The following is a 72,089-nucleotide window of genomic DNA, read 5'->3' as shown; positions in this document are numbered from 1 at the left end:
GTCAATTTCAAAATTGTAATGTCCTTAGTTATTTGCACTAGGCATTGAAATTATAATCCAAGTTACAAAAAGAAAGATTGCAAATTGGTCGAGGATTGAGGTAACCTTAAAGAAGGTAATAAGTTAGCTGAGACTTGAAATATGCTTAGTTGCTATCACTAAGTCAAGGTTGCGAGAATGAATTTCATGGATTTGGCTGTAGCCTGAATGGTTGATCGGTCCTGATTTCTGGTGTGAGTACAATTGTCTCTTAAGTTGAGATGTTACTTTGGAAGAAGGGTCCTGTGATGGACTCAATTTAGGCGGTGTAGAACAGAACAAAACAATATGGTTCCTCAACACGTGTTTCCCCGCCGTATAATTGTGGCGGTTCTTAAGGAGGATTGTTGGATAAATCGGTACAGTGGTGGTCTGAGGGGAAGAAGGGAGAAAGGTGGAGGTCAGATATGGGGGAGCATAAAGTATAGTGCTGTATTTGAACAATGTGGCTCAATATGATGCAAAAGGTATAGCAGCAATTGTACTTACATATTTATTGAAATCAATGTTATCCATGTGGTGAATTCCGCTTGATCAAAAGGAACCGGTCTTGGTCTTAACTCAAAATCTGGTCTGTAATGATTACAACATGAATATTAAGGAATGCTTATTTAATGGATCTGGCATATTAATATGATGCGTGCTGCAGTCCAAAGTGCAAAGCTGAGTGTATATACTCGTATATTACATCAAAGTCATTGGCCAGTTGCTAGTAAGTTGAAGCTGTGATATATCGGTTTCAATTGAAAAAGTGGATTGAAAATATAAATAGAGTGACTGAATGGAAAGATAAGGTCTATATGGTGGTAAGGTACTCCAGCTCATACTGAGTAAACATTGTATTAAGTGGTATAAAACCAGATAAGTGGGTTAAATGGGAAAAAAGGAAACAAAGTGTTATTTAAATATTGTGGCAGAAAAAGGTTAGACATGGGTCAAAGTGAGAGGTAATCTAACAATATGTTATTTGTAGAGCTGCTTACCGCTATGAAAAGATGAGTTGATATCATTTTGATATGATGGAAGGTGGTTTTGCAAATAGGTCCTGAAATGCAGGCTAATTAATGCCCTTGTAGTCCTTGTAGTCCTGTGTACTTGTATATTTGCACACTGGACAGGCATTCATATTTTGTAGTAGTTTCATTTTGAATTTGTCTCTGCTTTTTACATACTGATTGAGGAACTGGTGTAAAGATTCGAAAGATATTTTGCCATTGTTACAAATTGATGTGCACGGCCATTTGTAAACTGGACATTGTTTGCTTCAGTAGATTGGGGAGGTGATTCTGAGTTTTCTGGGCATATTTTTGTGAGTAGAGTTTCTTGTTCCATAATGGTGTTATTAAGTTTTTCATACCTTGTCCACTGCTATGTATGGCTATTGGGTTTGTTTGCTTTTGTTTATATGCTTCTTCATTAAAATATAGTTCAGTGGTCATGGTGATTCACCTCCAAAGATGTTTAAGAAGCTATTTTTGGTGATATTCAGTTTATTGAGAAGTCTTTTTATAGTTTAGTAGTTAGTTTTGTTAGTGGTTTCATTCTGTTTAAAACTAAAATAAAAAACTTCCTTTTGAGAAGGACTGCACTGTCTACGAGAGCTTCTGGGATTCATTTTCTACGGTTGGTTTTAAGGGTTGTGCATGATTTAAAACGTTCTGAAGGACTCTTTGGCAGCACATTTTTTGTAAAACATTTTTTTGGTATGCTTACTTGCCACTACTTCAAGATTTACAGGTGCAGAGTTAGAAGCAGTGGTAGCTCAAGTCTTCTTAATCACTTTCTGTTTCGTTTTACATTTTGATAAAGGAGGCAAAGTTTATGTACTGGAAGCTTATTTTGTTTGAACTTTTTGTACAAAATCTGCTACAGATGGATGCTTATTTTGGACACTTTTATTTTGATTTGCTCTACTTCTGCGTTGCTTTCTACGGAGTTGCTTTTGGTAGGCATTCTTTGGGGTCTGTTGGAGAAAAAAAAGAAAGTGTGGATTGGGCTGTTGTGCAGTTTATGCGTGCTTTGTGCATGAGTGTCTGAGTATGATGGTAAGTATGTTTGTGGAGGTGTGTGATTGTGCAATGAGCCGGTACATCAAGTTGGGAAGGCTATTCTTGTATTTGTGTGTTACTATACTGGGCTTCAGATGACAATATAAAGTATGGAGCTGGCAAGGGCAAGCACTAATACTACATATAATGGTAAAGGGTTGCTAGTGTGTTTGAGTAACAGTTAGAACATTATGTTAGTTTTTCAAACATTATGTTAGTTTTGTACTTACTTTTCTGTATGGAAATAGTAGGTTTCTTTTAAGTCCTTGTTCGTACTTCAGACGCTGCTGCTTTTCAGGAGACTGGTATTCACTGAAAGTGTAAAAGAAAGAAGTTAGTGCATATGTGTGTTTATAGCACGTTTGTTAATGTAGACATTGTTTTGCACTTTTCTTTGCCTATGTGCATCCTGTATATTTGATTTAGAATCTGTTAGTTGAATATGTTAGTCAAATGAGTATAATAGTAAATGTATAGAGCACACTTGTTTATTTAATGTTATGTTAATGGATGTTAAGAGATAGAAGAAATAATCATATGCATTTTGTAATATTTTTACAGGGTAAATGGCAGAGATTGTACATAAATGCATTCAATGTATGCATTTGTGAAGGTGAGGGTAATAAAGCAGAAGGATTCATATAGAGGCAGTGGTGTTGTTTGATCTAGGAGCCTTTCTAATGATATTGTCTGTGTGTGTGCTTGAATGAAGATGTATGTACTCATCCTGGCTGCGTGTAATTTTATAACACACTGGAGAGTCTTTTTCATAATTATGCTGTTATTTTTCACATCTTATAATATGAAACAATATTTTTATAGATGGTGTGTGTAAACAAACATTTGGAGGACATATTTTTTTTACATTTTTAAAGCGCTTACACAGCCTGCGGGCATCGAGGCGCTGATACAGGAATTGTGTATTTTTTAGTTGTATAATTATTTGGTCATAGTTGCGTATTTATAACGCCCTTAAACATCCAGAGGTTTCTAAGCACGGACCCGGGGATGGAATCTGTGTTGCTTTGTGTCATCTTGCTTTCAAGGCACACAAGTTGCCGCTAAGTTATGCTCCCGGGATGTATTGTATTTCTAGAAGAGGTGTACATGTACTGTGTAAAAATATTCACACCTGTAGTTTGTGTTCTTGCATGTGGATGTGCTTCAATCTGCATGTGGAAATCTTGGGAAGTTGTGTAGTAGTTGTTGCTGTAGGTCCTTTGCAGTGACAGACAAATTGTACTGAGAACGATCAACAGTACATCTACATTGCTTATCTGTGATGACAGAGTTAGATGTAGAGTTCTTGGATGTGGTTGGTGGATGATTGTGTGACTGCTTAACAGTAGCCAATGAGGAAATGGTGCAGAGACTGCAGTGGAAAGGGTAGAAGGGAAGTGATGACATCAATGACATTTTTGATGACATCTATGATGTCCTGGGTGTTAGTCTTAGCAGTGCACGGTGGTGTTGCGAGTTATGGTTGCTTAGCTTACCATAACTTGCGAATTTCAGGGGTTTTTCGGATTTACTTCGAACCATAACATCCCTGTTTTTTTTCACTGATATATATATAAATATATATCAGTGAAAAACATGTATATATATATTTGTGAAAAAGTTCAAGAAAACTGTTTTTTAATATAAGCGTACCTGTACTATGTTTTGTTAGATGCAGATCTTGTTGAATCTGGAAATAGAAATCTTGGGCTGTTGCACAGTAATATTTGATGCAGATGTCTTTAATTAACAGGAGATATTTACTCTGAGAGTTCAAGTGTATATCTGAATCATTGAAGTGAGATGACAGGGTTAGGTGTAGAGGTTTTTGAAGTCATTGGTGGATGGATGTGTGACTCTTTGAAAGCAGCCAATGAGGGAGTGTTAAGAACATGAAAGTGGAAACGGTATAAGTGCTGCCCTCTGTGAGCGGTCCACGGACACCGCAGAAGTCCGTGGATGGCACGTGTCACATCCAGGTCTTCTGAGGAGGCCTGTCATGGAAAGGGGCCTGTGGTGAATAGCCAATTAGGTTTGTCAGTTGTGGAGTAAATGAAGAGAGGGTGGTAGGAGTTGTGTTTTCAGGAGTTGTGAGAGCAGTGATAATGGCTATGGCTATGTGTTTGAGAAGGCAGACTGTGTGGATTCTGTGGGACTCTTTAATTCAGTCACTGAAGTATATGCCAATAATCATGGCATGTTGGAAATATTGGATTGGCAGAAGTGGAGGTTTTCTGACATGCAGTTTGTGGTTCAAACTGGGCAAGCTTGCTTTTATTCTGTGAGAGTATGGCTCACTTGAAATATCCAGATGTTGTGATTGTCCATTGTGGAGAGGACAGATTGGGGTGTGTGACTTCAGTGTTTTTGCTAGTTGTGTTGAAGGATTTTTTAAAAAGTGTAACGCAACTGTTTTCTGCTGCTCACATAATCTTTTCGGCAATAAATCAGAGACGCACATGGAGACATCCAACAAACTTTTTCAGTCCTCAAATTGAACAATCAAGGCACATTGGGTATAAAGATGTATCTGCTTTTATTATGATGCAGGAATGTCATCTTTTGAAAATGATAAAATCAATTCCTAGGATGTGCATTTTTTTTTTGTCCAGATGGAGTTCACTTCACAGAGATTAGAACTGCAATTTTCCTTTACGATCTTAGGAAGCATTGAAGATGTTCTGTAAGAAAAAAAAAACATAAAAGGAAAAAAAAGAAATTAAAAGGTGTTTGTTAACAAACCCCCAACAAATGTTTCTTTTCAGAGCCACCACTGAAGATTAAATTACATGTTGTGTTCAATTTCTCTCCCCACCCCATTCAATTGGACGATTTGTCTGCAGACAGCGCAGTTGTCCGCTGATGGCATGTGCCACTTCCAGGTCTTTTGGGGTTGCCGGGCATGGAAAGGGGCCTGTGGTGAGTAGCTAATTAGGTTTGTCAATTGTGGAGTACATGAAGAGAGGGTAGTAGGAGTTGTATTTTCAGGAGTTGTGAGAGCAGTGATAATGGCTATGGCTACGTGTTTGAGAAGGCAGACTGTGTGGATTCTGTGGGACTCTTTAATTCAGTCGTTGAAGTATATGCTGATAATAATGGCATGTTGAAAATATTGGATTGGGAGAAGTGGAAGTTTTCTGGCATGCAGTTTGTGGCTCAAACTGGACAAGCTTGCGTTTATTATGTGAGAGTATGGCTCACTTGAAATGTCCAGATGTTGTGATTGTCCATTGTGGAGAGGACAGATTGGGGTGTGTGACTTCAGTGTTTTTGCAAGTTGTGCTGAAGGATTTTTTAAAAGCCTAATGCAACTGTTTTCTGCTGCTCATATAATCTTTTCGGCAATAAATCAGAGACGCACATGGAGACATCCAACACACTTTTTCAGTCCTCAAATTGAACAATCAAGGCACATTGTGTATAAAGATGTATCTGCTTTTATTATGATGCAGGAATGTCATCTTTTGAAAATAATAAAATCAATTCCTATGATGTGCATTTTATTTGTCCAGATGGAGTTCACTTCACAGAGATTAGAACTGCAATTTTCCTTTACGATCTTAGGAAGCATTGAAGATGTTCTGTAGGAAAAAAAAACATAAAAGGAAAAAAAAGAAAATAAAAGGTGTTTGTTAACAAACCCCCAACAAATGTTTCTTTTCAGAGCCACCACTGAAGATTAAATTACATGTTGTGTTCAATTTCTCTCCCCACCCCCATTCAATTAGACGATTTGTCTGCAGACAGTGCAGTTGTCCGCTGATGGCATGTGCCACTTCCAGGTCTTTTGGGGTTGCCTGGCATGGAAAGGGGCATGTGGTGAGTAGCCAATTAGGTTTGTCAGTTGTGGAGTACATGAAGAAAGGGTAGTAGGAGTTGTATTTTCAGGAGTTGTGAGAGCAGTGATAATGGCTATGGCTACGTGTTTGAGAAGGCAGACTGTGTGGATTCTGGGGGACTCTTTAATTCAGTCATTGAAGTATATGCTGAAAATCATGGCATGTTGGAAATATTGGATTGGCAGAAGTGGAAGTTTTCTGGCATGCAGTGTGTGACTCAAACTCGGCAAGCTTGCTTTTATTATGTGAGAGTATGGCTCACTTTAAATGTCCAGATGTTGTGATTGTCCAATGTGGAGAGGGCAGATTGGGGTGTGTGACTTCAGTGTTTTTGCAAGTTGTGCTGAAGCATTTTTTCAAAAGCCTATTGCAACTGTTTCCTGCTGCTCACATAATCTTTTTGGCAATGAATCAGAGACGCACATGGAGACATCCACCAAACTTTTTCAGTCCTCAAATTGAACAATCAAGGCAGATTGTGTATACAGATGTATCTGCTTTTTTTATGCTGCAGGAATGTCATCTTTTGAAAAGGATAAAATCAATTCCTACGATGTGCATTTTATTTGTCCAGATGGAGTTCACTTCACAGAGATTAGAACTGCAATTTTTCTTTACGATCTTAGAAAGCATTGAAGATGTTCTGTAAGAAAATAAAACATAAAAGAAAAAAAAGAAAATAAAAGGTGTTTGTTAACAAACCCCCAACAAATGGTTCTTTTCAGAGCCACCACTGAAGATTAACTTACATGTTGTGTTCAATTTCTCTCCCCACCCCATTCAATTGGACGATTTTTCTGCAGACAGTGTAGTTGTCCGCTGATGGCATGTTCCACTTCCAGGTCTTTTGGGGTTGCCTGACATGGAAAGGGCCTGTGGTGAGTAGCCAATTAGGTTTGTCAGTTGTGGAGTACATGAAGAAAGGGTAGTAGGAGTTGTATTTTCAGGAGTTGTGAGAACAGTGATAATGGCTATGCCTACATGTTTGAGAAGGCAGACTGTGTGGATTCTGGGGGACTCTTTAATTCAGTCATTGAAGTATATGCTGAAAATCATGGCATGTTGGAAATATTGGATTGGCAGAAGTGGAAGTTTTCTGGCATGCAGTGTGTGGCTCAAACTGGGCAAGCTTGCTTTTATTATGTGAGAGTATGGCTCACTTTAAATGTCCAGATGTTGTGATTGTCCATTGTGGAGAGGACAGATTGGGGTGTGTGACTTCAGTGTTTTTGCAAGTCGTGCTGAAGGATTTTTTTAAAAGCCTAATGCAACTGTTTCCTGCTGCTCACATAATCTTTTCAGCAATAAATCAGAGACGCACATGGAGACATCCAACACACTTTTTCAGTCCTCAAATTGAACAATCAAGGCAGATTGTATATAAAGATGTATCTGCTTTTTTTATGCTGCAGGAATGTCATCTTTTGAAAATGATAAAATCAATTCCTAGGATGTGCATTTTATTTGTCCAGATGGAGTTCACTTCACATAGATTAGAACTGCAATTTTCCTTTACGATCTTAGGAAGCATTAAAGATGTTCTGTAAGAAAAAAAAAAAAACATAAAAGGAAAAAAAAGAAAATAAAAGGTGTTTGTTAACAAACCCCCAACAAATGTTTCTTTTCAGAGCCACCACTGAAGATTAAATTACATGTTGTGTTCAATTTCTCTCCCCACCCCCATTCAATTAGACGATTTGTCTGCAGACAGTGCAGTTGTCCGCTGATGGCATGTGCCACTTCCAGGTCTTTTGGGGTTGCCTGGCATGGAAAGGGGCATGTGGTGAGTAGCCAATTAGGTTTGTCAGTTGTGGAGTACATGAAGAAAGGGTAGTAGGAGTTGTATTTTCAGGAGTTGTGAGAGCAGTGATAATGGCTATGGCTACGTGTTTGAGAAGGCAGACTGTGTGGATTCTGGGGGACTCTTTAATTCAGTCATTGAAGTATATGCTGAAAATCATGGCATGTTGGAAATATTGGATTGGCAGAAGTGGAAGTTTTCTGGCATGCAGTGTGTGACTCAAACTCGGCAAGCTTGCTTTTATTATGTGAGAGTATGGCTCACTTTAAATGTCCAGATGTTGTGATTGTCCAATGTGGAGAGCGCAGATTGGGGTGTGTGACTTCAGTGTTTTTGCAAGTTGTGCTGAAGCATTTTTTTCAAAAGCCTATTGCAACTGTTTCCTGCTGCTCACATAATCTTTTCAGCAATAAATCAGAGACGCACATGGAGACATCCAACACACTTTTTCAGTCCTCAAATTGAACAATCAAGGCAGATTGTATATAAAGATGTATCTGCTTTTTTTATGCTGCAGGAATGTCATCTTTTGAAAATGATAAAATCAATTCCTAGGATGTGCATTTTATTTGTCCAGATGGAGTTCACTTCACATAGATTAGAACTGCAATTTTCCTTTACGATTTTAGGAAGCATTGAAGATGTTCTGTAAGAAAAAAAAAACATAAAAGGAAAAAAAAGAAAATAAAAGGTGTTTGTTAACAAACCCCCAACAAATGATTTTTTTCAGAGCCACCACTGAAGATTAAATTACATGTTGTGTTAAATTTCTCTCCCCACCCCATACAATTGGACGATTTGTCTGCAGACAGCGCAGTTGTCCGCTGATGGCATGTGCCACTTCCAGGTCTTTTGGGGTTGCCGGGCATGGAAAGGGGCCTGTAGTGAGTAGCTAATTAGGTTTGTCAATTGTGGAGTACATGAAGAGAGGGTAGTAGGAGTTGTATTTTCAGGAGTTGTGAGAGCAGTGATAATGGCTATGGCTACGTGGTGAGAAGGCAGGCTGTGTGGATTCTGGGTGACTCTTTAATTCAGTCGTTGAAGTATATGCTGATAATCATGGAATGTTGGAAATATTGGATTGGCAGAAGTGGAGGTTTTCTGGCATGCAGTTTGTGGCTCAAACTGGGCACGCTTGCTTTTATTCTGTGAGAGTATGGCTCACTTTAAATGTCCAGATGTTGTGATTGTCCATTGTGGAGAGGACAGATTGGGGTGTGTGACTTCAGTGTTTTTGCAAGTTGTGCTGAAGCATTTTTTTCAAAAGCCTATTGCAACTGTTTTCTGCTGCTCATATAATCTTTTTGGCAATAAATCAGAGATGCACATGGAGACATCCAACAAACTTTTTCAGTCCTCAAATTGAACAATCAAGGCAGATTGTGTATAAAGATGTATCTGCTTTTTTATGCTGCAGGAATGTCATCTTTTGAAAATGATAAAATCAATTCCTACGATGTGCATTTTATTTGTCCAGATGGAGTTCACTTCACAGAGATTAGAATTCCAATTTTTTCTTTACGATCTTAGAAAGCATTGAAGATGTTCTGTAAGAAAATAAAACATAAAAGAAAAAAAAGAAAATAAAAGGTGTTTGTTTACAAACCCCCAACAAATGGTTCTTTTCAGAGCCACCACTGAAGATTAAATTACATGTTGTGTTCAATGTCTCTCCACACCCCATTCAATTGGACGATTTGTCTGCAGACAGCGCAGTTGTCCGCTGATGGCATGTGCCACTTCCAGGTCTTTTGGGGTTGCCGGGCATGGAAAGGGGCCTGTGGTGAGTAGCTAATTAGGTTTGTCAATTGTGGAGTACATGAAGAGAGGGTAGTAGGAGTTGTATTTTCAGGAGTTGTGAGAGCAGTGATAATGGCTATGGCTACGTGTTTGAGAAGGCAGACTGTGTGGATTCTGGGGGACTCTTTAATTCAGTCGTTGAAGTATATGCTGATAATAATGGCATGTTGGAAATATTGGATTGGGAGAAGTGGAAGTTTTCTGGCATGCAGTTTGTGGCTCAAACTGGACAAGCTTGCGTTTATTATGTGAGAGTATGGCTCACTTTAAATGTCCAGATGTTGTGATTGTCCATTGTGGAGAGGACAGATTGGGGTGTGTGACTTCAATGTTTTTGCAAGTTGTGCTGAAGGATTTTTTTAAAAGCCTAATGCAACTGTTTCCTGCTGCTCACATATTCTTTTCGGCAATAAATCAGAGACGCACATGGAGACATCCAACAAACTTTTTCAGTCCTCAAATTGAACAATCAAGGCAGAAATTGTGTTCAATTTCTCTCCCCACCCCATTCAATTGGACGATTTGTCTGCAGACAGCGCAGTTGTCCGTGGATGGCATGTGCCACTTCCAGGTCTTTTGGGGTTGCCTGGTATGGAAATGGGACTGCGGAGGCCATGGACATTCATTGTGCCCGCAGACTATGGGGGACAATTCTGGTTACCTGGGTGTGGTGTACAGGAAGAGAGGGTAGCAGGAGTTGTGTTAGTAGGAGTCTTGAGAAAATTGAAAATGGCCATGGCAAGGTCTTTCAGCAGGCATAGTGTTTGGAATTTGGGCGACATTTGGGTCCACTGGGTGAAGGTGAATGCTGAGCATTGAGAAATAGTCAAAAATCTTGGATTCTCTGAGTTGGAAATGTTCTGGTACAGAGTGCGTAACATGAAGTGGGTGGTCTTGCTTCCATTTTGTGCAAATATTGTTCAATTGAAGCATCCAGACATCATTATCATTCATTGTTGTGGGAACAGTTAGAGGAACGTGACTGGAATCTCATTGCAGTTTTGCTATGAAGGAGACATTGGGAATGTTCCCTAATTCCAAAATACATTGTACTGTCCACGCACTACCGAGTCCAAAATAGGCCTTGGGAAGTTGTACAAAGTTGCCTGATGAACCACACATGGGTCTGGGAGCTGTGCAAGGGTAACATTTCTAGTTGAAACATGCTAGAATGTGTGCAAAATCACTTTTAAACTGTACACGGCCTCAGATACCATTTGCAGACACTGCCATCACGACGCATGGATGCTGTCACCTGATAACATCCCCAGAGGTCCGCAGGCCTAATGCCCGTCCCCGGACACCCTCCAGGCAGGAAGTGCTGCAGTACAATGCACCGGGTATCCGTAGAACAGGCACAGTGTCTGCGGACTAATTAAAAGTGCATCATATGAAACGGGACATGGCCAGACATCGCATCTGTCTGGGGGCACCTCCATTTTGAGTAAGGAGACCCCAGGCATTCCCGTAGTTTGCAGACTCATAATGGAAGTTTAAAAAAAACAAGGGAAAACCACACAATAAATAAAACATTTGTAATACAAAAAATCTATTTATTCAAGAAAGATATGGGGTATCAGAATGGGAAACATAAATGGGAGAATTAGGAAATTTTAAGATAAGTTTTAAGAGAAATAGAAGTACCTATTTTAGTGAGGTGTGCACAAAATACATTATTTGTTGACATTGAAATACATTGAAATACCTATTGATTACCATTGGAGATGTTATTGCGCTCATGTCTTCTTTTGGGAAATAACGCTCTACCTGTTCAAGGGAGGTTGCTGCTTCTGTGAGAAAGAAATGTCTTAAATCTTGTAACACAAGTTTAATTAATGAAAGCTAATAAAAGAGAAATAAATACAATGCACTTACTATTTGGTGAGAATGTTTTGTCCAGTAAGCACTCTTAATCTGTTTCCAGTATTGTTCTGAGGAGATTATATGAAGTGTACCATTATGGTTTGTGATTGGTGTATTCCATTGCAATGTGTCCTTACATACAAAAATGTATATTTTTAAAGGTGTTTGTACAAAAAGGTATATATGCATATTGTAAACATTATTTGTGATTTTAGGTACATCTGTTTGTTGGTTGGTGGGTACATCTTTATTGGGGCGCCCCTATTATTCTGAGCCTTGGAAATGCTGCCTGACATCCGCGGACAACCGCGTTGTCCACAGAAGGTGCACTAGCAAAAACCTATGAAATTCACTGACAACGCTTTGTTAGAGGGACGTTATGGTTAAGTTACACTAACAAAAACCTATGAAATTCACTAAAGAAAGTTGTTAAAGGGACGTTATGGTTCGTTTTCACTAATAGAAACCTATAAAATCAAATGAAAAAACATTGTTAAAGGGACATTATGGTTACAATTAAAACAGAAAAACCTCAGAAATTCCACAGTTATTGTAAGCTGAGCAACCGTAACTCGCACCACCACCATGCTCTGCTAAGACTAACACCCAGGACATCAAATATGGCATCACAAATGTCATTGATGACACCATTCATGACATCACATATGAACTTAATTTTGAAGAAAAGTCCTTGCAAGGGGTTGTGTTTATAATATTGGTAACAAGATGTCAGGGTGATCGGGAGACCTATCATGAACTACTGAATCCATTAAAGAATGTATTCATCTAAACAAAACATTATATTGGAGTGCTGTTGTTAATACTGGAACATAATCATACACAGGCAATGGCTGCAGAATGCACCATAGAAGTAAAATAGTTTTAATGTTGTATTTTTAGATATCAAAATAATGAATGTTATCATTGCAGAGTTTTGAGTAATGTTAAACATGTAATAAATATTTAAACAATTCACGTCTTACAACACACTTGTGCTAGTACAAACAATACATATGAAGACCAACAATGCATACAGATCAGAGGCATATACAGGGAAACTAAACTAAGGGAGAAAGAAACAGCATCACCAGAAAATTTTATTAACATTAAAGTTTATCATCTTGTATACATCCATTCCATGCCCACTCTGGCTCAGTCCTGCACCACACACATGTATAGGGTGTCACAGTCTGTGCAGGGCACAGACCTCCCCCCGTTTCAGGCCCACTGACTCTGTTCAACTAGTGTAGGGGCTTCTGCACACATGTCTGTACTACTGAGGGCTCATCATATATCCTGCTTTCTGTCCCATCATCATCTGCTGTGTTGTCAGTTGACTCAGATGATGCAATTGATGCTAGACAGCACTGTCTGCCAATGCACTGGTCGCCCTTTCGCTGCCATGCAATGCATCCCTGAATTCTCACTTAGGGGGGGGGGGTTTGCTTGTAGCCATTCAACACATTGCATGCACATTGCACGTGATGCCTGGACTTGCCCTTGCACTGCATTCAAGTCAATTGATACACATCATGATGTACTTGTTCATGTAGATAGTGGATAACACACACATATCCTGCACTGCATCAACCCACTTCTGAGCTGTGTTATACCGTTCTACATGCCTAGTCCCTGATGCTATGTCAAAGTGACCTTGCATACATGCCAGGTTCACATTGGTGTGTGACATGTGTGCTTCATGTGTTCTGTGTGGCATCTGTGTGTGTGTTATGTGCTTCTGACTTGTGTACTAATGTCAATTGTCTCCACTTTCCAGATGATGACGCAATGGAGCCAGAGGATGATGTTGTCATGTCAGACACAGGTTTGCTATCACACCAGCAACCTGGCACAAGTGGGGGCGTGGGGTGGTGGACCACGAAAATCCACATGTGTTACAGACCATCTTGTCTGTGGCCAGCAATGAGTCAAGCCCGGACGATCATTCGTCTGGGGTGAGTGATTCTGATCTGGATGCTCCTCTGTCCATGACACCTGCACTGAGGGACCAGACGGTGGTGGGACCTCCGCCTGTGGTGGATCGGGGACGCAGGGTCACCCTCCACACCAGTCGCTGATGTGCCTGGTAAATCACGTTGACGGGGGCATGTAGTCCTGCAGCCGCGGGCGGTGTCAACCTTGGGACCCGCAGGTGTCAAGCCCAGCAACGTGGTGGCCGCGCACCACCGAGGTATACGGAGAGGGAGCAAGACATGACTGCCAATTCAGAACACCAGGAGGCAGCTATAGAAAACATTGCTGTGAGCATGGAGGGTGTGGCCCAATCCGTGCTTCCCACTGCTAGGCAGATGCTTCTCCAGCAACGGGCGGCACAGTCCATTGCCCGCTCGCTCAGGCTGGGCATGGCGGCCTCAGACAAGGCACGCCAGGCTGAAATGTTGTCTTTGCGTCAAGCAATTGCTGCTCACGCAGAGGCACACCTGGAGGCCCTGAGGGCTGAGTATGCATCCCTCAGATCCACTCTGGGTGTCCTCTTGATGTCCCAGAGGGAGCGGTCAGAGGAGAGTGTTGCGCAGCTTGAGCGTACCATCTCGGCTGAGCTAAGTGCTTGCCGGGAGGTGCATCAGTTGACCAGCAAGGCCACGCAGGAAGAACTCTGTGTTACACGTGCTACCTTGCAAGAGGAAGCACGCGTATCACGAGAGGTTCTGCATGCTGACCTACGTGTCATCGCCACACAGAACCAGGCTCACCCGTCCGGCAGACTTGCTTCCGGCTAGGGGCAAGCTGCGCCTAGGCGTGGTCAGACTCCTATACCACGTCTACCTTTTCAGGAAGAGGCTGACTCGGGCAACAAGATATCTCTAACACAGGCCGGGCTGTGCAGGCGTTGAGCCCATGGAGGTTTTTTTTTAACTCAACATCATTGCATGTGGGTGTTGAGCTGCACCCTGTACACCCCCTCCTGGGTGCCTCCCCCGCGTCGTATGTGCCCATTTTTGATTTTTCATTTTAGTTTAGTTAGTTAACATTGTTTTGATAGTTAGTTTAATTAGGTAATGTAGGTTTTTTTATAGTTAGTTTAATTAGTTAATATAGTTTAAAATGTCTTGTCTATTGTGCATTCAGGTGACGGTGTGGTGCTTTGTGGCTTTTGAAAGCATCCACTGTCTGTTATAGCTGGGCCCTTCAAGCTTGTCTCGTGTATGTGTTTGCAGCTTGGAGTCCTGACTCACATAAACCACTCCTGCTTCCCTTATCCATCGGCTCGCATGGATGGTTCGGTGTTACAGTCATTTACACAATGGCTTTGGACTGTCATATCTGTGGCCTGTCTGCTGCTGTACTACTTGTGTTAGCACCCCTAGTGGGGATTGTGGGGGTTTTATCCAGGGCATGTCTGCATTAGACTTGGGTGGGTTCATGATTGATGTGTCCACTGATTGATATACATTGTGCTGTTTGTTTATTTTATTTCCTGTACATGTGCTTCATGCACTTCATGCTATAGACAGTGGCCGGCACCCTTTGCCTGTCAAAGTCACACTGATGGTGAGAGGAATTCTGATGTAGGTGTCTGACATGGCCCGGTCACAACCAGCATGGAGAGACACACACAGGGAACTTTCCTGCATTAAGTATATGTTTTGTGCCCTTTCTGCAGGAGAATGAGCCTCCAGACCACCTTTGCGAGCAGACATGGGCCATTGTACGCCATACAACTGGCCACGTTCGATGGGGCAGTAATGCACATGTGTTCGCAAGCAGTGCCACAGGGCTTGTGCTCAGACGGCCAACAGAAGCAGATGTGTTTCCAGGAGCTCCAGGCAAGGTGAGCATCACAAGGGGGCCACACCGCAGCCAAGCTTCCACCAGGCCACTTGCATATGCATGCTAAGTTGCGCCACTGATGGGGAGATAGGACAGATATTGTTGTTGAAGCGCACAGTACAACCAGACCGAAACACGTGTCTGAGATGCTGTTGGTACTCTTGTTCAGAGGAGAATCGCCTAGCATTTTGGTGCTGGACTGCCCCAGGGCAGAAAAAAGACTGATATGTTTGGGTTATTTCTTTTCTGTGAAAGATAGTGAGCTAACGACTCTAGATAAGTCTCTCGTGACCAGGACTAATGTCTGGCAGAGGGACTCCCAGGACCCCCCACAGTACAGCTAAAATGCATTGGGGAACAAATGGCAAGTTGCTTACCAAGTTGTCAGGGGGACACGCAGGGGCTCTCGCACATATCCTCCGGTCCACCCTGATCCATAGAAGCCGAGTCATTGGCGCAGTAGCGTTCCTAGCCAGTAAATGAAGCAGCGCACAGGGACACACAGCGAGGCACAGACTTGTGTTCAGTGCATGTCATTTACATGTGCTAATTGACATGTGCACTACCTATTTTAATCTGCGGATGCCAGTACACAACTTGTACTGGAGTCGCACCTCGCTATTGGCATGTGGCTGCTCACCGAGGGACCATTATATGATGTGTGATTCTTGACGCATTGGTCTTCCATTTGCCGTGCACCCCCGTGCGCCTGCTTTACTGCATTGACAGTGGATGAACCTTCACGGGGGAAAGCTAACCTATGGGTACAACGCAGCAGATAAGAGTGTTTGTTTGTGGAGGAGTCACTTACTTTGGGGCATTGATGGTGTGGTGTGGGTGTGTTGTAGACACACACAGATTAGTAACTCACACACTCCTTGCAGCATTGACCTGCTCCTGTTACCGGACCTGAGAGTGCGCAGGCAGGAGGCCAGCATTCACCCCAGAAATAAGTCTCTCTTTGGCTTGTATTTGACTCATTTGGTACAATGTGCATGATGAACATGTTTTGTCTGAATGAGCATGTGTTATTGTGAATAGTTGTATTTTGTATTTTCTCTACTTTCCCTTGACAATCCTACTCCCCTCTCCTGCCCCTCTTTCTTTTTATCCTGAATACCAATGCCTGTCCAAACAATATATCCCTGACCCTCCTTCCCCACCGGGGTCTTAGAGGCCTGTGTAAGTTTGACCTTGCAGGTGCCCAGACCACAGAGGGGGTGGTTGGTTCATGCCACTCCTGCGCCTGGACACCGGAGCTGTGACAGTACCCATCAGTTGGTGCATCATCATTGTATGTTTTGTACCAAACATGGTACCCATCCTGTTGTGGCATTGTTGAACTGTGCTACCTTGGTTGTTTATCATTGTTTATCATTCTGGAAGCTCCTCAAGACCTACCCCTTCATCTCCCCCTTCCCTTCTTCTCTTCTCTGCTAATCCCACAGTTGCTGTGAGTGGTGTCTGGGGGTTTTATGCATCATCTGAGCCCCTGACTTCCAACACCCATTCGGCCCAGCTCCTCGCTACCCTAAGCACTTGCCTTGAAACATCCTCCGCCTCGGAGGTTCGCACCTACTCCTAACGTGGCCACTGGCCTTGTAGAACTCATCAACCCAAGCACTTCTTCTGTGGATCAACCATGAGCCCGGACTTCTCAGCACTTACACCCTCTGCCCTTTTCCTTGCTGCACTTGCATGTTCTGAATACTCACAAGGCATAGTAGGTTTGTCCTTTCTTCTTTTGCCACCACTGTTTTTATTAATTATTGTGTTTTGTATTTCACTCCGTTGTGTCCTCCCCTCGCCCTGTGGGCGCTTTGAAACCATATTTTACTTATTGTATAAGCTCCTAACGAGCAAACAACAAATAAATAAATACATAAATAACCATACTCCAAATGTGCTAAAATACTACGCTCAGTGTACCCCAAAACAGTCTTTTAAAGACTAAGTATCACATATAAATACACAAATACAATCAAATAAAACCCAACGCCATTTTTTAAAATAATCACGGTTAGATTTCATTCACTTTTCTATAACCGCATTTACAAATTGATAGGGGGGGCTCACTTCAATTTTTATAATACAATAGAAGTTCAAAGATCAATACAGTAAAACATTTCTCTTATGTAAGGTGGATGAAGATAAAGAAAGCACAGTATAATACATAACAGTAAACTGGGATACATTTAATAGGTGACATTACACACGATGAAACAGGATGGGTGACCAGGATGTTTTCTGGTTCCTGAAGACAAGCACAGGGGAGTGGCAGTGCCACCTTAACAATGCCAAAGGAGACCTAATTGTGTGTGAGGACACGGGTAGACCTCCTAGACATACGTAGGACTCCAGTTACCCAGCATGCAACCCCAATGGGCCTTGCAAGTGCAGGAAGCAAAACGCCCCTGTGTGTTGAGGAACTTAAACTGCGAAAGAGGAGCCAAAACCAGCCTGGGAAAGCAGTGCTTTCCCTGGGCTGGCATTGGCTCGTCTATGAGGGTCAATGGGTGGGTCAACACCATGTCGCCCATGATGGAGGAGCTTGTGCTGTTTGATTTCCATTTTATGCTAAAATAACTTTATTCTATTCTATTGTTTGACTGCACATGGCAGGCCTTATAACATATGTTTTACACCCTTTCATTTCAGCACACCCCTTCAACCTAGGCCACTAATTACAAGGGGCGTTGTCTTGCAGAGATTTCTAACTTGGGATGTTAAGACAGTGCAAGACACGTTTTAGGGGCTGCCACCAAACATTGGGCCAGGATGCATTAGGGTCCCCTTATATTTCTCATCCTCCTGAAAGCAATGGGGTGCACATTGAGGGGAAGACATTTTTTGGTAGGAGGTCTTAGACAAAAGGAAACGTGGAACGGAACCTGCGCTTGAATGTTCAGTGAGGTGCTACCAACGAGGAACGGACAACAGGAAGACCAGTAGGAATTATTTGCACTTCAAGCTGTATGTAGCAAAGCACAGCCCTTGTTTGTGCTGGAGGCATTTTGGAGCAGCAGCGCATTCGTCCAGAGAGCCTGGATTTCTTGCATTGTGATCTATTTGCGATTGTATAGACCTCATTAAGTGAATATTAATTGTACCAACAGGTGTGATGACCTTCTAAATATCATAAAAACATGTATAAAAAATGTATAATACAAATTGAAAACCTCATTATTTTTCATCTTTCTATAGTTGCAGTTATTTTGACATTGAGAAACAGGTGAACAGAACGAGATAATAACATATTTATGAGAAACGCACAGGCAACCTCCAACCATTGTCGAGCATGCAGTATGATTGAAAAAACAGCTTATTGAAAATTCTGAAAGATTGCACTTCAAGGATTCTCTTCGCAATCACTTGAATAAGAGAAAAAAAAAAGAGCATGTGTTCATGGACGTCATTCTATATTGTTAGTCAGGCACTTTCATGAAATGCTATACTAAAGCAAATAACAAACCTTGGTAAAAGGTATGCTAAGTCACTGCTAAGTCATTGGAGGTTGTCGCATCATTCTGCTGAGCCCTGGAACCTTTCGTTTTTGGTTCTTCTACATATCGACTCTGGGGAGGAGTTTGGCCTCTGCAGTTATGCCTTTTCGTCCATATGCTCAGTTTAACGCTCTATACGTGTAAAATTGCTAAAGCCTGATGTTGACCTCCTGCCTTAAGATGTTCACGCCTTTGCTTCAGAATTCAACTGGGATCGAAAGGTGAAAATGACGGCTGCAGTACGCTCAGATTAACGCATTAAACAGATATACAACATTATATTTTACTGAATTTTGATTGGAATATGTTGATATGTGATATAATCTAACAGTAAGTGCAATCCTTTCTAAATGTATCCAAAATTAAATCAGACGACGTTTTTTATGTGAAATCTGAATAGCATTTTTATTTCAAAACTAATGGACATACAAGTCACCGGGACCTTGTCTACAGAAGTACACAGCAAACCTGCGAAGAACCCAAATAGAAGCAGACAAGTTCATTTGATGTATTTAGTTTATGCTCCCCTTGCTTGTGAATAATTGAAGGATGTTTTTGATTCTTTACTGCAGCTTAACCGCTACAGACATTGCAAACCAACTTTGGCCAGGGTCATGGAAAAAGGACCACTGACTATTCCGGTGGATTGGTGAAACATCTATCAGGAGAAAACAAGCAACATAACTACAAAAAACCAATGGCAGTATGACTCTTTGATGCAAGTGAGAACACCCTCTATCCGTGCACTGTTCTCTTATACCCAAAGGAACACAGGCATCTCAATGGAAGGGGAGGTCAAGACAGGGTATGGGATCATACTGAAACAAGGCTATACGGCAGGGGTCAAATCTCCACTATAAAAGTCTTTGATTACAGCTGCGTTCTTACATTTTGACAGTGTTATCAGAAAGGACAGCATAAAGTGATATATTTAGTGAGCAGAATATACTCCACAGAAGTTCATACATGGTCTGTGGCAGGCGAGCACACATACAGTGTAATGACTTCTGTCTGCTAAAGCTGCCTTTCTAAAAGTTGCTAACATAAGCCAACAAGGAAACATACCAGAAGTGAGAGATGTGAAGGCAAGCATAGCTATACACTAGACGAAGAGCCTGCATCACCAGGACATGTGCAGAAAAGCCTAAAGCCTCACATTGCACAGGCTAGATACATTTGTTTAAACATGGCAGTTTGCAGTACCTATTCAATACTATGATGCAGCAGTATGCTAGGGGAGTATGTACAATTTTCAATTCTAGCCTTTTCCCCACAATTCCCTCTTATGAGACCTTCACTCCAGTGTCATTACATACATCTTAAAGAGAACAAACATCCCATCCAGTGTGGGGTTTGATGACAGCACCAGGATGACATGAACTGAAAGGACATGTCGGCCCAAAATGTGCAAAAATGTCTTTTTGTCATTTAAAGGCACACTGACCAAATGAAAAATCCACTGTCCAAAGTTTAACAAAGCTAAAGTGCCTGGCAAATTCACATGTGTGTACTTCTGCAGTTGAAACAGGGAATATGTGGGAAATAAAACAAAGGCACATTGTGAACTGACAGACAAAAGGCAGCATTTCACTCACAGCTGCCACACATGAAATACTGAGTACATTGAAAATTGAGAGTAGACAATGGGCCTTGCATGAAAAATTCAAAGTCCTGAACATGCCTTTCATTACATGAGATTGTGGCCTATTTATCACCACTGGCAATCTTGCTGAAAAAAGAAAGATGCCTTGAAAAGGTGGCATTATATAGTTTGAAGGGAAAGGAACTGTTCTAGAGTGAAACTCCCTGGCCTAAACCATACAAATGAAGATCATAAACATATCTGGACATTGATCTCATGATCAGAAATATTAAAAGGCTTCACATGAAAAGTAAATGCAACAGATTGAAAAGGCAGTATTTTCTTTCAGATGCAACATTTAAAAGGCGTTATGAGCCCAAGGAAATATAACCTTTGCCAATATAAGGAGTTGTTGTTCGAGGTCTCACTGTTATGCAGAACACTCAAGCAGTGATCAAAGAAATGTATTGGGGGCCTGTTATCTGAGATAAACTGCAGAATTACCATTAGACCTGAGAGAACACAAGGTAATGGTTGTACTCCAGGCTTACACTTACAATGTGGCAGCAGAGCCTGGAGCCTTTTTCAAGCAAAATGAAACACTGGTCAGGAATTGAAAACTAAGGGGACCGTTGGTGGTCAGAATGTGAGGAATCACATTTTGCCCATTAATGTTTTAATCGTGATACTTACAGAAACAGGGCTTATTTCGAGCCTGTTGTGCTGATCAGATCTGTATTGTAGCACCCCGAAAAATGTTTTGAAGCCGAGAGTTGGGGAGGTTTATTAAATTAGATATCAGCATCAAAGATTTTGGGTTGGTAACTGTTATAAGTGTTATAAGTGGTGTGTAAAGTGTGAAAAGTGGCTTGTGAACCTGTAACATCCTTCCAAAGCAGAGGTCAAGTTTTGTCATGTTGTGACATTTTGGTTGAGCATTTTAAAAGCGTACAATGAAGTCTTCCTTGGGCGGGTTCATGCTTCCCATACATTGAACTTCATAATTCCAAGGGGCCTATCCACAGAGAGGGTCTGGGCATTGGGGAGGAGTGAACCGTAGAGGCTCAATAAATATTCAGGGCTAATAAGTTAACACTTCCTGATTGTAATATTTCAGAGGTGTGGCTTAGAGGTTAAAAAGTGTCTGCACAAACCAGAGGGCAGGAACTGCCTAAAGATCATATGGGTGAAATACTGGAGGAAGGGGGCAGAATGTAACCTTGACAGGACAGCTACCTAAACATTATCTGTGTGCAACAGAAAGATAAAAGAATCTGGGAGAGCACGAACAGAGGGATGCATGACGGTGGCTATATTTGACTGAAGTACCTGTCCAGATCTTTGTGGTTCTCCAAGAGAGGGTCCTGCAATGCTGGTGTCTTTTTCGAAGTGCCAAATCTACAGGTTTCCAATGTAAGAAGCTTGCCCAACAAAAAACATTGTGTGGGGATGGGTTGATTTAATACCTTCTCCTTTGTTAATTGGGGGGGTATGGAAGTAGATACTTAGTATATTTTGTATAATAATAATTACATTAATTCCCTATAGTCAAATACCTTAGTGCGGTTTTGTTAAGCCTCAAAAAATAACACATTTAATTCCCAGTGTCCTTTAGAAACTATAGTCTGTTAATGTATTTGAGTGCACCTATTTTTCTTCTCAACCCCAGACTTCCCTAAAGGAAAGGGGTGTCCTTGTACAAAAATGAAATCCCTAACTGTCACCACTCCCCAGTCCTGTCATTTAAGCAGAGGAGAGCTGAATATAACTGCAGCCTGGGTTTTGAGTGTTGGGTAGAGAAGTGCTTTGCCAAGTGAAACCGAATGTAATTTCAAGTTGAAGATGCAAACTCTCTCCTGAGAGTGTTTAAGTGACCCTGATAGAAGTAAGATTTTGGATGGCTTTGAGGGTGAATAAGGAAGAAGGGTTCTATAAATCAAAAGTAGTATCAAAGTCTGTTGTGGTTAAATGTTTAAGTATTCAGGTAATTAAACACAAGTGATGCATGTGAAATTGCTTTGAAAACTGAAAATGTATATTTGATTTAAATATGAAGCTTATCAAGTAATGCTAATGTTCATGATCTAGTAATGTTCCAAGGTATGGTTTAATTTTGGCATAAAAGCAGTTTGTAGGGCAAGAGGGTGGAGTTGTTTCGACAGTAACATCGACAAAAAAGGAGTTGTTGTACTGAAGCTTTGTTTTGCGCCACAGAGAAAATGATGTGTGTGTCATTTGGTGAAAATATTCATTGAACATTTTATTTAATAAATATATATTATTTCTCTACCCCGGCCTGGTTCTTGTCTGATTGGTGGCAACAGGGCGGGAGGAGGGGAGGGGGTCTACATGGCTCTATATGACTCATATACAGAGCTAGCTTGAAGGAATTATGTTATCTATTATGTGAGACCTTATTTTGGGGGAAGGAACTACCCATGTTAAGCATGGCCTCTCCATATATCGGTGCAATTGGGGACTCATTTGGTGGCTTCTAGCTTGTGTTTTTGGACTTATGACAAGTGCATTGTGACAGGCTATTTGTTCCGGTGTAACCGCATTGAGGTGGATAGAAGGTTGTTCATGCAGTCGTTAAAGTACCACTGTGACTTGACCCCTGACTATCAGGGAGGTGAATAGAGAAATATGATTGTGCAGAGAAGTGTTATTGTATTCGAATTTGAGTGGGCATTTGATTTGGCATTGATTGTGGACATCAAGAAGGATTATGGTAAGATGTTAGTCCCTGCATACAGAAAGTTTTACAAAGTTACAAAATCATAGCCATTTTGCAAGATGGGCAATATTGAAATCAGTGATTCCAGGGAACATCTCATAGCTAAGCTATTCATTTGTGGTGAGTGGCAAGAAAATGAAGCTGGGAACTGACAGACTAAAATGGTACAAGAAATTGCATTGGTAGGAACTAATATTTGGCAGAATAATGGTATTTTACATCAAGCTGTAACAGAAATAGACATGACCCAAACTATATCTGAAGAGCAATTTCAAATGGCCTACCTCACAGCTCATTTATATTTCCATTTGCTATTAGTTGAAGAGCGATTGCAGAATAAAGAGGAGTGTTTGCTGAATCAAACTGAGGTCCTAAAACAGGCCCAGATTACACTCACACAGCTAGCAAATAAAGCACAGCAGAGACACATTTTGTGAATTAAAATAAGAAAGCCTCATTGAGAAACCTTAAAATGAGCTGCAAAAAACTGCAGCAAGAGTGTGTTGAGGGAGAAATTCAGTTCTCTGAACTGCATGATTCATGCAAAGAGAGTGCATAAACTGTGAGCCACCTTCAATTTCAATCTGAACTTTCACAGGCAGCACAATGTAAGGACACTCAAGAGAAAGAACTTGGTCTCTTCAAGAAAAGTGCCTTGAATAGGCATACATAATACAAGAGTCGCAGAGAGAGCATGAAGCACTTCAAGATGGAGTACAGAACATTAAGGATCAATTGGTGGCTCAGAGCAGTGTGCTCAAGGACAGCTAGGCCTTGGTGTCCGAGTTAAAAACAGGAAATAAGGAAAGAGAGAAGCATGTGTGAGAGTTTAACTAATGAAATTGAGAAAAATAAATAGACCTTGAGGCAGCCTGACTAATCAGGGTATGGGAAAGGACCCTCTGATCCTGTAGAGACCCCCCTGTCAGGTACCTCAAGCCAGTTATCCACAACCTCTCATGTACAGACTGGAACTGACCTCATGCACACTACTTATAGGGAACAGGGAAACATAAGGCAGCTGGACTTACCCAGGCCTAGCCAAACTGACCCAGAAGGCCAGTCATTATCTTGCATTGATGAGTATTCACCTCTTTCAAACAGATGGGAAGGTGGCTATGACAGTGTGTCCTGGGAGACCAAAAAAAATCCTGTGAGTACTTCTGACCCTGAAACCTCCTATGATGAGAAATTCAGGAGTTAGATATACAGAAGATTACATTACAAAGAGACCACCTAGTCTACTTCGCTGGAGGAGAAAATCCACAGCTTCAGCCTAGGAGGGGCATATTAAATACCTCTGTACATTTACAAGAATGGGGGATTTCCCCAGACTACCTGGAAAGAGATATGACGAGACTAAGTTCTATTCTGTGCCTAAAAGTGACCACAGGGAAAGTGACACTGAGAGACTACAGACCGTGTGATTCTGGGAGGTATTCCGAATCCCATGGAGATAGGCAGCATAATGAGGACAGGATATGGAATCCAAATAGCAGCTTTTAGTCAGAAGGTGAATGGACTCAGGTGCAAATGTGAAGAAACAGTGAAAGGGTTTAGTTAAAGACCCAATCAGACAAATCAAGGCCATGAAGAGCTTTCGGACCTCATACCTTTTGAATGTTAAGTATTCGGTGTGGGAGCACTTGAAACTTTATGAGCAAATGATGTCATCATTTGAGATAAAATTGCATAGAGTTTGTAAAATCAACATTCTCCCCTGAGCAATATAGTTTCTTTGCAGGATTGGAGGATCAGGATCAATATAATGGTCCTCCATAAGGCATTCATTTTGAAACATTTCAATACTAATAGGAACCAACTAGAGGCCTGTAAGCCTGCATACAACTTGCAAAGTGGCAAATATGAGACTGATTGGGAGTTTGTGCAGGAATTACAACATGCATTTGGGCAGACTTCCAGGCAGATGAACACCAATTGAAGGGAGTTTGTGACCATCTATTTCCATGTGCTCCCCAAATACATAATTACGTAGTTTGTGTGATTTCCATGAGCGCACGACACTGGATTGGGCAATAGAACTAGCCACCAGGAAAAGATGTCCAGAAACCCATTGAAAATAGAAATAACAGCATAACCACAAAGCCGTCTCCCACGCCTGCCCACTGCGAAGGATGGTAGTGGTGAAAACTACCCCTCCTTTGGACCTGGAGATGGGGTTTCCTAAAAATACTCCTACTGCCAAAACACATAATAAAAGGCAGAGGGTATCCCCACCCCAGCCCAATCGATCGATAGGCAGGATTCCAGGACAATGGCCCCTCTGACCCTGACACCTATGTCAGCCCTAGACATAAGTGTACAAACCAAATCCTGGAATATGAGTACACTCTCCCAGCACAGTACTTCCCTGATAAACTTCCCTCCAAACTTCCCTCATGAGAGAAGTACCACTCCACCTCCCAACCTGATATTTTTCAGCAGGTACTCTCAGAATCAGAACTTCTAGAATATCCTCCTCGTTCTACCCGGTTCCAGGACGAAATATCCCTGAACCAGGTTGAAGGACTGAAAATGATGGGGAAAAATTCCAATTCCCAAACTACTCCACAAGAAGGGATAGTTGCCCATTTTTGGGAGCAGGTGAGGTATGAACAGAGACCTCCCTACACCCCAGAAAATGTTGCGTTACTGGAGCAACAGGTCCAGCACCTGACCAATAGTCTGTGGCACATGCAAAGTGGTCAGTCAAACCCTCAACCTAACCCTGCTTCCCAGAATTCCCCAACACCCTTGTCTGATGCCTCCAGGGGAAATGACAGAAGGAAAGTTCTGACAGGCAAAAGGTTCCTGAGGATGGGGCCCAGATCCCATGTGGATGGAAGGGAGATGCCAAGCCCTAGAGGAAGCTTCCTTTATCACCAAAACAAAACCCCTGGAAACCTCTCAGCTGGAAATTCAATTTTCTACCCCAGGAAGTTAGAACCCAATGAGCAAAAGTAAAGTAGGAGAAGGCAAAGAAGAAACCGTTTTGAGGAGGAACACAAGATACTCCCCTTTCAAATAGAAGTAACCCTGAAGGGTGCAGGTAAGAAAACATTCTCATTCAGGAATGAGGAGAGACCTCCCAAAGAGAAATATGTCCTAAAAGACCCTCAGTATGACAGGGTAATTATGGAGACCAACCCAGATTGAGAAACTCTTGGATCTCAAAAATGTCAGCTAGATATTGCAGAAACTGATGAGGTACCTTCCCCACAAACAGGTTCTGAGAATGGGCTTCAGGTAAAGGAGGGCAGTGAAGAATCTGGATAGTAAGAGGATCTCCAACAACACAAATTGGCAAATGTAAAACTTTTCTTACAGATCACCCAGTGTCAGTGTTCAATATCAAGAAAATGACAGCACAGCTGGCATATAACTCACACTTTCTTTGCACCCTTGAGGGGTGAGAGGGCAGATTATATGCCCTGCCCAAGGTACATTCTTCTAATCAACTTTCCTCACAGTTTTAGGTGGCATGCCACACTAGAAGGGAACACTCTGAAACTGTACACTAGTCCAAAGTCAGAGTAACACTGAAACCCATAAAAAAAGACAATGAAGAACCTGCTCAAAGTCTGACCGACATTCAGAGAAAGGGCAAACAGTTGTTTTCCCCTATTCACAAAAATGAGGGGGAGCAGCCTGTGCTCACCAGAGTATGCCTGAAGAATGGAAAAGGCTTCACAAGTGAAGGATTATTCTTAAAACTCCCAAATGTTCAGACCATCCCCACCTTTAAATTGATTGATAATGGGAAGTAATTCTGGAAACACCGAATTCCAGACATATCCTGCCTAGCAGGTGTAAGCTAAAAATGCCCATTGGCAACAAAAGCATAGAACATAATTTAATGGTTGTGAGAGAAGTCTTGTCACGACTGGAGGGTAATCCCAATGCCTTTGACAACACTGTAAAAACATTCTGGTCAGCTCAATTACTGCCTTATAGTTGAAGTTCAAGTGCGAGAACAGGTTACCATTCCAGAACAAGTCTGACAATTCACAATTCTCCTCAAAATGAATAGAGGACAGAACCTCAAACATCAGGACACCTATATAAATTTGAATTCCCATTTCCAACAAGAGTTTCATTTAAATAAAACACCTCTGGTGAATCTAGAACATGACACAATTTGAATATTGGTGGATAACAGCACCCCTCAAAGTATCACTTTGGGCACAAACACCTTTATTGGACTAGAGGTTGATGCCCAACATTATTACATTGATTTAGGTAATGAAATCATTGGACTAATTTGAAGCAACTGTTTCGACATAAGCCACAGTATTCCTCCAGAATTTATTTGTACCTGTCATGGGGATAATTTCTTGGTGTACTCTTCCTCCCTTCGTGGTTTGGAAGGGGTGACATGTGGCATCAGGAAGGGTGAGGTTGCATTTAGAGTGAATAACAACTACCTCAAATCCTTGGAACTTCCTGTCGGGTCAACACCATAAAAAGAGATCTATCCACCTAATTTTGCAATGTTTTTATTGGTATTTGTGAAATCACCATTAATCAGCAGCTTACAACATATTTAGTTCAATGTTGTAGATTTCAGTTTTAACAGGTCACAACAAGTAAAACAGCAACACACATTAACAGTCTTCATTTACAATTCTGTTATGTTAAATGTTAAATGTTAAAGGTGTTTGTACCGTGCACCGTCACCAACAGAGTTGGTCCTCAGGCGCTCTGGTGAATCTGCAAATGAGAAGGTGGGATGGGTTAGTAAGGTGAAGAGGGAGTAGGATAATGAGAGGAGTGGTGTTATGTTGGGAGCTTCAACTCGGTATACACCGGGTGCTGAACTTTGGTGCGAGTATCAGATCGATGTCAGTCCTCGTGTGCTGTTGGTGTGGTTTATGTGTTGTTGCGGTGTTGTGAAGTGCGTGCGAGTTGTTGTGCGAGAGATGATTATGTGAGTGTGTTTGCATGTAATTCCTGTTGTGTGGTTACATGGGTCACATAAGCGTCTTTCACTGCGGGGCAGCTGGTTGGACGCACCCTTCCTCCTTTCCTTCCTCAATACCACTACAATTGTCTTAGTAAAAACATTTTCAAGGGGGGGTTTGTCATCCGAGGGATGGAACATGTCCTATTTCAATGTTTTCCATGCCTCAAATGTTACTCTAACCTCCGCTTCTGCACTGGAGACTGCCGTCCCCCATGTCTAGGTCAGCATCCTCCCAGCGCGCCACTTCCTTGCACCACATTACATATTGAGGGCCTCCTGCTGATTTCCATGCCATTGTGATAGCTCTCTTGGCCAGTACACACACCATGTCCATGAATTGTACAACATGTTTTCACTTACTTAACCTGGGGTATACACCTAGAAGGCATACCTCCGTGGTCCACTTGTACCAAACTATACCGGCTTTCTTGCAAGCTTGCTCTATGTTGGCCCAGAAACGATGCACCAAACACACACCCAGAACATGTGCATCATACCCACCTCCCCGCTACCACACCAGGGGTACAGAGGCTGAGCCTGTTTGTTGAATCCTGCCACCCTATGTGGGGTCATGTAGGTACGATACAAGATGTTTAGTTGAATTAGCCTGAATCTGGCATTCCTGGACACCTTCTTAGGATACTCCAATAACCTCTCCCACTTTTTTTCAGTAATAGTTGTTCCCATGTCCGCCTCCCACTTTGCCTTTAACATTGCGCTCCGGGGGTTGGGCTTGTCATTCAATTGACCATACAGTCTGGGCGCTGCCTTCCCTCTGTCACCCAAGCTGTACATTAGTGTTAGCAAAGGGTTTGCTGTTGGCTCTTCCGGCCATTCTTCCCACCTCCCTTTGGCCATGTGTCTAGTTCTCTGGTGCACAGGAACTGCCCTTTTGGCAATGTAATGATTCCTATTCCTAGAAAACCCCCTCTCCATGCATATCTCCCCATTTGTATATGCCCATCTCTCTCAATACCTTGCAGTAGCTACATCAGTGCTAACTCTGCATATATCTGCAACGATTGGAGTTTTGGGTGAGTAGGGATGCTCAAGATGGAGCAGTGACTTAGCTCTGATCCATATTTTTCTGCCTAGTGTAACAATCATGTGGGCGCTCCCCAAGTAGCTCGGATGGATCCACAGTATTTCTTTCAAATACGCCGGAGCCACTAGGTGTTGTAGTCTTTAAGTCTCATTAGTGACCTCATCCGAGAGCCAACGGGCAACATGGCTAAGTTGTGCTGCTAAGTAATACTTGTCCAGGTCTGGGAGCTGTATGCCCCCTTCCGTTCATCGTAAAGCCAGTGTGGCAAGCGACAGTCTATGCTGGGCTGTGTCCCATAGAAACCCCCGGACCATCGCCTAGAGTGTGCGAATGAAAGATACCTTGATATAATAGTATATGGTCTGGAAATTATATAGGAACCTTGGGAGAATGATCATTTTAACAATCAACGCTCTGTCCGTCATTGGTATTGGGAGTTTGGACCAGAACTTCATCGATGCCCACAGTCCTTTAACCACGGTTGCAGTATTACACTTGTGCATTGATGCCTTAAGTTCACCCCCAAAGTATCTGAAGTGTTTAAATGCCATTGTATGCCCACGTCTGGTAGGTCCTCAATGCCCTTAACCCTCAGACCTGCTAGCGGGAATATGCAGGATTTCTGTCAACTGAAGCGTATCCCAGAGACCCCTTCATAGTTGTCTAGCACCTCTAGCATCGTTGGACAATTGATATGTGGGTCCCTCAGGTACAGAAGGACGTTGTCAGCATAAAGTGAGATTATATGGTATCTCCTACCCACCTGTATCCCGGCATCAAAGAATTGCTTCCTGAAATATATTGCAGTTGCTTCAAGCCCCAGAATGTACAGCATTGGTGACAGTGGGCATTCCTGTCTTGTGCCTCTTTGTATGTCCCAAGCCGACGACACTGTTCTCCCAGTTTTTACCCTTGCTATTGGTGTAGTGTACAATACCTTTATCCACCTAACAAATTGTTCCTCAAACCCAAATTCCCTTAGTACTTCTAGTAGCCACTCCCAGTATATAGAATCAAATGCCTCGATGGTGTCTAGTGACAATATCGCCAGATGCCCACTCTCCTCCGCCGTCTGTGCCATTACATGTTGCAATCCCCGCAGGTTTGCTATTGTGTTGCGGCCTGGCACAAAGCCCTTTTGGTCATCGTGCACCAGGCCCCCCACCACCTCGGATAGCCGCTTGGCCAATATGGTAGTCAATATTTTTGCATCGTAGTTTAACATTGCCAGAGGGCGGTATGAGTCACAATCCTCTGTGGGTTTGTTCCGTTTGGGTATTGGGACTATCAACGTTTCCCTCATGCTGCTCGTTAGCGCCCCCACCTCATACGCTTCATTATATACCTCGTGGAGCAAAGGGGTAAGGGTCGAATCATATGCTTTGTAGAACTCTAAAGGGAGTCCATCACTTCCGGGGGTCTTACTGGTGGCCAGGGATCTAATCGCCTAAGTCACATCGTCAGATGTGATATCCCTGTCTAGCGCCTCCTGTTGCGCATTGCCCAGTTTGGGGAGCCCTATCTCTTCCAGTGTGCCCTGTATTTTATCCTGCGATACCAAAGAGTCGTTGGTGTATAGGTGAGAGTAAAAGACTGCAAAAGTATAATTAATCAATTGTTGTGTGCTGTGGGTGATACCCGCATCATCCCTAAGTGAAGTCGTTAAGTTTCTCAGGTGCTTCCTCCTGCATTGCCACAACAGTAGTCTGCCCAGCTTATCCCCCTCCTTGTGTGCCCTGGTAGTTCTTGTTATGTAATCGAACTTGTAAGCCTCCCCCATGCTTCTTGGCAGATAAGTCTTGCTTTGCATAGTATCACCTCTTCCTCCCTAGTCCCCTGAGCGTTAGCTTCCATTAATTTAATTTCCTCTTCCCGCTTCTCCAGTTCCACCCTTAGTGTCCTCCTGATGCCCCGTGTGCCAGCTATAATCTCACCACGCACTACCACCTTCAGAGCTTCCCATATCGTGCCCCAAAGTTTCACACTGCCCTGGTTGTATTTTATAAACTCCTCTAGTTTGTTCCTGAGGTCCTCCTTGAAGGCCGGATCTGTCAGTGCCTCTGTGGGCATGCACCACATTGGGATCTGGGGCCTGGGGGCTATCAGTGTCCAGCTCATAAGTAATGGGGAGTGGTCTGAAATCGACCTGCCCAGGTATGGGCAGACTCAATCTGCGACAGTTCTGCCTATGAATATGTAATCTAATCTTGTGTACAGACCATGCATGGGTGAGAAATAAGAATATCCTCTGCCTGTGGGGTTCAGTTCTCTCCAAACATCTGCTAGATCTAGGTGAGCCAGAGCTGCATTTAGTGCTAGGGGGACTGGGGCCGCCCGGTTCAGTGGTGGTTCAGATCTATCTAGGTCCAGGTCCCTCGCACAATTAAACTCCCCCCAAATGTAGCAGCCTCCCCCGTGGTAGGTAATTTTGGCCTATAACGTATTGAGATGCGTGGGGATACAATGGTTGGGAAAGTAGGAGTTAACTATACAAACTTCTTTTTGTTCAATAAATCCCCATAATATCAGATACCTGTCCCCTGCGTCTGCTTCAGCCCCGAGTAACCGGAAGGGTATTTCAGGATTTAGCCACATAAATACGCCCCGTGCATACTTAGAATATGCTGCCCCGTATCCCTGCCCACCGCAGCATTCCTTTAGTTTGGACATAGCATCCTCTGTGAGATGGGTTTCCTGCAGTAGGGCTATGGCTACCTTTTTCCAGTTCCGGATTGACTTAACCCGGTTTCTGCGTAAGTACCCACCCCCCCTTATGTTCCATGTCAACACCCTAAGTTGCGCTGCCATTGCCGCTTGTTATTGCTTTTCGCAGCCACCCTGAGACCCCACCCTGCCTCCCTCTGGAAACCGCAACATAGGATCTCCCCCGTTGAACGTGCCCAACCTTACACCGCTTCCGGCTACTAAATATGACCATTCCCCCACAACCATTATTTCGTACAAAGACATTTTAACAGGTAAAACAATAAACAAAACCAAGCAACAGCAACCAGCAGTGCTCGGGGCGCTCTCGCGCTTCCCAGACCCATCCAGGCCTTTGGGTTAGACCTATTAGCCCACGTCTGGTGGCCAAACAGGTTCTCCGGCCGTTCTACTGCATTACAGTGCTATGATAAACATGCTGTTACTGGTTGTTCCAACATTGGCTCCGGCAGACAGCTTTCTTCCCTAGTGGCCACTCCCATTCTTGTGGGTCTCCCTCGTCCTCCTCCATTTTGTGGTCGGGTGTGCGGTTGTGCAGGATGCTCTTGCACTTCTTCAATCTTCGCACTCTCTCAGCGTGGACTTCCACTTAGGTTGCGCTCCAGTTCACCAGCCTCGTAGCCATTCCAATCTCAAGCTCAGCACCCCGCCACCTCGCCGTACAGCATTTCTTTGTCTCCAGTCCAGTCTACTTATCCTGTCTACCTCGTTTAGTGGCAGACTTGTTCACTTGTTGCAGGGGGATAAATCCAATTCCCTGTTTGGAGCCCCGGTGTTCGGGAAGCTCACAGCAGTGTCTGCCCATCCCCCTCACCGCTGCATCAACATCCGCCATCTTGCCTGCCATGGGGGCACCTTTTCAGAAGGTCGGATCAGCAATACTCGGCTCCGATTTTTGTTGGACTTTCTTCAGAAAGCTGGGGAATCAATTTACCTGCCTTTGGAAGTGATTCTTATTTCATTTCTTGACACCTGTCCGTAGATTAATGATTGGTTATAATGATCTCAGCTTGAGCTCTGTTCAGCAGCCTCCTCACGCCATGAGCTCAGGCCACGCCCCCGATCTATCCACCTAAATGGAGGATATGCTGAAATTGTCAAGCCCAAAGTCTTTTCATGTTTCAAGCAGATGGTCGACAATGGATCAAACTTGCGGATTCCTGTGTGACCGAGGAGCAAAGATACAAACTGAAAGAGGTATTCTTGGACTTCCAGGACATCTTTTCAGTATATTCATAAAGGAGTGGAACAAGAGGCACTTGAAGGGGCAACATAAAGTCTGTATGTCCAGCATTCTGGGGTCCGCCACCCAGGTATTTTTAAACAGGGGTAACATACCAACAATTTTTGCTGAAACTGCAAAATTAAAATTTATCTCATCTACTGATATAGCACGTGTATCTTTTCCCAACTGAGCAGATCCTAATTCCTGCCATCTTTATTTTACTTCTAGAGTGGTTAAGTAATTAGTTCTGGCTGAAGCATCGAACCTTAAAGAACTGGATTTTTCTATTTATATAGATGGGGTGACGAGGAGATGCCCATCAAGCGATGGGGAGATGGGGCCCTAAGTATTTACCTCAAATTAGAACTAGAGGAATAATTGCTGGGAACAAAATTGTTTTACAACCAGAGACACAGAGGATCAGCATTGGGCCCGAGTTACATCCGCTTTGTGGAAAACAATTAAACCATAGCACCCCAAAAATAAGTATTGACAAGGATAATCAGTTCAGTTTGAGAGTTGTTTGATGGAACTCTAGAGGCAATTCTAATCTACATAGTAACATTGAAGCAGTGGAAATATTGAGGTGGGGGAATGTTATTTTAATCCAGGAGACATGTTTATTAAAGCCTTGGTGTTGGATGGATATCAGGTTTTTGCACAAGGGGCATGGCCAAGGAAAAGGGGACAGGGATTTGGGGGGCCTAATTATTGCATTAAGTTCTGCTATGGATCTGAGGGTGAATCGTATCCCTAACCTTCCTTGGGGGATTATGGCTACATCCCTGTCCTCTGTGGATGCCTGATTTAATTTGTTGATTGTGAATATTTATTGGCATAACAGAGTGGCTGATCTGCAGAATTGTATACAGACCATCTCTGACACAATTACCAACTGGGTATCACAGTTCCCAGAAGGTAGGATTTTGGTGGGCGGGGACCTACATTCAAATTGTTTTATACCTGACCAAGTGGAAGACACATGGGAGGTTACTGTGGATTACCTTCCTAATGAACTGAAAATCCAAAATGGATTCAGATGGTGGGTAACTATGGAAGCATTGGGTTTGAATCGTATTAACAGGATGGCAGCAGGGGGTTGGAAGCTGCTACCTACTTGGAGTCGAGGGACTCTCCGTTCGACCCTAGATCATATTTTTGCGGACACATTCCTTAGTAGTGCTTATATGGGTTTTAAAGTACAACAGAATAACTTTAGTGACCACTCAATTCTTATGGCTGAATTTGACTTAAAGACGTTTAAACATCCCATTGAGCGCATGGGAAGTTTGGAGGTAACTGCGTCTGGGAATTCAATCCGTTGGTCAGATCGGAACATTGCAATCCTAAACAAGGAGCTTGACTGTGTCCTAAGAGGCTCGCCACTGGAATGGAAGCTAAGGGTATTTAATTCCCAGGTGTTTGATTATTTAATGGGGGAATTGATTGGTAGAGTCAGGAAGAACTGTAGATTTTTAACTAAAAGAAGGGAGAAAACCTTGCATTTTTATAACCCAGTCTTGGTTGATGCCAAGAGGAAGTTACATTATTAGGTTGTTGATAAGGGACTGTAAGTGCACTGTAGACCTCAAATCCAAACTGAAGAAAGTAAAACAGAAATATAAACATTTTAGTAAGTCCATCAAATCTTCCATGCAGCAGATGGATGCAGAGCGTATGCTCTGTATTTTAATAAAGCATGACTCGCGCACTTTTTATGGGTTTTGGTTAATGATCTAGACCTGTCAATTGAGGCCTCAATGTTGAATGCTGTGTTTGAGTCTCAATGGGTGGAGTTCTTTAGCGGGATTTCTGGAGTGGGGCCACTGGATATCATACTGGACCCTGCTGTTATTGAATATTCTATGGAATCCTCATGGGATATTAGGATTCATTTTGGAGATATTTTGTTGTTAATTAAGAGGTTCAACTGGTCGCGTGCCACAGGCGCAAATGACCTAACCAATTTGGCACTAAAATCAGATCTGAGCAATTCATCGTGTCTTCTTTGAAAGTATTGTAGTTCCCAGTATTCTATTTATTTCTTGGCAAACAGCTAATGTGGTCCCTATTTTTAAGCAAGGTCTAAGATCTGAGCCTAAAAATGAACGCTCTATTTCACTAATTGATGCAGATTGCAACATTTTCTCAGCATTTCTTCTAACACACGTGGAGGAATGGCCGAGGGCTGCGGAACCTCTTAAGCCCTTTTCCGATGGGTTCTTCATAACTGGTATTCAACCAATCTAAATGGCTTGTTGGTAAAGAGACTACAATTTTCAGCATGGAGTAATTTGAAGGGTAACACTTTTGTGGCTTCCATCGACATTTCCATGTCCTTTGATAATATTATTAGAAATAGACTATGGACTAATCTCGCCCAATGGGGGATGCTGGGAGGTTTATTTAGACTTCTGATGGCCCTCTGTGAGGACTCTGGAATTTGTGTAAAATTAAATAACAAAGTTATCTGCACGCATTAAAACCACAAGGGGCCTTTGGCAGGGTTGTAATCTAGCACCCTATTTATTCAATCCGTATGTATCAAAATTGGTAGATTATTTGACAGGGCGGGACTGATTCCACCAATGATTGGCTCATTGACTGTTGAATGGTGAGTTTGATGGCAATATTTCCCATATTTGTGTCTTTGAAAATTTAAAATTTGTGCATGAAGGTCACTATGTGTTTTTTGTGAAGGGATCTCACAAGTGACATACTTTTGGATGAGCTGCAAAACAGTGGCATCACTGTCCTGACCAAATTTAGGAGCATCTTTAATCCATAATAGCATGTTGATGTCTGGTGCTTCTCTGGCTTGGTATTCTTTTCTCCAAAAGAAATGTTGAACTTCTCCGAGGGGAGAAACAGTCTTATTACAAATAAAGTGTAGCATAGAAATGAAGTGACGATGGAAATATCTTGATACATTTGCAGGAACTACAGAGTTCTCCTGGTGTTTTTATATCTATGTTTGTTTTATTTTTGTATGCTATGAGTAGGACATTGTTTAAATCTTCCCATGCATATTCTGCACAACTTAAAGTTACAAACCAAGTCGGTGGGCCAAGGTTTCTTACCATACAGCGTACATCTCCGTGACATCAGAACCAGCATTCTTTTGTATCACGCATGTTTACTAAAAGATTTATAATACTTGACTGTAAAACGTAATCTTTTTCTTGCTCGTTTTGTAATAATTGCATAGCTAACATATTTTGAAAATGGGTACCATGATTTTAATGTGTGTGCAACTCCATAGCATAGAGTTGCTAGTTCACTTTCAAAGAGAAGGTGGAATATGTATTGCACGTTTTGTCTGAATCTAGGATTGTCAGAATACATTTGTAGCGAGCGATATTGTGATGCTGTTATCTGTGTGGGTCTATCATCGTACCTTCCTCCTTTTCCAGTAGGAAAGAGTAGCGGAAAGACCCAAACTTCTATAAATGTTTTCCCATATGCTGATTGGAGATCCTTTGTCTTGTCGCAGTTGGTACATTTCAAGTGCATCATCTATAGTGTCTTTAGAGTGTAAAGGATGAATTATATAATGGTCTAAAATATTGGATTCTGTATTAGGAATTTAGAAGTTCAAATTGACCACTTTCTGGTGACTCTTGAATTATTTCAATGGTTTCTCTCAGGTTTTCTTCAATATTAATTTCTTTGTAGTATTCATTGTTGTTTTCCAGATATTGCAGGGCTTGTCTAACTTTATGTAAGTCCACATATTGTTGCTAAATGTGTTTGTCTTTTGTAGCTACAACACTTACTAAGACAATTAAAGATTGATCTACTGGCATTTGCACTCCTACAGTGTGAATATTTTCCGTGAGATCAAATGGTAAACTACTTTGCCACAAATGCCTAATTCAGAGGGAAGTAATTTTGCTGTTTTTGGTGGAGGTGTATTATTGCATGAAATGGGTGCACTGTTTGACTTATGATGCTCTCATATACATGTAGTTGTTGCAGGGGTTTTGGTAGTGGGAATAATTCCAAGTTATTTGTGATAGCATGTGAAGGTGTTTGGTTGTTGTCAAGTTTTGCAGTGCAGCAATTGCAAAGTATTAAGTGGTCAGTAATGTCGTATTTGTTTTCTGCTATAAAGTAGAAAACTAATTGGAACCATTTTGAATCTTCATTGTCTTCCATTTTGTATGTTATGTCTATAGTTTTTGTGGTACTTATAAGAAGTCCTGCGGCAACACACGCACACATGGTTTGGAACTTCAGCGGAGGTACTTTTAAACTTTAGCATTTCTTTTTTGTATGTGTTTAATAGAAGGTTGCTATTTGTACAGTATTTGCTAGTTGGTTGTACATCTATTTTATTTTGTAAGTGGCTTTCAATTCCAAAATATTTTCTCTGGATATGGTCTATTTCTTCGAGTAGTTGTTTTGCTTTACCATGTAGAAGATAAAATAGTAGAGTTTTTGGACTAGATTTCTTATGTTTGAATGATGTGTTGAAAAAAGAGAAGGGTCAGCCTTGGAAACAGTGGTGGCGCTCTAGGTGGAAGATATTTGGCAGGATGATGAACGTGAAAAATAGAGATGCTGCAACTGAGGGATGCCACAGAGGCTGAACTGGGCTTGGAAAAGCTAAAGGGTAGAGAGGCCCTCCTGTCACGCTTCTCAATAAATATATGTTGACACAAGTAGTAAGTTTTCAGAACTTTTAATTTCAAGTCTAAAGGTATGAACACATATATGACAAACAAGCCTTGAGTAGGAAACAAAAAAAGGCAAAAATTCAAGCACAAATGAAAAGAATAATCTTGTTCAAACTAAAGTCTTGTCAGGATTGAGTTTTTATCCATACAGAAATGTATTGTCCTTAGTAAGATTGCACTAAATCGATGATGGATTCCTGGTTGATTTGTTTTTACTAATACTGTGATGAAATCCAGTCAATTTCAAAATTGTAATGTCCTTAGTTATTTGCACTAGGCATTGAAATTATAATCCAAGTTACAAAAAGAAAGATTGCAAATTGGTCGAGGATTGAGGTAACCTTAAAGAAGGTAATAAGTTAGCTGAGACTTGAAATATGCTTAGTTGCTATCACTAAGTCAAGGTTGCGAGAATTAATTTCATGGATTTGGCTGTAGCCTGAATGGTTGATCGGTCCTGATTTCTGGTGTGAGTACAATTGTCTCTTAAGTTGAGATGTTACTTTGGAAGAAGGGTCCTGTGATGGACTCAATTTAGGCGGTGTAGAACAGAACAAAACAATATGATTCCTCAACACGTGTTTCCCCGCCGTAAAATTGTGGCGGTTCTTAAGGAGGATTGTTGGATAAATCGGTACAGTGGTGGTCTGAGGGGAAGAAGGGAGAAAGGTGGAGGTCAGATATGGGGGAGCATAAAGTATAGTGCTGTATTTGAACAATGTGGCTCAATATGATGCAAAAGGTATAGCAGCAATTGTACTTACATATTTATTGAAATCAATGTTATCCATGTGGTGAATTCCGCTTGATCAAAAGGAACCGGTCTTGGTCTTAACTCAAAATCTGGTCTGTAATGATTACAACATGAATATTAAGGAATGCTTATTTAATGGATCTGGCATATTAATATGATGCGTGCTGCAGTCCAAAGTGCAAAGCTGAGTGTATATACTCGTATATTACATCAAAGTCATTGGCCAGTTGCTAGTAAGTTGAAGCTGTGATATATCGGTTTCAATTGAAAAAGTGGATTGAAAATATAAATAGAGTGACTGAATGGAAAGATAAGGTCTATATGGTGGTAAGGTACTCCAGCTCATACTGAGTAAACATTGTATTAAGTGGTATAAAACCAGATAAGTGGGTTAAATGGGAAAAAAGGAAACAAAGTGTTATTTAAATATTGTGGCAGAAAAAGGTTAGACATGGGTCAAAGTGAGAGGTAATCTAACAATATGTTATTTGTAGAGCTGCTTACCGCTATGAAAAGATGAGTTGATATCATTTTGATATGATGGAAGGTGGTTTTGCAAATAGGTCCTGAAATGCAGGCTAATTAATGCCCTTGTAGTCCTTGTAGTCCTGTGTACTTGTGTATTTGCACACTGGACAGGCATTCATATTTTGTAGTAGTTTCATTTTGAATTTGTCTCTGCTTTTTACATACTGATTGAGGAACTGGTGTAAAGATTCGAAATATATTTTGCCATTGTTACAAATTGATGTGCACGGCCATTTGTAAACTGGACATTGTTTGCTTCAGTAGATTGGGGAGGTGATTCTGAGTTTTCTGGGCATATTTTTGTGAGTAGAGTTTCTTGTTCCATAATGGTGTTATTAAGTTTTTCATACCTTGTCCACTGCTATGTATGGCTATTGGGTTTGTTTGCTTTTGTTTATATGCTTCTTCATTAAAATATAGTTCAGTGGTCATGGTGATTCACCTCCAAAGATGTTTAAGAAGCTATTTTTGGTGATATTCAGTTTATTGAGAAGTCTTTTTATAGTTTAGTAGTTAGTTTTGTTAGTGGTTTCATTCTGTTTAAAACTAAAATAAATAACTTCCTTTTGAGAAGGACTGCACTGTCTACGAGAGCTTCTGGGATTCATTTTCTACGGTTGGTTTTAAGGGTTGTGCATGATTTAAAACGTTCTGAAGGACTCTTTGGCAGCACATTTTTTGTAAAACATTTTTTTGGTATGCTTACTTGCCACTACTTCAAGATTTACAGGTGCAGAGTTAGAAGCAGTGGTAGCTCAAGTCTTCTTAATCACTTTCTGTTTCGTTTTACATTTTGATAAAGGAGGCAAAGTTTATGTACTGGAAGCTTATTTTGTTTGAACTTTTTGTACAAAATCTGCTACAGATGGATGCTTATTTTGGACACTTTTATTTTGATTTGCTCTACTTCTGCGTTGCTTTCTACGGAGTTGCTTTTGGTAGGCATTGTTTGGGGTCTGTTGGAGAAAAAAAAGAAAGTGTGGATTGGGCTGTTGTGCAGTTTATGCGTGCTTTGTGCATGAGTGTCTGAGTATGATGGTAAGTATGTTTGTGGAGGTGTGTGATTGTGCAATGAGCCGGTACATCAAGTTGGGAAGGCTATTCTTGTATTTGTGTGTTACTATACTGGGCTTCAGATGACAATATAAAGTATGGAGCTGGCAAGGGCAAGCACTAATACTACATATAATGGTAAAGGGTTGCTAGTGTGTTTGAGTAACAGTTAGAACATTATGTTAGTTTTTCAAACATTATGTTAGTTTTGTACTTACTTTTCTGTATGGAAATAGTAGGTTTCTTTTAAGTCCTTGTTCGTACTTCAGACGCTGCTGCTTTTCAGGAGACTGGTATTCACTGAAAGTGTAAAAGAAAGAAGTTAGTGCATATGTGTGTTTATAGCACGTTTGTTAATGTAGACATTGTTTTGCACTTTTCTTTGCCTATGTGCATCCTGTATATTTGATTTAGAATCTGTTAGTTGAATATGTTTGTCAAATGAGTATAATAGTAAATGTATAGAGCACACTTGTTTATTTAATGTTATGTTAATGGATGTTAAGAGATAGAAGAAATAATCATATGCATTTTGTAATATTTTTACAGGGTAAATGGCAGAGATTGTACATAAATGCATTCAATGTATGCATTTGTGAAGGTGAGGGTAATAAAGCAGAAGGATTCATATAGAGGCAGTGGTGTTGTTTGATCTAGGAGCCTTTCTAATGATATTGTCTGTGTGTGTGCTTGAATGAAGATGTATGTACTCATCCTGGCTGCGTGTAATTTTATAACACACTGGAGAGTCTTTTTCATAATTATGCTGTTATTTTTCACATCTTATAATATGAAACAATATTTTTATAGATGGTGTGTGTAAACAAACATTTGGAGGACATATTTTTTTTACATTTTTAAAGCGCTTACACAGCCTGCGGGCATCGAGGCGCTGATACAGGAATTGTGTATTTTTTAGTTGTATAATTATTTGGTCATAGTTGCGTATTTATAACGCCCTTAAACATCCAGAGGTTTCTAAGCACGGACCCGGGGATGGAATCTGTGTTGCTTTGTGTCATCTTGCTTTCAAGGCACACAAGTTGCCGCTAAGTTATGCTCCCGGGATGTATTGTATTTCTAGAAGAGGTGTACATGTACTGTGTAAAAATATTCACACCTGTAGTTTGTGTTCTTGCATGTGGATGTGCTTCAATCTGCAAGTGGAAATCTTGGGAAGTTGTGTAGTAGTTGTTGCTGTAGGTCCTTTGCAGTGACAGACAAATTGTACTGAGAACGATCAACAGTACATCTACATTGCTTATCTGTGATGACAGAGTTAGATGTAGAGTTCTTGGATGTGGTTGGTGGATGATTGTGTGACTGCTTAACAGTAGCCAATGAGGAAATGGTGCAGAGACTGCAGTGGAAAGGGTAGAAGGGAAGTGATGACATCAATGACATTTTTGATGACATCTTTGATGTCCTGGGTGTTAGTCTTAGCAGTGCACGGTGGTGTTGCGAGTTATGGTTGCTTAGCTTACCATAACTTGCGAATTTCAGGGGTTTTTCGGATTTACTTCGAACCATAACATCCCTGTTTTTTTTCACTGATATATATATAAATATATATCAGTGAAAAACATGTATATATATATTTGTGAAAAAGTTCAAGAAAACTGTTTTTTAATATAAGCGTACCTGTACTATGTTTTGTTAGATGCAGATCTTGTTGAATCTGGAAATAGAAATCTTGGGCTGTTGCACAGTAATATTTGATGCAGATGTCTTTAATTAACAGGAGATATTTACTCTGAGAGTTCAAGTGTATATCTGAATCATTGAAGTGAGATGACAGGGTTAGGTGTAGAGGTTTTTGAAGTCATTGGTGGATGGATGTGTGACTCTTTGAAAGCAGCCAATGAGGGAGTGTTAAGAACATGAAAGTGGAAACGGTGTAAGTGCTGCCCTCTGTGAGCGGTCCACGGACACCGCAGAAGTCCGTGGATGGCACGTGTCACATCCAGGTCTTCTGAGGAGGCCTGTCATGGAAAGGGGCCTGTGGTGAATAGCCAATTAGGTTTGTCAGTTGTGGAGTAAATGAAGAGAGGGTGGTAGGAGTTGTGTTTTCAGGAGTTGTGAGAGCAGTGATAATGGCTATGGCTATGTGTTTGAGAAGGCAGACTGTGTGGATTCTGGGGGACTCTTTAATTCAGTCATTGAAGTATATGCTGAAAATCATGGCATGTTGGAAATATTGGATTGGCAGAAGTGGAAGTTTTCTGGCATGCAGTGTGTGACTCAAACTCGGCAAGCTTGCTTTTATTATGTGAGAGTATGGCTCACTTTAAATGTCCAGATGTTGTGATTGTCCAATGTGGAGAGGGCAGATTGGGGTGTGTGACTTCAGTGTTTTTGCAAGTTGTGCTGAAGCATTTTTTTCAAAAGCCTATTGCAACTGTTTCCTGCTGCTCACATAATCTTTTTGGCAATAAATCAGAGACGCACATGGAGACATCCACCAAACTTTTTCAGTCCTCAAATTGAACAATCAAGGCAGATTGTGTATACAGATGTATCTGCTTTTTTTATGCTGCAGGAATGTCATCTTTTGAAAAGGATAAAATCAATTCCTACAATGTGCATTTTATTTGTCCAGATGGAGTTCACTTCACAGAGATTAGAACTGCAATTTTTCTTTACGATCTTAGAAAGCATTGAAGATGTTCTGTAAGAAAATAAAACATAAAAGAAAAAAAAGAAAATAAAAGGTGTTTGTTAACAAACCCCCAACAAATGGTTCTTTTCAGAGCCACCACTGAAGATTAACTTACATGCTGTGTTCAATTTCTCTCCCCACCCCATTCAATTGGACGATTTTTCTGCAGACAGTGTAGTTGTCCGCTGATGGCATGTTCCACTTCCAGGTCTTTTGGGGTTGCCTGACATGGAAAGGGCCTGTGGTGAGTAGCCAATTAGGTTTGTCAGTTGTGGAGTACATGAAGAAAGGGTAGTAGGAGTTGTATTTTCAGGAGTTGTGAGAACAGTGATAATGGCTATGCCTACGTGTTTGAGAAGGCAGACTGTGTGGATTCTGGGGGACTCTTTAATTCAGTCATTGAAGTATATGCTGAAAATCATGGCATGTTGGAAATATTGGATTGGCAGAAGTGGAAGTTTTCTGGCATGCAGTGTGTGGCTCAAACTGGGCAAGCTTGCTTTTATTATGTGAGAGTATGGCTCACTTTAAATGTCCAGATGTTGTGATTGTCCATTGTGGAGAGGACAGATTGGGGTGTGTGACTTCAGTGTTTTTGCAAGTCGTGCTGAAGGATTTTTTTAAAAGCCTAATGCAACTGTTTCCTGCTGCTCACATAATCTTTTCAGCAATAAATCAGAGACGCACATGGAGACATCCAACACACTTTTTCAGTCCTCAAATTGAACAATCAAGGCAGATTGTATATAAAGATGTATCTGCTTTTTTTATGCTGCAGGAATGTCATCTTTTGAAAATGATAAAATCAATTCCTAGGATGTGCATTTTATTTGTCCAGATGGAGTTCACTTCACATAGATTAGAACTGCAATTTTCCTTTACGATCTTAGGAAGCATTGAAGATGTTCTGTAAGAAAAAAAAAAAAACATAAAAGGAAAAAAAAGAAAATAAAAGGTGTTTGTTAACAAACCCCCAACAAATGTTTCTTTTCAGAGCCACCACTGAAGATTAAATTACATGTTGTGTTCAATTTCTCTCCCCAACCCCATTCAATTAGACGATTTGTCTGCAGACAGTGCAGTTGTCCGCTGATGGCATGTGCCACTTCCAGGTCTTTTGGGGTTGCCTGACATGGAAAGGGGCATGTGGTGAGTAGCCAATTAGGTTTGTCAGTTGTGGAGTACATGAAGAAAGGGTAGTAGGAGTTGTATTTTCAGGAGTTGTGAGAGCAGTGATAATGGCTATGGCTATGTGTTTGAGAAGGCAGACTGTGTGGATTCTGGGGGACTCTTTAATTCAGTCATTGAAGTATATGCTGAAAATCATGGCATGTTGGAAATATTGGATTGGCAGAAGTGGAAGTTTTCTGGCATGCAGTGTGTGACTCAAACTCGGCAAGCTTGCTTTTATTATGTGAGAGTATGGCTCACTTTAAATGTCCAGATGTTGTGATTGTCCAATGTGGAGAGCGCAGATTGGGGTGTGTGACTTCAGTGTTTTTGCAAGTTGTGCTGAAGCATTTTTTTCAAAAGCCTATTGCAACTGTTTCCTGCTGCTCACATAATCTTTTTGGCAATAAATCAGAGACGCACATGGAGACATCCACCAAACTTTTTCAGTCCTCAAATTGAACAATCAAGGCAGATTGTGTATACAGATGTATCTGCTTTTTTTATGCTGCAGGAATGTCATCTTTTGAAAAGGATAAAATCAATTCCTACGATGTGCATTTTATTTGTCCAGATGGAGTTCACTTCACAGAGATTAGAACTGCAATTTTTCTTTACGATCTTAGAAAGCATTGAAGATGTTCTGTAAGAAAATAAAACATAAAAGAAAAAAAAGAAAATAAAAGGTGTTTGTTAACAAACCCCCAACAAATGGTTCTTTTCAGAGCCACCACTGAAGATTAACTTACATGTTGTGTTCAATTTCTCTCCCCACCCCATTCAATTGGACGATTTTTCTGCAGACAGTGTAGTTGTCCGCTGATGGCATGTTCCACTTCCAGGTCTTTTGGGGTTGCCTGACATGGAAAGGGCCTGTGGTGAGTAGCCAATTAGGTTTGTCAGTTGTGGAGTACATGAAGAAAGGGTAGTAGGAGTTGTATTTTCAGGAGTTGTGAGAACAGTGATAATGGCTATGCCTACGTGTTTGAGAAGGCAGACTGTGTGGATTCTGGGGGACTCTTTAATTCAGTCATTGAAGTATATGCTGAAAATCATGGCATGTTGGAAATATTGGATTGGCAGAAGTGGAAGTTTTCTGGCATGCAGTGTGTGGCTCAAACTGGGCAAGCTTGCTTTTATTATGTGAGAGTATGGCTCACTTTAAATGTCCAGATGTTGTGATTGTCCATTGTGGAGAGGACAGATTGGGGTGTGTGACTTCAGTGTTTTTGCAAGTCGTGCTGAAGGATTTTTTTAAAAGCCTAATGCAACTGTTTCCTGCTGCTCACATAATCTTTTCAGCAATAAATCAGAGACGCACATGGAGACATCCAACACACTTTTTCAGTCCTCAAATTGAACAATCAAGGCAGATTGTATATAAAGATGTATCTGCTTTTTTTATGCTGCAGGAATGTCATCTTTTGAAAATGATAAAATCAATTCCTAGGATGTGCATTTTATTTGTCCAGATGGAGTTCACTTCACATAGATTAGAACTGCAATTTTCCTTTACGATTTTAGGAAGCATTGAAGATGTTCTGTAAGAAAAAAAAAACATAAAAGGAAAAAAAAGAAAATAAAAGGTGTTTGTTAACAAACCCCCAACAAATGATTTTTTTCAGAGCCACCACTGAAGATGAAATTACATGTTGTGTTAAATTTCTCTCCCCACCCCATACAATTGGACGATTTGTCTGCAGACAGCGCAGTTGTCCGCTGATGGCATGTGCCACTTCCAGGTCTTTTGGGGTTGCCGGGCATGGAAAGGGGCCTGTAGTGAGTAGCTAATTAGGTTTGTCAATTGTGGAGTACATGAAGAGAGGGTAGTAGGAGTTGTATTTTCAGGAGTTGTGAGAGCAGTGATAATGGCTATGGCTACGTGGTGAGAAGGCAGGCTGTGTGGATTCTGGGTGACTCTTTAATTCAGTCGTTGAAGTATATGCTGATAATCATGGAATGTTGGAAATATTGGATTGGCAGAAGTGGAGGTTTTCTGGCATGCAGTTTGTGGCTCAAACTGGGCACGCTTGCTTTTATTCTGTGAGAGTATGGCTCACTTTAAATGTCCAGATGTTGTGATTGTCCATTGTGGAGAGGACAGATTGGGGTGTGTGACTTCAGTGTTTTTGCAAGTTGTGCTGAAGCATTTTTTTCAAAAGCCTATTGCAACTGTTTTCTGCTGCTCATATAATCTTTTTGGCAATAAATCAGAGATGCACATGGAGACATCCAACAAACTTTTTCAGTCCTCAAATTGAACAATCAAGGCAGATTGTGTATAAAGATGTATCTGCTTTTTTATGCTGCAGGAATGTCATCTTTTGAAAATGATAAAATCAATTCCTACGATGTGCATTTTATTTGTCCAGATGGAGTTCACTTCACAGAGATTAGAATTCCAATTTTTTCTTTACGATCTTAGAAAGCATTGAAGATGTTCTGTAAGAAAATAAAACATAAAAGAAAAAAAAGAAAATAAAAGGTGTTTGTTTACAAACCCCCAACAAATGGTTCTTTTCAGAGCCACCACTGAAGATTAAATTACATGTTGTGTTCAATGTCTCTCCACACCCCATTCAATTGGACGATTTGTCTGCAGACAGCGCAGTTGTCCGCTGATGGCATGTGCCACTTCCAGGTCTTTTGGGGTTGCCGGGCATGGAAAGGGGCCTGTGGTGAGTAGCTAATTAGGTTTGTCAGTTGTGGAGTACATGAAGAAAGGGTAGTAGGAGTTGTATTTTCAGGAGTTGTGAGAGCAGTGATAATGGCTATGGCTACGTGTTTGAGAAGGCAGACTGTGTGGATTCTGGGGGACTCTTTAATTCAGTCGTTGAAGTATATGCTGATAATAATGGCATGTTGGAAATATTGGATTGGGAGAAGTGGAAGTTTTCTGGCATGCAGTTTGTGGCTCAAACTGGACAAGCTTGCGTTTATTATGTGAGAGTATGGCTCACTTTAAATGTCCAGATGTTGTGATTGTCCATTGTGGAGAGGACAGATTGGGGTGTGTGACTTCAATGTTTTTGCAAGTTGTGCTGAAGGATTTTTTTAAAAGCCTAATGCAACTGTTTCCTGCTGCTCACATATTCTTTTCGGCAATAAATCAGAGACGCACATGGAGACATCCAACAAACTTTTTCAGTCCTCAAATTGAACAATCAAGGCAGAAATTGTGTTCAATTTCTCTCCCCACCCCATTCAATTGGACGATTTGTCTGCAGACAGCGCAGTTGTCCGTGGATGGCATGTGCCACTTCCAGGTCTTTTGGGGTTGCCTGGTATGGAAATGGGACTGCGGAGGCCATGGACATTCATTGTGCCCGCAGACTATGGGGGACAATTCTGGTTACCTGGGTGTGGTGTACAGGAAGAGAGGGTAGCAGGAGTTGTGTTAGTAGGAGTCTTGAGAAAATTGAAAATGGCCATGGCAAGGTCTTTCAGCAGGCATAGTGTTTGGAATTTGGGCGACATTTGGGTCCACTGGGTGAAGGTGAATGCTGAGCATTGAGAAATAGTCAAAAATCTTGGATTCTCTGAGTTGGAAATGTTCTGGTACAGAGTGCGTAACATGAAGTGGGTGGTCTTGCTTCCATTTTGTGCAAATATTGTTCAATTGAAGCATCCAGACATCATTATCATTCATTGTTGTGGGAACAGTTAGAGGAACGTGACTGGAATCTCATTGCAGTTTTGCTATGAAGGAGACATTGGGAATGTTCCCTAATTCCAAAATACATTGTACTGTCCACGCACTACCGAGTCCAAAATAGGCCTTGGGAAGTTGTACAAAGTTGCCTGATGAACCACACATGGGTCTGGGAGCTGTGCAAGGGTAACATTTCTAGTTGAAACATGCTAGAATGTGTGCAAAATCACTTTTAAACTGTACACGGCCTCAGATACCATTTGCAGACACTGCCATCACGACGCATGGATGCTGTCACCTGATAACATCCCCAGAGGTCCGCAGGCCTAATGCCCGTCCCCGGACACCCTCCAGGCAGGAAGTGCTGCAGTACAATGCACCGGGTATCCGTAGAACAGGCACAGTGTCTGCGGACTAATTAAAAGTGCATCATATGAAACGGGACATGGCCAGACATCGCATCTGTCTGGGGGCACCTCCATTTTGAGTAAGGAGACCCCAGGCATTCTCGTAGTTTGCAGACTCATAATGGAAGTTTAAAAAAAACAAGGGAAAACCACACAATAAATAAAACATTTGTAATACAAAAAATCTATTTATTCAAGAAAGATATGGGGTATCAGAATGGGAAACATAAATGGGAGAATTAGGAAATTTTAAGATAAGTTTTAAGAGAAATAGAAGTACCTATTTTAGTGAGGTGTGCACAAAATACATTATTTGTTGACATTGAAATACATTGAAATACCTATTGATTACCATTGGAGATGTTATTGCGCTCATGTCTTCTTTTGGGAAATAACGCTCTACCTGTTCAAGGGAGGTTGCTGCTTCTGTGAGAAAGAAATGTCTTAAATCTTGTAACACAAGTTTAATTAATGAAAGCTAATAAAAGAGAAATAAATACAATGCACTTACTATTTGGTGAGAATGTTTTGTCCAGTAAGCACTCTTAATCTGTTTCCAGTATTGTTCTGAGGAGATTATATGAAGTGTACCATTATGGTTTGTGATTGGTGTATTCCATTGCAATGTGTCCTTACATACAAAAATGTATATTTTTAAAGGTGTTTGTACAAAAAGGTATATATGCATATTGTAAACATTATTTGTGATTTTAGGTACATCTGTTTGTTGGTTGGTGGGTACATCTTTATTGGGGCGCCCCTATTATTCTGAGCCTTGGAAATGCTGCCTGACATCCGCGGACAACCGCGTTGTCCACAGAAGGTGCACTAGCAAAAACCTATGAAATTCACTGACAACGCTTTGTTAGAGGGACGTTATGGTTAAGTTACACTAACAAAAACCTATGAAATTCACTAAAGAAAGTTGTTAAAGGGACGTTATGGTTCGTTTTCACTAATAGAAACCTATAAAATCAAATGAAAAAACATTGTTAAAGGGACATTATGGTTACAATTAAAACAGAAAAACCTCAGAAATTCCACAGTTATTGTAAGCTGAGCAACCGTAACTCGCACCACCACCATGCTCTGCTAAGACTAACACCCAGGACATCAAATATGGCATCACAAATGTCATTGATGACACCATTCATGACATCACATATGAACTTAATTTTGAAGAAAAGTCCTTGCAAGGGGTTGTGTTTATAATATTGGTAACAAGATGTCAGGGTGATCGGGAGACGTATCATGAACTACTGAATCCATTAAAGAATGTATTCATCTAAACAAAACATTATATTGGAGTGCTGTTGTTAATACTGGAACATAATCATACACAGGCAATGGCTGCAGAATGCACCATAGAAGTAAAATAGTTTTAATGTTGTATTTTTAGATATCAAAATAATGAATGTTATCATTGCAGAGTTTTGAGTAATGTTAAACATGTAATAAATATTTAAACAATTCACGTCTTACAACACACTTGTGCTAGTACAAACAATACATATGAAGACCAACAATGCATACAGATCAGAGGCATATACAGGGAAACTAAACTAAGGGAGAAAGAAACAGCATCACCAGAAAATTTTATTAACATTAAAGTTTATCATCTTGTATACATCCATTCCATGCCCACTCTGGCTCAGTCCTGCACCACACACATGTATAGGGTGTCACAGTCTGTGCAGGGCACAGACCTCCCCCCGTTTCAGGCCCACTGACTCTGTTCAACTAGTGTAGGGGCTTCTGCACACATGTCTGTACTACTGAGGGCTCATCATATATCCTGCTTTCTGTCCCATCATCATCTGCTGTGTTGTCAGTTGACTCAGATGATGCAATTGATGCTAGACAGCACTGTCTGCCAATGCACTGGTCGCCCTTTCGCTGCCATGCAATGCATCCCTGAATTCTCACTTAGGGGGGGGGGTTTGCTTGTAGCCATTCAACACATTGCATGCACATTGCACGTGATGCCTGGACTTGCCCTTGCACTGCATTCAAGTCAATTGATACACATCATGATGTACTTGTTCATGTAGATAGTGGATAACACACACATATCCTGCACTGCATCAACCCACTTCTGAGCTGTGTTATACCGTTCTACATGCCTAGTCCCTGATGCTATGTCAAAGTGACCTTGCATACATGCCAGGTTCACATTGGTGTGTGACATGTGTGCTTCATGTGTTCTGTGTGGCATCTGTGTGTGTGTTATGTGCTTCTGACTTGTGTACTAATGTCAATTGTCTCCACTTTCCAGATGATGACGCAATGGAGCCAGAGGATGATGTTGTCATGTCAGACACAGGTTTGCTATCACACCAGCAACCTGGCACAAGTGGGGGCGTGGGGTGGTGGACCACGAAAATCCACATGTGTTACAGACCATCTTGTCTGTGGCCAGCAATGAGTCAAGCCCGGACGATCATTCGTCTGGGGTGAGTGATTCTGATCTGGATGCTCCTCTGTCCATGACACCTGCACTGAGGGACCAGACGGTGGTGGGACCTCCGCCTGTGGGGGATCGGGGACGCAGGGTCACCCTCCACACCAGTCGCTGATGTGCCTGGTAAATCACGTTGACGGGGGCATGTAGTCCTGCAGCCGCGGGCGGTGTCAACCTTGGGACCCGCAGGTGTCAAGCCCAGCAACGTGGTGGCCGCGCACCACCGAGGTATACGGAGAGGGAGCAAGACATGACTGCCAATTCAGAACACCAGGAGGCAGCTATAGAAAACATTGCTGTGAGCATGGAGGGTGTGGCCCAATCCGTGCTTCCCACTGCTAGGCAGATGCTTCTCCAGCAACGGGCGGCACAGTCCATTGCCCGCTCGCTCAGGCTGGGCATGGCGGCCTCAGACAAGGCACGCCAGGCTGAAATGTTGTCTTTGCGTCAAGCAATTGCTGCTCACGCAGAGGCACACCTGGAGGCCCTGAGGGCTGAGTATGCACCCCTCAGATCCACTCTGGGTGTCCTCTTGATGTCCCAGAGGGAGCGGTCAGAGGAGAGTGTTGCGCAGCTTGAGCGTACCATCTCGGCTGAGCTAAGTGCTTGCCGGGAGGTGCATCAGTTGACCAGCAAGGCCACGCAGGAAGAACTCTGTGTTACACGTGCTACCTTGCAAGAGGAAGCACGCGTATCACGAGAGGTTCTGCATGCTGACCTACGTGTCATCGCCACACAGAACCAGGCTCACCCGTCCGGCAGACTTGCTTCCGGCTAGGGGCAAGCTGCGCCTAGGCGTAGTCAGACTCCTATACCACGTCTACCTTTTCAGGAAGAGGCTGACTCGGGCAACAAGATATCTCTAACACAGGCCGGGCTGTGCAGGCGTTGAGCCCATGGAGGTTTTTTTTTAACTCAACATCATTGCATGTGGGTGTTGAGCTGCACCCTGTACACCCCCTCCTGGGTGCCTCCCCCGCGTCGTATGTGCCCATTTTTGATTTTTCATTTTAGTTTAGTTAGTTAACATTGTTTTGATAGTTAGTTTAATTAGGTAATGTAGGTTTTTTATAGTTAGTTTAATTAGTTAATATAGTTTAAAATGTCTTGTCTATTGTGCATTCAGGTGACGGTGTGGTGCTTTGTGGCTTTTGAAAGCATCCACTGTCTGTTATAGCTGGGCCCTTCAAGCTTGTCTCGTGTATGTGTTTGCAGCTTGGAGTCCTGACTCACATAAACCACTCCTGCTTCCCTTATCCATCGGCTCGCATGGATGGTTCGGTGTTACAGTCATTTACACAATGGCTTTGGACTGTCATATCTGTGGCCTGTCTGCTGCTGTACTACTTGTGTTAGCACCCCTAGTGGGGATTGTGGGGGTTTTATCCAGGGCATGTCTGCATTAGACTTGGGTGGGTTCATGATTGATGTGTCCACTGATTGATATACATTGTGCTGTTTGTTTATTTTATTTCCTGTACATGTGCTTCATGCACTTCATGCTATAGACAGTGGCCGGCACCCTTTGCCTGTCAAAGTCACACTGATGGTGAGAGGAATTCTGATGTAGGTGTCTGACATGGCCCGGTCACAACCAGCATGGAGAGACACACACAGGGAACTTTCCTGCATTAAGTATATGTTTTGTGCCCTTTCTGCAGGAGAATGAGCCTCCAGACCACCTTTGCGAGCAGACATGGGCCATTGTACGCCATACAACTGGCCACGTTCGATGGGGCAGTAATGCACATGTGTTCGCAAGCAGTGCCACAGGGCTTGTGCTCAGACGGCCAACAGAAGCAGATGTGTTTCCAGGAGCTCCAGGCAAGGTGAGCATCACAAGGGGGCCACACCGCAGCCAAGCTTCCACCAGGCCACTTGCATATGCATGCTAAGTTGCGCCACTGATGGGGAGATAGACAGATATTGTTGTTGAAGCGCACAGTACAACCAGACCGAAACACGTGTCTGAGATGCTGTTGGTACTCTTGTTCAGAGGAGAATCGCCTAGCATTTTGGTGCTGGACTGCCCCAGGGCAGAAAAAAGACTGATATGTTTGGGTTATTTCTTTTCTGTGAAAGATAGTGAGCTAACGACTCTAGATAAGTCTCTCGTGACCAGGACTAATGTCTGGCAGAGGGACTCCCAGGACCCCCCACAGTACAGCTAAAATGCATTGGGGAACAAATGGCAAGTTGCTTACCAAGTTGTCAGGGGGACACGCAGGGGCTCTCGCACATATCCTCCGGTCCACCCTGATCCATAGAAGCCGAGTCATTGGCGCAGTAGCGTTCCTAGCCAGTAAATGAAGCAGCGCACAGGGACACACAGCGAGGCACAGACTTGTGTTCAGTGCATGTCATTTACATGTGCTAATTGACATGTGCACTACCTATTTTAATCTGCGGATGCCAGTACACAACTTGTACTGGAGTCGCACCTCGCTATCGGCATGTGGCTGCTCACCGAGGGACCATTATATGATGTGTGATTCTTGACGCATTGGTCTTCCATTTGCCGTGCGCCCCCGTGCGCCTGCTTTACTGCATTGACAGTGGATGAACCTTCACGGGGGAAAGCTAACCTATGGGTACAACGCAGCAGATAAGAGTGTTTGTTTGTGGAGGAGTCACTTACTTTGGGGCATTGATGGTGTGGTGTGGGTGTGTTGTAGACACACACAGATTAGTAACTCACACACTCCTTGCAGCATTGACCTGCTCCTGTTACCGGACCTGAGAGTGCGCAGGCAGGAGGCCAGCATTCACCCCAGAAATAAGTCTCTCTTTGGCTTGTATTTGACTCATTTGGTACAATGTGCATGATGAACATGTTTTGTCTGATTGAGCATGTGTTATTGTGAATAGTTGTATTTTGTATTTTCTCTACTTTCCCTTGACAATCCTACTCCCCTCTCCTGCCCCTCTTTCTTTTTATCCTGAATACCAATGCCTGTCCAAACAATATATCCCTGACCCTCCTTCCCCACCGGGGTCTTAGAGGCCTGTGTAAGTTTGACCTTGCAGGTGCCCAGACCACAGAGGGGGTGGTTGGTTCATGCCACTCCTGCGCCTGGACACCGGAGCTGTGACAGTACCCATCAGTTGGTGCATCATCATTGTATGTTTTGTACCAAACATGTTACCCATCCTGTTGTGGCATTGTTGAACTGTGCTACCTTGGTTGTTTATCATTGTGCTTTGACATGTGCTTGGACTACTACTTAAAGTCATCTACTGGAGACTCTGCCAGGGTTTATGGTTACCTACAGGCTTTTCCCATGGTTTGTGGGTTTGGCTCCTTGGAGTTCTCTGCAATTTGTTTTTTTTTGCCAGACAAGGTGGCCTCTGACAGGGCTGGACCCTATTTACACACAAGGTGGAACATGGAGACCAAGTTGTTGGGTGATGCTGTGGCCAGGTATACTTGAAGGAAGAAGGCTACATACCCCAGACACAGTTGTTCGGTAGGTTTGGTGATGTGTGAAGGAGGGAGGGCCTTTTGTTGTTGGACAGTTGGCTTCGGCTATAGTGTTTTGGTCACTCTGACATTGTAATTGTGGGGTACTATGTATATGATGTATTCTGCTGGTCAATGCCTGTTCCTGTGTTGTCAGGTGTGAACGGATTAATGTGGTTGACATGCTGGGGTGTGCACATGGGCAATGTTCACATGTGATGTGTACAGGACACTGAGGATCACTTGATTTCACATGCATGTATTGAGTGCATGTCCCTACTGACACACACAGTTGCACGATGATCCACCACATGTACAACCACCCTTCCATGGCCACTGATGCACACAGATTGCCTTCTGGGGCCCGCTGTATCCCTGCAGCACATGCTCAATGGCCATTTGGGGATCCTGTACATGCGTCAATTGGTTATTTTTTTAATTTGTCCTTTTCATGTGATGCTCAAGGTGTATCTCAGACACAATAGCTGCTCACTGTGCTGTGTGCTGACCAGTGTGTTGCAGGAGACACACACAGCACATGGGTTCAGGAGTAGGGATTTTGCCTTGCCCAATGTGCCTTGCCCAATGTGCATGTGAACAGGCATTCAGTGTTATGTTCATGCTACCACTGGTCAAATGCATTTGTGTATGACTTTGTATGTGTGTGAGGTTGTTGGTCAGTCCATGTGATTCCATGTCAGGCATCATTGTCTGGAGCCACTTTCCATTTATCACATGTCACTTCGGATCTTTGGTCATCTGTGGGCCTTTGGTATTGCTTGCCATGTCATGGTGTGGCAGGCAAGGGTGATTGGCGTTGGGAGGGTTTGGGTGACATACCAGGGATTGTCATGGGCTGTTTTGCAGGAGGGTGTGATACACACCTTGAATGTGTTCCTTTTGGTCACACAGGATTGTTTAGGTTTAAGTAGCTAGGGATGCATACAATGTACTGCTTCCATGGCAACATTCTCAGGGTGGTAAGGTTGTGACAGTTGACTGTCTCTTTGTCATCATCGATTGTCACCTGGTATGTGCCAGGCCTGGGTGGGAGTTTAGGTGAAAAATGTGGCAACAAGCTGGGTCCGGGCTGCCTCGCCACGTGCCCAATTCCTCCCATGGGCAGCGCCTGTGCCTGTGGTTGGCGATGTGGGGGCACCACCATGTCCACCGCTACACCCTGCCGTGTTGCAACATTGTGCAGGACACATGCTGCCACAATGATCCTGCACACTACTGGGGGTGCATATTGTAGCTGCCAGCCAGAGCCATCAATGGAGCGGAAGCGTTACTTGAGCAATCCGAATGTGTGCAATAGTTGCAATATGGGCAGTGTTGTATCTTACCTGGGGTGGTGTGGTGGGGTTCTGGATTGGCATCATCATGTGGTTGCTCAGAGGGTAGGCACTGTCCCCTGGGGTGCTGATAATGGTTGTGATTATTAGGGTTTGTCTATTTGTCTGTGTGTGACATGCATGCATGTGCACAGGCTTTTGTACTCACCTAGGAGCCATGTGTTGCCATGCTGCCCAGCTTCCAGGGCCGGCTCAGGGTGGATATTCTATATATGAAACTGTCATGGGTGGAGCCAGGGTAGTTTGCATAGACAGAGGTGATGATTCGCTTTGCATCGCATATGACCTGCACTTTGATGGAATGCCAGTGCTTGCATTGTGGATAGATGTGCTCTGTGGCCCTAGGTGGATGTAGGGCGACATGGGTGCAATCTATGGCACCGAGCACTTTAGGGAAGTGTGCCACCCTGTAAAAGTCCAGGACCACGGCCTGCCTTTCTGCGGGTGTTCTGGGCACGTATATGTGCCTGCGGACTGAGGGGCGCGCAGTCATGATTGCAAATACCTGGTGTAGGCAGCGTGACTGCGTGGCCTGTGAGACCCCCCCCACTATAGCAGTAGTACGCTGAAATGACCCAGTGGCCAAAAAATGCAGGACATTGAGCACCTTCCCCAAGGGGCTCAATGCTTGGGAGCACAGGGTGGAGGATGTAAGGTCATCTTCCCACTCCCTGACCAGGTCTAGGATGATACGAGGTGGAAACCTATATCTGCCATAGACCTGGTTGTCAGGCTTCCCTAGAAGGCTGGTCCGGGGGAAAAAATGTGGACCATGGCTATTCTTCTCCTCCTGCGGTGTCCCACGATCAGTGCTGCGACAAATTGTGCATTCATCGTAGCTGTATATACGTGTTTGTTGTTTACGCGCACTTTTATACTGTGCGTGTGGACGCTTATGCCTGCCTTCCTGTGGCGGATGTGTTGACGCCTTTGCGTGGTTTGTAGCGTGCGAGTGTTTCCTGTATTTGATTCCATGAATATGTGTTGTTCGCGTGCGTGTGGGCGTTCCGTGTATTTCCCTGCAGTACTTCCCCAGTTATGCCTTCTTTTTCACGCGTTGTTCCCCATTCCGCGTGTTATGCCCCGTGTCACGCCCCCTTTTTGGTGTGTGCGCCAATGTTGTGCTCTTTCCCTGTGCGCGTCGTGCACAGCATTCAGGATGTTGCAATGCCGTGTGTGCCCATGTACGCCACACACGGGTTTGGTGCACATCCAGGGTAAAACACACGCAGGCCCTTCCTTGAATCACATGCGTGCGCATGCGCTTGCTTTTTCACGCTTGTGCCAGCTTTCGTTGAGATTTTCGGCACACATTTGTTCCATGAATCGGCTCCCATGTGTCAGTATGAGCAATCTACAGAAGACTTTGCTGTACTAAAATCACAAATAAACAATGAACAGCGTAGCATTTTCCAAGAAGTAACAAAACAAATTGAACATGGTGTGCAACATGAAAGTAAACATTGTATCTGCCAAGACTACAAACCTATACTGCTATACGTGAGTGGTCAAGCTGGTTCAGGCAAAACATTCTTTATCAAAATCATCAGCAAGTAACTCCAACAATTTACAAACAACAAACTGTCAGCTGTTGTTATTGCCCCCACAGGTTTAGCTGCCTACAACATAGGCGGTGTCGCTTTACACTGATTACTACTCCTTCCAGTAGAACACCAAAACAAATTAGACTATTACAATCTTTCTCCAGAAACTGCAATGGAACTACGCAGAGTTTTCAAACAAATGAAAATGCTGCTAATAGAAGAGGTAAGCATGTTTTCCAATCTAATGTTAGCCTTCTTTCACCTCAGATTACAAGAGGTACTGAAGACAGACTATGAAGAACTCTGGAGGAAAACACATTATAGTTTTCGGAGATCTTCTTCAATTAACACCATTCACACGTAAACCTTATTTTTAAAACCTATGGGCAAAAACTGTGCCGTAAAACTCTTGGCAGCGTAGGAAATGTCAACCTTTGGCAACATTTCCAATACAGAGAATTAACTGAAAATATGTGTCAGATTGCAGATCTCACATACACCAACATTTTAAAAAGGATTAGAGTTGCTGTACTAACTCAGAAAGCACAATCTAAATAAAAAAAAACAGGCATATCCATGAACTCTAGAGCCATAACTCATGTGCTACTGATGTCATGAAACAATTATCACACAATGGCAATTTTATGTCCTTGATGCCAACTCTTGCAAGCTGTTTAAAAGTTAATGAAACAATGTTAAAAAAAGAAATCCAACCAATAGTTAAAATTTTCTCCACAGGAAAACTGGATGTATATGGTATGACACTACCCATGTGTCAACATGCCGTAACAAGGCTAAACACCTTGGAAAACTCTATCTCTAACACAGCGGGTTTGGAGAAAATATTAAAATTAACTTTAAACTGTAGAGTAATGCTTAAATGTAACCTTGACGTGGACCAAGTACTAGTTAATGGAGAACTTGATACAGTTGTTGGCTTTCAAACATACCCACATGACAACAACATTCAGTTTGTCAATATTCTCTTTGACAAACTATCAGAAGTTAAAAGGATAGGACAGCCTGATTCCTACTTTTCAAAGACATGTATGTATGCAGAGAACAATTTTCTCTAACTCTAGCATAGATAGTCACCATTCACATATCACAAGGTCTTATCCTAGATAAAGCATTGATAGATATTGGTAGCACAGTCTTTAAAGAAGGCATGAGCTATGTAGCACTGTCACGCTTACGTACACTTGACAGACTATTTCTAATCAACTTTGATGCAAGTAAAGTAAATGATGATATTCCTTGCATTCTAGAATACAATAGACTGCGTTCACTCTACACCCCCCCATCTAAAAACCTATCTTGTTCTGCAAAAAGCAAAACGTTGTAAATGACAACTACTTCAGACTCAAACTATGCAGGATCTCACAGCAATTCCTTCAAAGAAAGTAAAAGAAGTTAATACTTCATCAAGGACCACAACCAAAGAAAAATCTACTGCTCAAGCTAACTCTACTACCTCTTCAAAGAAACAACTCCGAGCAAATGACTTGGACACATAACTGTCAGGTCCATTCAAATTTTCAAATACAACATTTACTTACACAGGACTGACCAATTGTGTTTGCAAATGTTAGTCCTTCACAGAAATACAACCAAGAATCCAGACAACACTAACAGTGTTTCTGGAATGAGGCAGGAATTGGACTACTGTGCTGGAATGGTATAATTCACTATAAACACACAAGAAGATCCACACAAATTTCTAATGTACTTACTACAAGTACTAGAAAACAAAAAACATACCTCTGAATGAAATCTTGCAGATTGCATACATGTGAAAACATACATGCACTCTTTGCAGCCATGTAGCACAAGAGGAAGTTCCTATTGGACATGTTGTATATGTATCTATACCTAACTGTGAATCCAAACCATTTCAGCAACTTGTACAAAATGCAAACCATAGCAGATTATGTACTACCTGCAATTCTGATATTCGTTCCACCTTACAAATACAGATACATAGTAAATACGTAATAGTAATACTTTTACGTTACAATGCAGATGGTACCAAAAACAATTGCAAGCTGACTGGATTCACACATGGTCAAGTATCACTTGGTAAGAAAACCTTCACAACAATAGGTATAATCTACCAGGCAGGAGCCACAACCAATGCAGGTCAGTACACTGCATACATAAAAAAGAATTGTGGATGGTTTGAATGTAATGATACTACCATTCCTCTAAAACAGATTACCAGCAAATCTTGTAAACACTTACTTAATATTCTTAAAACCAAAATTTAATAACTAATCTGTGAATGAACATAAACAAAACTTCAACTTCAAAACTATGAACAGTTATAATACGCCAACATGTATCTAACTGCCCCAATATTCTGCAACAAGCAAACAGATAAATGAATACCACTAAAATTAAATAAGAAATAAACAGTTAGAATACACCAACAGGTATCTAACTGCCTCAAGATTCTCCAACAACAAAACCGATAAATTAATACTACTAAAATCAAACAAGAAATATACAGTTAGAATCCGCCAACAGGTATCTAACCACCCCAAAAATCTGCAACAAGCCAACAGATAGATGAATACCACTAAAATGGAAAAAGAAATAAACAAATAGAATACACCAACTGCTATCTAATTGCAACAATACAACCACCTCTTCCAAATAAAAAAACATACACCCGTTCAATTCCTTCTACTGAAATCAATGAAAGAAATATATTGTACCACAACATAGAAAGTTTTTTTTTTAATCCAATATGGATTTGTTCCCACAGACCCAATTATTTAATAAACAAACACAGGAACTGAGCAAATTGCACAGTACACTAGTTTGAATTATACTACTTCTAAAGTACTAACTTTGAGGGTCGACAAAATACAGAAATGTCTACTATGCAATGCAATACTTCATTATGAACTACCTACACTAACATATGATCTTTTCTTTTATCACAGAGACTGAAAATAAATGTCTGCTACAATTACCCATGTCATGAAAAAATTGCATGCAACCACAAAAAGTCAAACAGTAAGTATATAATGATTGGACTCACAAACACCACAGCATAACACACCAATTCAAGCAAACATCTGACCACAGACCACAATCCAAAATGTTTGCTTCCATGGGTATCTTATGCTGCAATGCTTGTTACCAAACCCTACAACCATACCTGCATGACCTGCCAAAACTCTACATACAACCTCAACAAAGGAAACAGTAAGTATATAATGATTGAACTCTCAAACATTGCAACATAACACAAACTAACACACATCATCCCACTACCATATAAACACTATTACACTACTGCCAATCAGTACTCACATTTTTGCAAACATATCCCCTAAGCAGCCCACATACCAAAGTCAAAAAGTTTGTCAACATGGGTGTATTATGATGCGGTGGTTGTGGCCAGGGCCTAGAGTCTTAGGTGCATCATGGCCGAAGGCATAAGCACCCAAGACTCTAGACCCTGGCCACAACCACCGCAGCATAATACAACCAAAGAAACAAACACCTACCAAATAACTACAACCCAAAAACATAACATATCCACCACAACACCTATAGACTTCAATTAACATTCTTAAATAATAATTACAACCAACGCACAAACTCTTCAATACATACCCTCTTCACCCAATGTTCTACGAAAGACCCAAAACCAACATCATAGTAAAGTAAAATAGCCAGTAGTTCGCCAAGTGTTTAGTATGTCCGCGGACACTGCAAATACATGAAGGCCTTCTCCCACCTAAACAAATACAGCATTTGACCGATCTCTTACTTCCCCACCCTCTCCAAGCACTCATACACACCAACACACTCCCCAAAATTGGATTTATGCTCACTTCCACACTGCGCTGTCCACGCTTCACCAAACCAATCACCGAACACTGTCATGTGTCTGCAGACATGACGCAAGCCGATTAGCCTATCAGTGTCCTATCCGCGGAAAAAACAGGGAAGTGTGTCCGCAGAGCAGACATAGATATCACACTTTTTTTTAGACCCACTTTTTGGTAATTTTAAAAAGAAGTACTGGATGGATTTTCACCAAATTTACAAAAGCACACTTTCAGGACCAGGCCGCCGCTCCTGCTGCAAATTTGGTGAAAATCCGTCCAGCGGTTTGGGCTGTAGGCATGAGCAAAACATTTTCTCCATTCAGCCTATGGGGAAAAAAAGAAATTTTGGAACCACCCTATAGCTTTGCTCCCCCCCTGGACCAAACCGAACCAAACTTTGCAAAATAATTCAGAGTGGGCCATATTCTTTTTTGGCAACGTTTGGTGAGGATTTGTTCAGTGAGAGCAGAGTTTTAAGTCACCCAAACAGTGCTCTTCCTATGGATTTAGCAACTTACCCATAACTACATGGCTGCTACCGCAGGCCGTGTAATTATCCTTTGTGTCTTTCTATTTCTCCTGATTCACCTTTTCTAATTCATTAATCCAAACATGGCAGGTATCTGTTTGATCCTCCCCACTCCAGGAACTATTGTTGATTTGCCTATTTCTGATGAACCAAAGTCCTTTATGTTGTCTTCCCATAGTAAAGTTGCTTTAGAGTTGGTTCCATGGGCTGCAAACATTTTGTGGGGAGACACAAAAGAAGCGTGGAGAATGATAATGAGGCGATAGGTACGTACTTGGATAAAGCAGCACACCTGTGTAATAACTTGTGCTATCAGCACCTGAACAAGATGGGAGACAGGACATCTAAGGAGGGTGGCTACGTGAGTTCCTTCATTTCTTATGCTTTGGAAACCTCCAGAATATTCATAGCCACAGAAGTACCAGTGAAAAAGCCCATCGCCTGGTGCATCTTGCACTATGTCTGACAAGAGGCCAGTTCAAGGGTTGAACGTCATCCATGGTTTGGATGAATAAAGCAGCAAATCAACGAGAAGATAATTATGTGCAAGATTTAAAGACAAGAGAGAAACCAGAAACAAGGCATCAAAAAATAAAATATGAGCAGCCTGGAATGGATCAGGCTGGAATTAAGGTCGAAGAAAATAAGATGCTAAACTGTCAAGGCAAGTATGAATTAGAGATACAAAAATGCTGGGAAAGAGGACAACTACACAATAAAGGAAAATATTGACTCATAAAGGATGGGTTGACGGACTAGTTGTTTGCAAAGCAACAGCATTGACCGGACAATGTGAAAAATGCAGAAAAAGAATGCAAGGACCATGAAGAAGGTTGGAGAGAACCGTCAGTGTGACAGAATTTGTGTTGTACCAGTTATGAAGGAAGGGACAGCAGTCTTAATGGATCAGTATTGGGCTTGTGGGACTAAAGACTATATGAAGTTGCACAAAGATTGGGGAGGAACATACTCCTTAGTGCTTGTTCATGTTCCATCATTAGTGATTCCACAAAGTGACCTGAACATTGGATAATTATTTATCAGCAAAATCAAGAGAAGCCTTTGATGCCATCCCGTATGAGCACAGGTTGTTCAGCAAGACTGCTTCATTATTTACGGTTATCTTTATGCCTGGGATCCAGACAATGGCTAATGTGAAGTAGTTACAAATCACTTGCTGGGAACTTCTGCAGACAATAAACACCAACATAAAGTGATTAAATGCTCTTATGGAAGAATTGAGGGACATATGACTAATAATCCTCCAAAGCTGATATTTCCTTGATATGATCACAGCGACGGAAGAAGGAGTTTGTGCCAAAATCAGGCCATCATGTTGCACATTCATATCTTCTCACAATGACGAGATTGGGACCTTGACAGAGGCTATAACGTTGCTGATTAACCTGCATAACAAGATGAAAGAAGAGACTGAAGACAACATAGATGATAGATGGTTCACGTCCGTTTTCTCACGGGTCCCACAGTGGATGGCGAACATCTTCAAGTTACTTGGAGCAATATTGGTGATGGTGATGTTTGGATTCTGTGTGCTCAGGATAATAATTGCACAGTGCAAGAAGACAACCAAGAAAACAGTGGTAATGAGAATCATGATTGATGATGAATCAGGATTTGAACCCAAGGAATTGACTGAGCATCGTAGCACATGAGGGAACAAAATTCCTGTATCCGAAGAATCATACGAAGTACATTGGATGATGGGTCTATTGTATCCCAAATTGACGGTGAAGTTACATGACCTGGAGTGTGGACGAACTTGTTAAATCAGCCAGTTTCCTGAAAGGAGTAGTGAAGATCTGGCCTCCAATGAAGCACTTCTTTAAGAGAGGGTACCAAGATGTGGAGCTTAATGAAGGTGTGGTTGATGAATCAACGAGAGGGGGGTGTGTGGAGAAGCAGCTGAATGCCTCTGAACTTGGACCTGCACCTTGTTTGACACCAGTAATTGTGACTATACAATGATGAGTGCGAGAAAAGGTATAGATTAAGAAAACCATATCAGTTGTATGGCCGAAAGGATGACAGTCTCTTGGAAGAGGTTCTTGAAGGAATATGAAAACAAGAGAGAGAGAAGCTGGTGATGTCATGAGAAGTGAGGGAAATGCACTAAGAAGATAAGAAGAAAAAATGTATGGACCTTATAGAAGCTGATGATGAAATAAGGAATCGAGTGAACGTTCCTATGCAAAGTGAAGATTGCATGTGTGTGTGTGATGCATTGCAGAAAATACAAGCCATTCAATGAATGCACAGATGCAACAACGCAAGTACACCAAGTGATCATGAAGTGTGGCTATACGGCGTGAATAGAATGCAGGCAGTGCCACCATTATATATAATCTGGACATCAGTGTCACAATTCTAGTAAATTCAAATCCACAGAGAAAGAAGGATCGAGAGCTCTATGTGTTGCAGCAAAGTATTAGCTGAAGATCGCGAGAAGGGCTGTCTGGCCTGGTGTCAAGATTAGAATCAGCCAAGAACTGGTTATCTATCCACAAAGAACAGTGAACGTGAGAAGCTGAATTATGCCTCATCGAGGTGCAAGGAAGGAACACTATGAGTGCCAAGTTTATTAATTCAAGACAATTAAATGCTATAACATGGGTTGCATTGATATGATGATGATAGGTTATTTATACATCCTTAATACCCAGAGGTTTCTAAGCGCATACTTTGGGATCGTACCTGTGGTGCTCCGTGTCTTCTTACTTCCAAGGTGAGCATGTTGCCACTGAGCTATTCTCCTGAGACATTGTGGTCTCCTGTCATGTGAGCCAAGTATGGAAATATGATTTGGGCATGCCTACCAGAACTATGATAAGCATGTACCTTTACTCCCTTTTATTCCCAAGAGAAGAAAAACTACTGCAAGGCCAAGATCAAAGACAGTTTGCATTTCAGAAGGCAGGGCAAGGAGAGATGTTGGGCTAATTGGATGTGAAGCAAAAGTTAAGTCCACCTCCTGGCACCTGGGTATGAGCTTACGTGCTGCTAGTGAGCTGAATGTTCCAGACGAGGCACGAGCGTGCCAACCAATTGTATAAGGCCATATAACGAAAGACCTTATAGTTTAACAACCAATAGTATTCTATGTACTTAATAAGTGTTGAAGATGACTTGCAATAGAGGCAGGCCTAAATTGTCCACCTGATAGCAGATGTCCTAACACAACCTGCCCCAGTATAGAAAGTATACTTAGATTTTCCCTGTAATCCAATCCAAATCTCTTGTAGGTTTTTCTTATTTGCCATGTAGTATGACGTCACGTCTGACAAATTTTTAGAACTTAAGTGTAATTTTGTATGAAATGCATTTAGAACAATATCAGAAGAATATTGATGTCTGTTGTAACTCCCTGTTTTAAACAATTGATATTGCACAGTTGAATGAGACTTTGCCAACTTCCTGATCTGGCCTGATTATTTGATGTAAGAGTTATTCTGTATCCCATCCATTGCATGGCGTGGTACTGATTAAGGACCATATGTTCAGTAAAGTAGACACTTAAAAGCGATCATCAGACAGGACATACTTAGAATTATAGTGAGTACGATCTGACCAATAGGCACACCCAGAAGTCCCAAAAGACCCTTAATCCAAGACCCAAAGGTCCAGGAAGCCTCCGGATTGGTGTGAAGGAATCTTATAGTGTGGCAAATGTGGGGAACAATGGCAGTAATATTACTTTCGTACCTGGGTATGAAAGTGCAGAACTCTCTTCCCACCATCACAGACTTGATCACCAGGATCCAGGCTGATCTCCAGAGTGCAATTGCAATCAGAACTGCCATTATAACCCTGCTGAAGCTTGTGTCAGTCCTACACTTCTATGCCATGGGCAGAATCATTGACACTGTTGGGACACTGCATGGGATGTCCCAGCCCACGTTCTCAAAATTGCAGGTCAAGTCCTGGATATGCTCATGTGCATGCCCACCAGCACATCTCCATGCCCATTACCCAAGCACAGGTGCACACAGCAATGGCATGCTTCTACAGCATTGCCCATTTCACCAACAGCGTAGTGTTGGGGTTGCTTCCTCCAGGTGAGTTTGAGGTGTGGTTTGTTGGTTGTACGAAAGGAGGTGTTAGGGTTGACTCTTATGCTTGCATGTGTGCTGTGCCAGGATTGATATCATCAGAATGTAGGCTGTGAGTGTGGAGTGTGAGGTTAGAATGTTTGGAGTTGAATGGGTTCTAACCCAGGCAGTTACAATATGTGAGCCTGGGTGGTGGGAGCCAATGGGCTCTTATCCTTGTTCCTCTTGATCAATGACTTGATGTCATCTGATCCTGTAACTATGAAGCTAATAAAGTAACCACTAAGAGTATCTGTCCTGAGTATCCTGAGTGTCCTTGATGAGTGAACCCTATGACCAAGGGCTGGACATAACAATTGGTGACGAGGATGGAATAAAGGTATGGAGGAAGAAAACCTTGGAGTGGACATCTGGAAGTATACAGAAGCAGGTACCTGTGTTATGCTAGTGAGAGAACAGAGAAGAGACTCTGCTGCGGGGGTGCAAGCAAGAGGACAAAATTGACTGCCAGGAGAGAGGGAGAGCCCACTGCCCCCCATGGTCTGAGTAGCACCCACCACCCAGGCTATTAGAGGTAGCCACCCAGGGCTGAATGAAGCAGCATGCCCCTGGGACATGAAAGGAATAGCGTCCTAATTGGGTCCAGGCAGGATTTAAAGAGGCTGTCTAGGGATGGCGACGATTTGCTTTGGTGCCCTCAGGTCCATGGTAAAGGCTGTCCAGAAGCATGGATCTTTGTCAGGAGGATCTGTAAGGAATGGTCCCCGGAGACATGACAGGAGAGGATGCCTTGGAGTTAGGAACTGTTATAAGTACTGGTGAACTCCCACAGAACCTGGGAGCATATCAAAATTGCCCAAAGGGGATTAAGCGAAATGCTAAGCGGATTGTTGACTTGGTTCTCATATCGTTGTGGTGACATCACAACTTCGTCTGAGGGGGATGGCGGTGGCCCGGAACGTCGGGGGCATTCTCATTCTGACCGGAGTGAGGCGTTTCAGTGCAGTTTACAGCAGAGCAGTTGTTTAGAGTAAAGAACCTTATTACTCTGCGCAGCGTGATGATGGTTAATGTTGAAGGATAAGGAAGTCAAGGATCTCTGTGTTGGTACTAGGATTGGAGGACTGGTTGGCTGCGCGAGTTGTGGTGAAAAGCGCTGCCGGCCTTGAGCGGGTTTGAGGTCAGCCCGTCCGTGTAGTGAGAGTGGCGTCAGGGTAAGGCAACTGATCTACCCTTAATGGGAGTGCATCGTGTCAGTGACAATGGGCCTCATTACGAGTCAGGCGTTAAAATCCATGGTGCTAAGGGACCATGGTGCTAATTACGCCACCGTAATTTACGGTGGCGTAATTAGCACCTTCCCCACTCCCATTATGCCCTATGGGGCAAAAATGGGAATGGGGAAGGGTAAAATGGGAAATGGGGATTTACCTCCCCACTCACCTTGGAATGGGGCCGTAAATCCGCCATCCACCATGGTGTAAATGTAGTTTACACCATGGTGGTAAGGATACGACCCAGGCGGTAACTTACCGCCTGGGTCGTAATGAGGTCTCATATCTTTTGTAAAATCAAGCGTCATGGCCACATGATGATTCAGCGATTTCTGTTCATTTTCTTGCATTGGTAATGAATGGATCGTGTTTATTGCAGCAGTATTTTAAGTTGTGTTGGGTAATATATCTGAAGATATAGGGCCTCATTACGACTCAGGCGGTAAGGGTTTTACGGCGGCGTAAAACAGCGCCGACCCTTACCGCCTGAGTACGAGGTCCCTTAGCGCCATGGCGGACTTAACACCTGCTTTTAGCAGGTGTTAAAATCCATGGCGCTAAGGGACCATGGAGTTAATTACGCCACCGTAATTTACGGTGGCGTAATTAACGCCTTCCCCACTCCCATTATGCCCTATGGGGCAAAAATGGGGAAGGGTAAATGGGGATTGGGGACTTACCGCCCCGCCAAACTCGGAATGGGGCGGTAAGTCCGCCAACCACCATGGCGTAAAATTCGGCTATTTTACCTGGCAGTAACCGAAATTCCACAGAATATTCACAGAATTACCAGCTCTAGCTTGGCTTTTGGTGGTAATTCCGCTGTGCAGAATTGCTGTTACCTCAATTGGTGTGTGCACATGCCCACCATGTTGTAATATGGTGGTAATTCCTCTGTACACCACAGTGGTAACAATAATTCAGCAGAGGAGGAATCACCACAGATTCTGGGCCACACTCAAAATCAGTAACCAGTGCTAGAAGACAACGTTCTGTTCAGTTTATCAGGGCAGCTGATGTGCTGGGCACAAATAACATAGGCTGCTCAGGCTAGAGCTTTCACTCCAATGTTTTATAAGTTCTGTGAAGTTGCAGCCGGGTAAATGTCACTGTTCAAATTTCCCAACAGAAATCAGGTACTGAGCAAAGAATTCCTTAGTTCATAATTGGAAGTTCCAGCTAAAACGTCCAACTAGAGATATTCTAAGTGCAAGAGCCACATGCATGTGAGGGTCATTTGAAAAAAGGAAAAACCAGTTGATGATAACAGCAGGGAACACAACTTGCAGATATATTTGAGTCAACAGCCGTGACTTCTACTCTTTACCAGTGCACTGCCACCTCAGCCGGATTCATTGTCATTCAGGAGACAAATCCAGAGGCCAGTGACCTGGTCAGTTGCCACTATTCAGAGCTAATAGTTCTTGGGATCGCTTCCACATGACCGCTGTGTTTTGATATTCAGGGGGTCGGGCATTGAAAATTTTACACCAGATGTGAGGTCTGTATTGGATTTGTTTCATCTAGGACTTTGAGTGACTGAAGAAAAAGCATTAGCAATGGAAATTGAGAAGCTGTGGTTCTTTGCTCAGCATGTGAGCATACTGGGTGATCAAGGTCAGTACCCTTGTCCTCTGGTATTGACTGTTCCATTTCAGCACTGCTGGAACGGTCTGACATCGGGGAGCGGCTAGCAGCATCAATGGTAGAGGAGCCATTGGTTGTGGTGGGACTGGAACCAAGCCGAGAAAGATTGGTCAAAGCAGATGTGGTGCTGTTGACTGGGGTGGTGCTTCATGAATCCAGACTGAGATCCCACAACACTTAAATGCATTGTTTGTAGTTAAAAGGAACTGAAATAGGCCGTGCCACCTAGGCTGAACAGCAGATTTCCGCTGATGCACCTTCACCAGGATCCAGTCTCCAGGCTTTAATGGGTTGCAATGGAACTGTTGATCTTTATGATGTGATATGATATTTTTTTGGATTGCGCCCATGCACAAGTGTTTCAGAGCCCGACAAGCCAAGGGAGGGGAACAGGGGAGAACACAACAACGATCTTACTAGGCCCTGTGACATTGAGAACGTGCATGGCATGGGAAAGGGAAACAGGAAAAGGGCATGGAAGGGGGAGAGTGCAGAGCAAAGGAGAACAGATGAATGATAATAAATAAAAATAAATAGATGTTAGAGGCAATAAACAGTGGTAGTGCAGCCAGCAAGTGGCAAGTACTGTGATTACGGAAGCAGACTGGGTAAGTCTGATACATGCAGAAAAAGGAGAACATGGAGGTGTGGGGGACTGTTGGTACAGATACAGTCCCCAGAGCAAGTGGTGGGCAGGAGACAGAGCAGGAGGGTGGCAGGGGGAGCAGGTACCTGGGCCCAGGGACAGAGGGTGGCCAGGTGCACAGTGCCAAGAGAGAGCAGATCAGCAGGGGAGAGGGGGAGCGAAGGCAGAAGCAAAGAGGAGGTCTTCAGGTGCATCTGGTACCAGAGATGGTTATCCTCAGGTTTTAGAGTGGCAGGGAGGCTATTCCAGATGGGGGCTCCAGCTGAAGAAAAATAGCTACCCCCAGCTTGTTTCTTTGAAAAACGACTGACCCTGAGGAGGTTAGAGGCAGAGGAGCGAAGAGCTTGAGAGGGGAGGTATTTGCAGAGGGGTAGCTGAAGGTAGTTAGGACCTATACCCCAGAAAGCCTTGTGGACAATGCTGAGGGTGTTGAATTTAATCCTTGCATCCACTGGGAGCCAATGGGGAGATTTCAGAGCTGGAGAGATATAATCCCAGGGCTTGAGGCCAAGGACAAGTCTTGCAGTACTGTTCTGGATTAGTTGCAGAGGGCAGAGAGTAGAGGCAGTTATATTTAGAAAGCTAGAGAGAACTAGAGTTTAGGAGACAGTGAGCTTCTGGGGGAAGGAGAGGAAAGGAAGAGTACCTCTCAGGAGGTGCAGTAGGAAGTTTTACTTTTTAGAAACCTCAGAGATGTGGGCGGAGAAGAAAAGTGTTAAAGCTGACCCCCAGGTTCTTAGCCTTGCAGGTGGGGGTAGGAGGAGGGCCAAGGGTGGCTGGCCAGAGAGTGAGGGGAAAGGATGGTGAAGGTGTGCTGATGAGGAGGATCTCTGTCTTGCTGGTGTTCAGACAAAGATAATTGGCAACACACTAATCTTGAATGGCAGTTAGGCAATCAGAGATGAGAGAGGGAGACCAGGTGGCTGAGGGCAGCCTGAAAATGAGTTGAGTGCCATCAGCGTAGCACTGGGAATTTGAGCAGAAAATGGCAATACAGTGAGCGAGATTTTCCAGGTATTGGTTGAAAAGCCAGGCCAAGCGGTTAGACCCCTGGGGAACACCACAGGTAGAGAGGAAGATAGATGATAGGAAGGACCCAAGTTGGACCTTGGAGGGTCAATCACAGAGGAAAGAGGTCAGCCAGGCCAGAGCCTGATCAGTGATGCCCAGGTCATCACAGAGATGGTTGAGCAGGATGGTATGGTTGACTGTGTCCAAGGCAGAAGAGAGATCGAGTAGGATGAGGACAGAGGGAATGTTAGAGTCAAGGTTGGAGAGCAGATCTTCACGGATGTTCAGGAGAGCAGCTTCTGTGCCAGACTGATGATCATAGAGACAGCCAACAGAATCGGAATTAAGGTTAAGCTGAAAGATGGCCAGCTTTTCCAGGAGTTTGCCCAGAAAGGCAGTAATGGAAATTGGGTGATAGTTAGCCAGACAGGAAGGATCAGCTGTGGGTTTCTTGAGAAGAGGATGCAAAAGGGAGCGCTTAAAATGGGTGTAATATCTAACTTCAAGTCTTGTACTATTCATCAAACTCAAGCGTCAACATACAAGATATTACCCACCTCAAGATTTGATTGTTCCCTGGTGCTTGACATTTGTTCTATTGAAGGCTATGAGGTTCCTCCTAGGAATCCCTTCACCTCCCGCTCCAAGAGCCAGGACGCAAAGGAGCCCCCAGCGAAAACCCCCAACGGGGGGAAAAAACCCTGTGTTGGGCTGCTAGGGTCCGTAGAATCCTGAGGACAACTAGGATGATGTTCCTCAGCCACAGGGTAGTTGGTGATCGTCAGTGGAACAGGAAACTGGGTGTTATTCCGTCAATCCTAAATGTAAGAAAAAAGCGGGAAAAGGCTCACTCCTAATCTAAACGAGCGCCTGGGCCAATAAACCGAAGGAAAATCCCTTTCCTGTACTTCCGGGTAGGATCTCCTACTTCTGGTGCAGTGGCTCGAATAAGAAGTGCTGATAGAGTCGCCGAAGAGACTAGCAGAACCCGTAAGGGTGAAAAGACCATTGGCTGGAAGCCCGGTGGGTTTCAGGAGCGTACAGCTACTCAGAAAGAGAGAAGCAACTCATGTTGCCACAGGTTGAGTGTCCGGATATACTGTGCGGAAGTCTGGGGGTGTGGCCAACCTTCGGTTGAGATCCGCTAAAAACGCTAGAGCGTTACAGCTCGTTCCGCAAAAACCCGGAACAGCTTGTGCAGCGTACAAGAGTCGGGATATAGAAGCGACAACCATTTTAGGTGTAACCGTATGCCCCCTCTTAGGTTTAATCTCCCCTGGTTTTCCAGGGTGTCTCTGATGAAAACGTTTTATCAATTGCGTGCATGAACCGCAGATTTCGGTTCCCAGGTTTGGTCAGAGTTGGTGTAACCTTTCCAGTCAACTAAATATTGGAGTGTCCCATGATGAAGGCGGGAGTCGCAAATGTCTGAGACTGCATACTCCGGTCCTGTAGGTGTGATAACTGGAGCAGGCCGAGTGGAGATATGGGGGTGGAATGCACTCCGTCGGTCTGGTTTCAATTGAGATACATGAAAAACTGGATGTATGCGTGCCCATGTTTTAGGAAGTTTCACTTTGAATGCCGCAGTTCCCATGGGAGCCACCGCCCGAAAAGGACCCATAAATTTAAGTGAAAGTTTAGAGGGTCTCAGATGTCGGGGAAGAAACCTAGAAGAAAGCCAAACCCAATCCCCTGGTTTCAATCCTGGCGCAGGGGTTTGATGTCGGTCTGCACACCGCTTCACTCTGTCCTGGGTGTTCTTTAGAGATTCCTTAGCAATCTCTTGGCCATGGTGAATCTGTTTTAATAAAGAGTCAACGTCCGGAATCTTATTATCCGCTGTTCTCTTCACTGGAAATGACGCTGGATGAAACCCATAGGTACAATAGAATGGAGATGTCTTTATAGCAGAGTGGTAAGAATTGTTGTAGGCATACTCAGCAATTGGTAACAAATCCTTCCAATTGTCTTGAGCAGCAGAAATGTAATTCCTTAGGTAACGTTCCAGAGTCTGTTTCAGTCTCTCCGTTTGGCCATTGGTTTGCGGGTGATAACCTGAACCTAAAGCTTGAGTAATCCCCAATCTTTGGCAGATATGTTTCCAGTATCTGGAAGTATACTGGGATCCTCGATCCGAGATTATGGTTTCAGGTAAACCATGTAGGGAGAATACTCGAGAAATAAAAGTACGTGCCATCAAAGCTGCCGATGGTAATGCTGCCAGTGGTAGAAAATGAGCCAGTTTAGTGAATGAGTCAATAACTACCATAATAGTGGAACATCCTCCTGAGGGTGGTAGTTCGACTATGAAATCAGTAGAAATGATTTGCCATGGTCGCACAGGTAACGGCATCTTTACCAAAGTTCCAAAGGGAGAATGTCTA

The sequence above is a fragment of the Ambystoma mexicanum genome, chromosome 6q (assembly GCF_040938575.1).
Source record: "Ambystoma mexicanum isolate Mex_15411 chromosome 6q, UKY_AmexF1_1, whole genome shotgun sequence".
In the NCBI taxonomy this organism is placed as follows: Eukaryota; Metazoa; Chordata; class Amphibia; order Caudata; family Ambystomatidae; genus Ambystoma; species Ambystoma mexicanum.
Note: the sequence above shows the minus strand (reverse complement) of the source record.